The following is a 54,070-nucleotide window of genomic DNA, read 5'->3' as shown; positions in this document are numbered from 1 at the left end:
GGTGCATTTACACATTTACATTGTCTCACCCATATGCCTATCATTCTTAAGCATTCTTCTATTTTTTATTTATTAAAGATAATGTAATGACCTAGAAGCTCCAAGAGAAAAAAGACTTTGTGGATACTACTAAATGGTCTCTTGGCATTTCTGGGCATTGTTTAGTTTGTACCTGTGGCAACGTATCTGTTGACATTTTCCTTAATCAGAAAGTCCCTGTCTTTGTGAAAAATTTTGGAAATTACCAAGTCAGGCTTAAAATACATCTCTCACATTTAAGCTAAGTTTTTAAGATAAACTATTATATCTGTCGAAAGTAAGTAAGCAAAATACCTGAAGTAGTTGTGTGGCCTCTTGCAGTGCTGATATGCTAAAATCTGCGCTTATGCTCAAGATGTTGGTGCATAGAGCAGTTAGATGTAAGGAAGTCCTTTTTTACATCTTCCTCTTTTATTTTTGGAAGGTTTAATGTCCTGCTCTACTTTGTGATGCTGCTTCTCTTGGACCTTGTCTTTATTTAACTTTTTTTTTTGACAATGCTGCTTTTTGGTCTGTTTTTGTGCACTGCTGAGTAACTTCACCTCATTTTGACATCAGTAAAACCAGAAAGATTTCACTTTGGTTCCTATAAAGACTGCAATGGTCAGTTTCACAGACATGTGGCACTGAGTAAATTTTTTACAGGATGCTGGAAATCTTTGTAGAAGTAACTTGTAGAAAATACCCCTTCAGTAGGACAGAAAATTATACATGTCTAGGCAGATCTTTCTACATGTGGAATACATGCAGAAATATAATGATGTCAAATAATATTTTTTAATATTCATAATGCTGTAGACTACTCTTAATTCTCATCCCTGTGTCCTTCATTCTAAAAGAAAGAGGAAACTACTGCTCAGCTATATTCAGAAAGAGCTCCTAGACTGCTCTAGTGTTGTTTATTTTTCATCTTGGAAAGTAATTTTTTTATTCTGACTACAAATACCATTCATCATTTAGATTAACACAATCATCAGTTCCATATAGCCATTATGTTGCTCAGAGATACTCAGCACTATCTGGGCTTCTGAAATCTTTATATTGTGTTTCATAATTTTTTTTTAGTCATTGTATAAAATATAGCAATACTGAGGGTACTGGTCCAAAAAAACACTGCCCAGAAAAAACATGTCAGCAGTCATTAACTAATAGTATTTGTGCAAATTTCTGCCATGCTGTTAAGTGCAGGTAAAAGTTTCTGGAACTTCCTTGTCTTTAATTGTGCCAGCAGGTCTCTCAAAGAAACATATTTATAAATTAAATTGCATGTTCTGAATAATATGCAGAATAAACAGTATGCTTCCCAGAAGAGAAAGAGATGATCCAATATTTAAAGCAAACCTATTTCCATTTGCATAAACCATTTCATTGCTAGCCTTGCAATACAAGGTAGGCATTTTTTCCATTACAGTTTCAGAATTTGTATGCAATCTGGAACATCCAAGTTATCATAGTGTCATTACTGTAGCAACAGAGTGACTTGAAGCACAATTATTCTATGAACCAGATCCAAATGTTTTGTAAATTTCTAAAACTCAAGAAATTATAGGAAGTAGATTTCATATGCAGTATGTACATTGGTTGGAGAATACTGGTATAAAAATAGTTGCTCAGGAATTCTTCATTGTTTCTAAGTGTATCTGAAGGAAAATGCTTTAAAATGTATTTTTTAAGTTCTTAATATTGAAAATACTGGCTTTAATGAAATCTGTTAGTGATTTCACTTGTAAGATCAATATTGTTCTGAAGTCTGTAGCTTTCTGATGGACTTTTCAATCTTCTGTCATTGTAAAATCTCTTTGCAATGGTGTTTGCATTTCAATTTAATAAAAGTTCTTGAATAAAATTCACAAATTCTAGCTTTCTTCATAAAATATAACAATTCCAGTATATAATATATATAAAGAAAGGAAAAGCCAGACATCCAGCACAGTCTGTAGGACAGGCTCCCACTGTTCTGCAAGTGGAAGGCCCTGTGATAGATGTGTTTAAACCACTTTGCATGCACCGAGCAATTGAACCAGGTTAACACTGATGGCTCATGCACCAGGTCACAACTTTCATGCTTCTTTATGGCTCTTTGTGTTGATGAAAATTGTCTTTGTCACTGAAATTCAGGGATTTCAAGTTAGCAAGGGTAAAGTTTGATTGAGAAAGGTTGAGCATTTTGGAGTCCTAAGGTATCTAAGCACTGCCCTGAATAGTAGAAAGTACAAATCTCTGACCCATTGAGCAAGATCAGGCAGTTTTCCTGCAAAACTGGGGCTGCCCCTCAGGGTAGGTGATGTAGTCAGCCTTCTGCCTTAGGAATGGCTATAGGGTCAGCAGAATCATTGTGAAGTATCTTTCACTGGAAATTGTGCCTAGTTACAGTGTATGCCAGTTACCATTGTAGGAAACGTCATCACAAATCTTACTTCTTTTAGTATTACAGGGAACTGTAAGGTAATGGAGGAAGCCAACAACAGAGAGCTTCCCGCTTTTCCCATCCTCATAGGAGGTTGTGCTAGTACTCTTTGCTGAGGAAGTGGGAGGAAAAAAAAAAAGGAAGAAACAGGTCATCAGTTATCCCTCTTGCAGCATCTTTCAGTTTGTCCTTATCCAGCTGGCTGTACTTCAAGATAACACCCCCTTCTTTCTTTTTTTTTTCCTGGTGTGACTTTGTGTTACCGATCTGCCTCACACTCGCCGTTGCTTCAGCCCCGCGTAGTCTGCCATGACCAGCCTCGGGAGCCCCCTTGAGCACTGCTGTGTGAGGGGGGCCGGCGCTCACACAAACTGCCGCTGCTCTGTAAGGATAAAACGCGCTCCCTCACAACCACCTTTTAAATTAGCGCACATTCAAGTTTTGCGACTCAGGATGGGATAGGACTGGATTACGCCAATATGAATACGAGCCAGCAGTGTGCCCAGGTGGCCAAGAAGGCCAATGGCATCCTGGCCTGTATCAGAAATGGTGTGGCCAGCAGGAGCAGGGAGGTGGTTGTTCCCCTGTACTGGGCACTGGTGAGGCCGCCCCTCGAGTCCTGTGTTCAGTTTTGGGCCCCTCACTGCAGGAAAGACATGGAGGTGCTGGAGCGTGTCCAGAGAAGGGCAACCAAGCTGGTGAGGGGCCTGGAGCACAAGTCTTGTGAGGAGCGGCTGAGGGAGCTGGGGCTGTTTAGTCTGGAGAAGAGGAGGCTGAGGGGAGACCTTATCGCTCTCTACAACTGCCTGAAGGGGGGTTGTAGTGAGGTGGGTGCTGGTCTCTTCTGTCAAGTAACTAGTGATAGGATGAGAGGAAATGGCCTCAATTTGCACCAGGGGAGGTTTAGATTGGGTATTAGGAAAAATTTCTTTACTGAGAGGGTTGTCAGGCATTGGAACAGGCTGCCCAGGGAAGTGGTGGGGTCACCATCCCTGGAGGTGTTCAAAAAGCGCGCAGACAGGGCACTCCAGAACATGGCTTAGTGGGCATGGCTGGCGGTTGGACTCGATGATCCTGAAGGTCTTTTCCAACCTAAATGATGCTATGATTCTATGACAATGAAGCTGCCGGCCGCACGACACCGACAACCGGCGGCCGCCGCCGCCGCCGGCGCCAACGTCCGCGACCCCCGAGGCCGCTCCCGCCGGCAGGTGCTGAGGGGCCCCGCGCGGGCGGGGCGAGGGGCGGGGCCGCGCGTCCCCGGCCCGGAGCTGCGCTGGTCCCGGCCGACATGGCGAGGGGAGTCGGGCCGCTGCTGTGGGGTCGTGGCCGCCCGCTCGGCAGCGGTAAGGGACCGGCGCGATAAGGGGGGGCGGCTCGGCTGTGCCGGAGCCGGGCGGAGCGGCTGTCCCGAGTTGCCGGCGGGACGGGGCAGGCGCCGTTGGCCGGGCCGTCCCTCCGCGGGGCCATCAGGGGCTGAGGTGACTCTTCCCGCGGTGGGGGCCCGCTCCGCCGGGGTCTGCCGGAGCAGCGGTCGTGGACGGAGCCCAAAGCCCCCGCAGGCCTGGGCTGGCCGGGTGGGACGGGGGAGGCCTGGCGGGGGGTCGGCGTGCCTCCCTGAAAGCCCGCTCTCATGGGGATTTTGGATCGCAGCTCCATGTTTGTACACGGGGGGCGAAGCAGCACTTTCGATGTAGCTGTGGATCCCCTTGGAAGAGGCCCGAAGGCAGAACTTGTCTAACTTACGGCTTTTAATTAATGTTTTTGAGACTGGACTCTTGTAGGTGATTAATTCATTAGTGCTGTAAGTGGTTGTAAGGGAAGTGGCGGTGTATGTAATACACAGGAAACTTCACTCTTCATTCTTGTGCATTTTAATCTGTTTTAGAAATTCTTTAAAACCTTAGACATTTAAAAATGAATGCATAGTTCTCAGCATATGATATTAGGGATGCAGAAAGAGAATGTATTTAAATGGTAGCTTTTTCTGATACCTGCTTAATTACACTTGCACTTAAATGAAAGGTAGGGCAGTGATGTTTTTAGGATTTTGGAGAGAGGTCAGAAGATGGCACTGAGAATTGTCAGGGCCCTGAGCACCCCTTGTCTGCTCTGGGCAGCCTCATCCCAGGCCCTTGCCTGTGCCTGCTGCCCAGGAGCCCTGTTTCAGCCCAGCCCTGAGCCTTCAGATCCTGCCTCAGTTCTGCCATGAGTATAGCCTTGACACCAGTCCAGCCTCTGGCCCCGTCTCCTGGATGGACCTTGGACCTATGTTGCAGCCTTGTCTCCAGCCCTGTCTCTGGCCCCATCTGCTGCTGCTCCTGAGTGGACTCTCTGGGTGGACCCTGGACCTGATTCATCTCTTCCACTTATGTGGGGCACTCTCAGTGGACCCTGCTTTGCCCACCTTGTTTAGGTCTGTTGGGACTGTACCCTAGTCCCTGAGGGCACCGCCTGTGCTGCGGTCACCCCGGGCTCCTGCCTTGCACCCTTGTAGAGGATTCCTGCTCTTGCTGCTTCCAGACAAGAATTTGTATCAGAAACTGCTGGGGGCGAGGCGATTGGGGTGGGTGTTAAGTCCTTTTCTGTCAAAAGTCCATGTGAAACTGAAAACCGAGTTTTAGCAGATAAGAGAGAAGCACTTTTTCCTTTTTTAATCTACATATATTTTGCCTTTACAAAGGTGTTACTTAATTAAATTTTTCCCCTAAGAAAATTTCTCAGACAAAAAAAAAAAACCACCAAAAAACCAAAACTTGCGTTGACCATAGCTTGTGTGTTCTTTGAACAAGCTTGTTGAGAAACTCTTTCTGATGTGCACCTTGATAAGTGTTTGATAATTCTCTTACTGTTTTGTAGTTGCCTTTAGGCAGCAGAAATGGAAAAGCTTTGTCTCCACACACGCAAAAATGCCTCCTTGCGATTTTGTACCTGAAAAATACAAAGTAAGTCATACATACTACGCTGAATTTAAGAAGGGCTGCATTACTGGATTTGAGCAATAGGCTCATCTGCTATAAATAGTGCTTTAAATATGATTATAAAATTTGCTTTTTGGGCAAAAAACAATTCTGTTACAAGCAGGATATAATCTATAGATGTATCTGTGTGACAGTTCTATATCTTATGGCTACATTGTTGATTTGAAAAACTTCAAGGAGGAGGTAAGTGCAGAATAGCAGCCTTATTTCAAAAGCTGTTTCAGAGGTTTGTAGAGGTAGAACGCTTTATGTGCCAGAATTTGTTAAAATCTTAGTTCTGTGAACAACCGCTGTAGACAGCTGTGTAATCTATGTGATCCGCTACAGGTGCATTGGTCTGGATCTTTAGAAAGCATATATGGATAATGACTTTTTTTATTCCACTCAGTCCTATCCGTATGAACGTATGCAGAAGATTCGTGAACAAAGTATTTCTCCTTCACTGCGAATGTATTACAAGAAGCCGTTGTTGTTGCATCAAGGACATATGCAGTGGTTGTTTGATTATGAAGGACGAAGATACCTTGATCTCTTTGCTGGAATTGTCACTGTCAGTGTTGGTCACTGTCACCCGTAAGTATGTTACTATTTGATTTATGCTATAAAATACAGGAAGAGATACCTATGTTGGCTTTGCTTTTCATTAATCTGTGGCACTGTGAGCCTAAAACCAGAATATGATTCACTGAATTGTCATGTATCACTTGCATTAAGGTCAATTTCCACTACACTTTGAAGAATTCATTAATTTTGTCTACTTGTTCATTCATCTGGCAAATGGTGCAGTGTCTGTGTTTTCAGAATTAATAATGGGTAGGTGTGTGCATGTATGAGTGCACATGTGTGTAGAATTGAATCCTGTTGTCTCTTCTTGTGCTACATGCAGAAAGGTAACTGTGGCTACCCAGAAGCAGCTTGCTCGCCTGTGGCATACCACTAATATCTACATGCACCCATCAATCCAGGAGTATGCTGAAAAGCTAACTTCTCTTCTTCCAGATCCACTTAAGGTACTTTGCTTCTGACAGGAGCAGGGGCAGGTGAAGGGGGTGTTTTTTAAGAAATGTTTAATATAAAATATTACATAAATGAGAGCCATAAATTATATCTTTGGAGAGAAAACCTGTATGGGGACTACAGCCTGTCAGATAAGGAGAGTATGATGACCCTGAAGGCTTTTCTTTAGACTCAGATGTAGACAAGCATAATATCCCAAGGTCCTGTTCTGTTTGTTCTCATCCTCCAGTTGTGACTGTGAAGGGGCATTGCCAGCTTAAAAATTATTGAAGGAACTAAGAAGATGTTAACTATTCTTATACATAGCCAGCCTTAATTTGCTTGATCTCACGAAGATTCACAGTGAAAAGTATTGGACAGTACTTTGTGTAGTGAGCTTTACTGACATTTAAATAAACCACATAAATGTCATGTTTCATATGCCCAGAAACAGTAAAAAAAACACTGGGTTTGTTTTCAGGTAAAATAAACTGGTGATAAAATGAAATTGGGCTAGCAGAAGAGTGTGAAGCTGTCGCAGTCTTTAAAATGGAAGGAAAGTTAAAAAAATAAAATGTAAACCATCTGCATAGTTTACAAAGTGGAGAATCTCAATGACTTCTGAAAATTAACTTTAAAAGCAGTGACACTAGAATTTGAGCTGTTTTCAAATCTCAGAACTAGTATTCAGGATATCCTCTTAATCCTCGTTTGCTCCCAGTAAGCATACTCTGCTTACCTCTTCTGTTCCACAGTTGTGTCTGTGTGTGTCACTCCTAGTACCTAACATGCAAGGACACTGTACAGCCCTTTTTCCCTGCGTGAAGGTTAGTTTTATTCAGTCAGTCATACTCAGTTTGACCTGGACACTTTCATTTTTCTTTGAATCACTGTTCCATTTTAGGAAAACCCAAAGCTCCCAGCTGTTAAAGATTTTTCTGTACTCTCCCTGAGTACGTCAGCTTGGTCTTAGTTCTCATCTATAGTGTAGAGGCAACACTAAGTTTACTGTGGTGAAGTCACCTTGTGGTAGTGATAGGTTATAGCTCATAATGTTACTAAGTGACATGGTCTGATGCTGACCAAGAAGGTGGTGGTTGGGCGCTGTACTGATCCTAGGTATTATCCTTTAGGTGGTTTATCTAACCAACAGCGGGTCAGAAGCCAATGATTTGGCTATGTTTATGGCAAGGCTATATACTCGTAACTTCGACATCATCTCTTTCAGGTAATGGCGATAAATCTTTACAAAACTCATTTGTGTGTGTGATCAGTCTCTATATGCCTAAACCAAGAAATGATAGAGAACTCTTTAATCCCAGATCTGCTGAGGAGAACACTAAAAAATTATTTTATTTGACAAAGAGAAATTATTTTATTTGAAGATTTGATACAGTATATTCAGAGTAGTTTGCATACAAAACACAACCTGCAATTTTTGCTTTTGTTACTTAGAAAAGGGTCTAGTCTCTGTGTTCAGTGTGTGCTTTGGTGGACCATCGTTCAGGGCCAAAGCAGGCTTCAGCAATTGCTGCTTTCTTCCTTCATTCTACCCCTGCCGTGCCCTCGTTTGTGGGGATGCAAAGGTGGAAGAGCAGTGCAGTGAACTGCAGCAGGGAACTGCTCTGGCTGAAAGCTAACCTGGCAGAAGGATTTTTTGTTTTGTTTTGTTTGTTTTGCTGCCTTATTTTTCTGCCAGATCCCTGAACCATAGTTCACTGCACAGGTACACAAACAGCTCTTCTGGCTTAGCGACAAGGTGGTGCAGGGGTGAGTCCTATGTAAGCACCAGTGTAAGCAGTCCTTTCTACTGTGCTTCCCAAGTGGCTTCAGATATTAGAATAAAAGGCCTTGTTATGAAGAGCTGTATTTTTCTGTTATTCTGTTCAGCAGAACATTGGGTACCCACCTTGCTTGTATGTTCTCATTAATAAACTTCTGATTTGTGTATAAAACTGGCAGCAAACTACCATGTAGTTTAATGATTGGCAGCATCTGTTGGAGAGAGCAGCAGTTCCCAAGATTTAAAGAAGAGAGATGTTTGCTGTGTAGGGCTCAGGTGCTACAGCAGAACTTTGTGAGGCACTGCCTGAATTGCTGTTGGTTCCAATCATTGTTCTCTTCTCCTTGCAAACATCACCTTACAATTTTTAACATTTGAAATCTAGGAAACAAATGCAGATGGGCAGTCATGGATCTTCCAAAACCAGAGCAAAAAATGGCAGCAGAAGTCTTCTTGGTTTGAGTGTAACAGTGCACACTTTCCCCAATAATTTGTAGCTCAGAAGCGTGCCTTCTCAGAATTAATTTTGCTACAGTCTCTTCTTGGAAATGAGTGGTGTTCATGTGCTTGCTTTTGTTTGCACAGAGGAGCGTACCATGGAGGCAGCCCTTACACGCTGGGATTGACATCTATTGGTCTTTATAAGCATGGTGTCGCCAATGGCTTTGGCTGTTCAACAGTGAGATTTTTATTTATTTTTTTTAAATAATCTGGGTAACGTAATATTTTGTTTGAATATTTCAACAGTTAGCACATTTTCTATCCTCAAAGTGTGTTACGGTCACTAACTAAACTGCAGTGTACCTGTTCCTCCTGTGTAAGCACACGAGCCAGAGTCCCCTTTCCTTCTCCGTATAGTTACTTATGCTACTTTGGAATCGGGACAGCCATAACACGAGTGGGCATGATTTACAGCTCTTTAGTCATGCTTAGTGCCTGCATGTAAGTCTGTGTAAGGTGCAAAATAATAAAGCTCGGAACCCCTTTTCCCAAGTTTGTTTTGGCAAAGCTGCTTTCAGCTGGTCTGAAGTAGATCCTCCCCAGGAATGAAGAAAAAACCCTATGATATCCCTCATTTCAGCAAGACAGGAGACATACCTGTTAAGGAGATCCATTGGAGATAAATGGCAATACGTTATCTCCCTGCCCTTGAGCAGATGGCAATGACTTTCTATCTACTAGAAGCTGGCATTGGCTACTCCCATCTGTACTGGTAATAGCTTACCCGCAGCACTGGCTGTAGGAAGGCTCCGTTACAGCAGCCTCCCAAACTGGGTCAATAAATGAGTTGCCTGAAGTCATGTGGTATTTCATCAGCAGTCAGGATTAGAAGGCTGAAGTTCCCAATTTCCAGCTTGTAATTACTGTACTAGATCTGCCTACCTCCCTGTGTTTTGCAGATTTTTACCATACTTCAGATTATTGAAGTACTACCAGCAGCTCTGAAAATGTTGCTATTAATCTTAGATAACCAAAACTGCTCATTAACTTAAAGGGCAAAACAAAGGAAGTAATCAATTCAGTGATTATTGCTGGAATAGTCTAAACTTGTTGGTTCCAAAACTGTCTCTGTTTTACCATTTCTTGAGGGGGAAGTTTGGTGTTATTCCACAAGTGTTGTTCAGACAAGTTGCTTGAATGAGGTATGCCCTTTGACTCTAACAGCCTTTCTTTAGTTTTTGTCATTACTGATCCCTCAGTATGATCAAAGCATCTCTTAGAAAGGTGTCATCAAATCTGTAGCTATTTCTCTTATGCTTGACAGACGATGTTACCGGATGTTTTTCGTGGTCCATGGGGAGGCAGCCATTGTAGAGATTCTCCAGTACAAACTGTTCGAAAATGCAGCTGTTCTGAAGGTTGGTCAATGACAAAAAGTTTTTGGCTTTTAGATTAGAGAATACTAGAGGCCTGTGGAAATAAGTTGTATTTGCCTTCTCAAGAAAGGTAGACCTCTGGATAGGATATGCAAGGGCAACCAGAGAAAATATTGCAGAGAACCTCAGGCACTGCTTTCCACTGAGAAAAATTTTGGGCAAGTGACACCTCATATTCTCAGATTTCTTCTTAAAATCCCAGCCTTTGTTTCCAGCATTTGTCATGATCAACTAACTCTGGGAGCTGTGGAACTCAGTTTAGCACATCTGGAAGAATGGAAATGTTCATTGGTTTTTTCTGCTGTTTCTGAAGTTTTGACAGCTCTCAAGCTTTTCTTTTGGAATAATATGAATAGTAAGGACAACCTGAGGCCAGTGATAGGCAAAAAGTCTAATATGGGGCAAAACATTCCATACACAGCACAGTGTGAAAGCTCCGCTACTGCTCTCCTGTTAACAACTATTATAGTAATTTTCTTCCACTGTTTCAACGGGCACTCTTTGGTATTTTAATTCACATACATACATAACAGAATGTTTTCTTTTTAGCTTTGCCCGCCCTGGTGAATGCAAGCATTAGCTATACTAATTGCTCTGTTCTTTATTTCAGTGTAGACTGATGCACAGCTGTATTCTCCAGAATCCTCATACCTGCACTAACCTAACGATTCCTTATGTCTTATGCTGGTGTTTATTAACCCCTGAGAAAGTGTGTGCTTATTCCTTCTGCTGATGCAGGTGATTCACAAACACTTTCTCTAACCTACACCTTACTGACTTGTATAATGTGTAATACCTTATTGTCTGGCAGCCTTGCCTTGCTGTTTTGGAACTGGCATTCCTTAGAGTATATATGGTTTAGGAGAAGATAAGGGACTCTCTCCTTTAATGCTTAGCCTTTTATTGTGTATTTGAGAGGTGACATTTACCATGCAGTCAGATAATACTTGTTGCTTAGATGTGTAATTTCATATTTTGAAGCTAGTTTTGTGTCATTTTAAGTAAATTCCCTTCAATCTATTTCCCATGTAAACAGGTGTATGTCATGCAAATGACCAGTACATTGAACAGTTCAAAGACACTCTGAATACCTCAGTGCCAAAGACGATAGCTGGATTTATTGCTGAACCAATTCAAGTAGGTAGTTTGCCATTTCTCAGTTGTGATGGCACAAATAGTGTGAAGCACTCAGATCTGATATTCTTTAGCTACATCCTAAACATAGACTTCTGTAGATTCTTATTATTTATTCTTCTTATTATTTAGTGCCTTGAACACCTTAAATATTTGAAAGAATGGATGCACTGTGTTAAAATTTCAGCTTCTGTCACTGATTTCAGTGGAGCTAGAATTTTGCTCATGAAGTTAAATTAAACAGAGAATCATGATTGAATATACACATTTTTTTCTGCATTTAAATAGCAAGTATGATGCATGCTATTGTTTAGTTTCTAATACCTTCTTCCAAATTTTGTACTGCTTTTATCTTTACTATTTCTGTAAACTTTAAGTCAATTCCCCTTCCACCTCTTCCCAGCCATGTTATCCACTATATTTTTAGCAGATTTCCAGCAAGTAGTGGCCACAGGATTCATTCTTTTGGTGCTTCACCCTAGTTTCAGAACTGTTGTATGTGTGGTTCTTGAATAGGAAGAATGGAGAATATATTCTGGAACAGGAAAGGCAAGAAAAAAATGTGAGAATTGTGTCCACAGAGAAGATTGGAGCTGTTCTCTGTTTTTGCTGTCTTCTATGCCTTCACATACTTGAGTCTGAGAAGCCGTTGCCGTCCAGGTGTAGAGTGGAATTTCTGATCCAAAGAAAAACTGGCAAGGTGAACAGAAATTGAGGAAACAATGTTTTAAACAAATTAACCAAAGAAGGAATGTGAATTCTCTGGTTAACTTTGTCATCAAACACAGTTTCTGGGTTTCTCAGTGTGTAGGTTTTCAAGATAATTGTTTTGGCAGTTTATCTTTAATCAAGTCTGTCTTACAGCAATCCAGTTTACAGCATGGCCTCACAAACGTTTATACCAGCACAACTAATGGAACAGCAAACCGCCCTGTGGAATGGGAATGAGTGACCTGAACAGGAACTTTTTGAAGCAGTTTCACTGCTGAAGCCAGAAACTTGAGACAACAGTCTTGCTAGAGGGCTGCTGGTATTTTTTCTTATTGTAGGATAGTCACACAGTGGAATTCCTGTTTCCTTGTGTGAAGACGTTGTCTTTTTTTGTCTTGACAGGGTGTTAACGGCGCTGTTCAGTACCCAAGAAGTTTCTTAAAGGAAGCTTATCAGCTAGTACGGGAAAGAGGGGGCATTTGTATTTCAGATGAAGTGAGTTCTTTTTGGACATAAGAGCTCTAGAGTTTGGGGTACCTCTGAAAGTCATCTTGAAAGAGTCCAAGTGAAGGCAAACTGGAAGCCTGGAAATAATCTAAGTGCAATGCTATACACTTCATAGCTTAAGCTTAACACAGCACATCTCTCCAAGCATAGGAGCCTCCCAGTTTTTTACTGCCTCTATTCTGCTATGTGGTATTGGGATTTTACACACAGGTGATGTTAGTAGCAGACTTCAATCCCTACCTTTTGGGAGCAGTAAATTTACAGAAATAGGCAGCTAATAAATGCCAGCTGTGATGTGAAGTTTGTCACAATAACACTTCCTCTTATGAGTGTTGTTGGCATACATAAACTCGAGATGGCTGTACCTCTGCAAATACATTTTATAAATAGAATTTGCTTAGCTAAAGCTATTTTGAAACAGTAGCAAACACTTCAAAGTGGTGGTGATATGTACCTCAAGCATTACAGTAGTAGAAATCAGCAATCATGGGGTTGCTTTTGAAATGTGATAAGCAACTGCATTTCCTCTCCATTATGAAATGGAAGCTGCAGCTTATTTGTGCATCTCACCATGCCTAAGACACGGTGACATGGTATCTCTTTCATATGTGAAAGAAAAACCCAATTACAATAAACAGAATTTTGTGCAAAGCCATCTGAATAAGGATCCTAATAGAACTCGACTCCAGGTGTAGTTGCAGTTTAATGCAAATCAGTAACAACAGAAAGACAAGAAAAAGAAACCATATTGTAAAATGTGAGAAAGTGATGGGGATTTCTCTGAATTTTTCTTTTGAAAGGTACAGACAGGATTTGGACGGACAGGCAGCCATTTCTGGGGATTTCAAACACATGATGTAGTCCCTGACATTGTTACTTTGGCAAAAGGAATTGGTAATGGCTTTCCAATGGCAGCTGTTGTTACAACAAAAGGTATAAGTGTTCTGTTTTGCTAAGATTTAAAATAGAGCAATTACAAAATATACTATACAATAATTACTTACTGGAGAGATGTGTGTTCAAATAGCTGAGCTTTATTAATAATCTTTGTCTCAATCTATCTTTTGAGAAATGAATTGGATTCTCATTACTCATTTTACCAAGCGCTGTGCTATACCAGTGCAAAGCTTTATTTGAATGGGGTTAGTTGTGTAACTGAAGTGGGGATGACCTTGCAAGTATTGGTATAGCTGGTAATAGATCCTGGAAATCCTAACAGAATTCACTGTTTTACTAAACAAGGTACTGCAAGTATATAAGGCAGCATGCTAGCCAGCTACTTGATTCATACAAATGACTGGCTGAATCTAGTGAAGAAAATCCGTAGGTGTCTGTTTAAGGGGACAGCTGATAGCATATGTTAGAAATGTGACTTCTTTTTAAAAAAGTCTGGTTTTAGCATCTGCTAGACACTATAGTTTTGGGAGATAAGTCATATTTTGCACAGACTACTTGCAGGAAAAAATAAAATCTTCCTATTGCATTGTATCTAGTAGAATCAGGGTTGAAGCACAGCAAACTTAACAGTTAAGTTAAAGCAGGTAAGTACTGTTACCAAACATAAGGCAACTGTAAGAGTAATCAATGTTGTTCTTTTTCTCTTAGAGATTGCAAGTTCCTTGGCTCAAAACCTTCACTTTAATACATTTGGAGGAAGCCCTTTGGCCTGTGTAGTTGGAGCTGCAGTTCTTGATGTAGGGAGAACATTATATGTATTTATATATTCCACAGATTTTCTTGTAGCAAAAGATGAAAAATGTTTACATTTATTCTTACTATAAAGTTACAGGTGGGCTATTTTTTAAATAACTGTATAAAATGCACAAACTTATGCATGTATTATGCATACATGGCCAATGTGCCGTATGTGTAGGAAAAATTCCTGTTTCATTCCATTGCAAAATTTTCATTCCTCTAGCAAGGAGTCCTCTAATTATGTTTTCAGAATCATCTTTTTGTGTCTTCCTTACGTTCTTTACTTTGTTAATAAAAACGTAGGAAAGCACTTTCTCAAAAGCCCCTTTCATAGGACTATGCAAATCCTTAGCTAAACCAAATTTATTCTCTGTCACAAATGCTTAACAAATTTTTTTTAACTCCACAGCTCTTTCCTTATGCCTAAAAAGCCTCAACAACCAGATAGTTAAAAATATGGAAGGTCAGAATTCCTTTTGGAAAAAAAAAAAAAAAGCCTCATGAAAAAGATAATCAAGAAATTTCCAATATATTTCACTCACTATCCAGCAGAAAATCAGTCAGTGGGCAGTAGGTCGCTATTTAATTTGTTTTGATCATGTACAAACCATTTGTCCTTAAATCTCACTGCATTACAGCACTGTTTCTGTTCATGTTACTTTCCTGAGTGTTTGGGGGGGTTAAGCTATTTTATAAGATGGTTGATCATATAAATAAAAAGATTTTGAAAAAAACAGTTTACAAATAAGAAAGTCCGAACCCATGTTTTGGGTTTTTTTGGCTCTGAAGTAACTTGGAGCCTGGATCTGAAATAAATCCAAGGAGATTGTCAGAGTCTGAAAGAATAAAATGGAGTTGAAAGAAAAGGGGGGAAAAAAAAAAGAAGAGAAAAAAGGAGAAACAGCCACTTCAACTTCTGTAATTGTATTTTTTTGTTTTTTCATATGAGTTTTTTTAATGCATATATTAAGTTCATCAAATGGGTTGTGCATGTCAGTACTGATAGGTGACTGCATGTCAGAACTTTGATTAAGGAGAGTGGAGTAAGGAACAAAAAAAAGATTGTGATTAAAAAGCATGGTATTGGTGTATCTAAAACACTCAAGTTGTTCCCTAAAAAGCTGCCTAGTACACATAGGTATGCCTTGTCAAATTACGTTCTTCTCATGATACTGACAAAGAATTAAAATATTTCTTAGATTTTGAAAATAATGCTGCTGGTCAGGTATTTTTCAGTTCTGACTACATGTGACCATGAATTACTGGATTATGTTTATGGAATAATAAGTAAAATGTGAAAAATGCCACAGCAACATCAAAATATTATGTTCAGTTGTACTCTGATGCCACTAGAGGGTTGTAAAAGAACAAAAATGTAAGAACTGTAGTAGTGAAGGAACATAGTCTGCAAGGAAGTGAGATAAACATAGTGTGTCATCAAGCTAAATGGGGATTAACTGACTATATTGGAAGCTTTGCCTGCAATGCTGTCACAGTACATCATTTTAACCAGGCTATTGAAGAAGATGGTCTACAAAAAAACAGTGAGGATGTGGGAACATACATGCTACTGGAGTTGGCTAAACTACGGGATAAATTTGAGGTTGTTGGAGATGTCCGTGGCAAGGGACTTATGATTGGAGTAGAAATGGTGACAGATAAGGTTAGTGATTTACTTTATTCCTCTCAATTTACAGTGCCACTGAAAGTTTTATCACATCTTATTTCAGTTGAAATAATAGGATGATTTCCTATTTAAAAAAAGCTAGTGAAGTAAGAAAACATTGCTCGGGCCAAAAACGAGCCAGAATGTTCCAGCTTTTCAGATATTTCACAAGCTTTGAGTAAGCAGTGACTTGTGTACCTTAATTGCATAAACTGGTCTTAGAAAGCAGATAAATTACACAGCTAATGTTTTCAGCCAGAGGTGGGGGTGGGCTTTATTGGACAGGCTGGAATATATATTTTTTTCATAGGACTAATTTAGAGTATCTAAGTGAAGTTTAATGTTTGCTTTCCTTAGGATAGTCGCCACCCTCTTCCAGCTGAAGAAATCAATCAGATCTGGGAGGACTGTAAAGACATGGGGGTTCTAATTGGCAGAGGAGGACTCTACAGTCAGGTACTGAACCTCTGGTTATACATAAAGCTTATTTTCTGTCCTCATGAACTACATCCTGTTTCCCTCAAGCTAAATTAACTTCAGTTTAGTAAATAAACAAACTAGAAAACATATACTCTTAGGAACTCTCTCTGTTTAATTTTGCTTATTTTATAAATTGGGCAGGAGCTATCTGATTCAAGTATGCTGAGCAAGCTCTAAGCTTGGAGTTTTCCTTTAGAGGGACAACTTCCCCTAGAAAAGCATGGTACTATAGCCTATGTAAATTACAAGAAATCAGCAATATTCAGGCCTGCTAAGTCTTTGCTGATGTTCAGGTTATCACCTGACCTGTTGGTACAGAACAAGTTTGGTTTTGCTCGTTCTTTCAGTCTGGAGAGCTGGTAACATTCTACCTGTATGGTAATAAAAAAAACCCAGAGAATTGCTAACAGCATGTTCAGCAATGCAGCACAAAAGTGAGAATTGCATGTGAATGGGCATCAACCCACAGCAATTGAAGATGCACCATGCTGTACCCAGGGCTCTGCATCACCAGCTTCTTACAGCATGTGAGTTAACAGCAGAGAGTTGCCTCTCGGCTGGTCAGGTCGGTGAAGCCCTCTGACATAGTGGAAGCAGCTTCTGTACGCGATAAACACAGGATGGCTAAAATAAATGGGGCATAACATCTGTCACCTCATCGGTTCTTTCACAAGTCACAGACCAGAAACCCAGGTAACAGGCTGCACCTCAGAGTGTAGTTAAAATCTGATTCTGTCTCATGAGAGTGCTGTTTATCTGTGAGTGTTAGCTTCACATGGGGCTGTAGGTAGGAAAGACCATTATTCCACTCTCGCTGCATGAAGTCCTGTGATATGATGACAGAAAAATTTAAACTGAAACTTGACAAGTTAAACTGTTCATATACCCCTTCCTGATCAACATGCACTCAAGCTATAGTACCCTAACTGAAAGTTAGTATTTGGTGATTCTTTCATAATGCATTCTCTTAGAAGCCTTAAAAAAAGCCTACAATATAACAGCAAATCAGCTGACACAATGCAAGAGGCTGCCACTCTTAATACATACTAATTTTCCCTGTGGCAGAGCTGCCAGAAAGGAAAATACACCTATGTCTGTTCTTTCTTAGTACAAACCCATCAAAAGTTTTATACTAGTTCTGTCTGGAATAACAGAGCTGCAAACCTGACCTACTCTGGTCAGGTCTCTTTTGGAGGCAGTTGCTTTGTCACAGGAGTGGAGTGGTGGGTTGGATCCTGTCAAGTCCAAAATTGCCCCACTTCAGAGTGCATTTATCAGAAGCCTCAGTCCCTGCTCTGCTGTTCTGCAATAACAGTATTTTTCACACTTTTTGTTAGATTTTTTTGAGCAGAAGGTGAGTGCTGACCTAGATGGGCTGCTAGAAACTGTATTCTTTCCATACAAGTTTAACGATTATTTTTTTTTTCTCCTCAGACATTTAGAATTAAACCTCCTATGTGCATTACTAAAAAGGATGTCGACTTTGCTGTGGAAGTATTTCATACTGCTTTACAGAGACACATGGAGAAAGCAGCTGCAAAATAGACTTGATTTGTTCCCTTACATGAGATGCACACAGAACCCCTGATACTTGCCACCTAGACCTGGTACTACTCTACACAGGATAAGAAAATCATAGTCTGAAGAAGAAATACTTGTTCAGTATCATAAGAGTGGTCTGACAGATCCAGTGTTTAATAAAGAATTCACTGTAACCTGTTTTGTAAACATACAGTTCAGTTCTACAGTGGTGGTGTGTATTCTATGTATATTCTACACACAGCTATTCTAGCATTAGCATAAAAACCCCTGATTGGATTAACTGGGTATCAGATGAAGAGGCAGATGTATATTCATCTTTCATCTATGAAAGTCATATCAAAATTGGTAATTTTTAGAAAGAGGGAGAGGAAAATAATAAAGTTGTTTTGGGGAAGTACACTGCGTGTTGTAGCATCCATAGTGCCCTTGGGGGTGGTACCAGCACTGCATGCCTCCTGCTGCCCTGGCCGTGCTGCTTTGTACGATGGCATTTATTGCCACATCTTAAATATGTTTTGACAGAAGCACCACGTACTCCCCACTGGCTGAGCGTTGGTGTGTGGTGTTAGAGAGATGGCTGGGACCAGTGCAGGGTAGTCCCCAACTGACTTCCACAGCGGTCACCACTGCTGCTGCCCCCAACCCCCCTACCAAAACCTTGCTATTTATACCAAATACATACAAGCATTTGTAAAACACACAAATGATAGAAGTGTTTATTTAAATAAAAGAATTTAAAATCAAAAAGTAACACTGCAGACTTCAGTCTGAAGTGAGATTTCACTTACATAGGCATAATAAATCTCTGGGTGAGAACCACTCTGAGCAGAACATAACTGGAGGTTTCAAATAGAGGTAAAACTGTCTATCCCTAATAAAAGGACACTGTAATTAGGGCATGAAAAAGAAAAGTTTGCATAAAGTTGAAAAGTTTCTAATGACAGTTATTTATTTATCATGGGGCTCTAATCTAGTCCTCTTCCTTTCCAAAATATGCTTTTCTTCTCCTCCTGCTGCTTTTAAGATTGCAAAGCACACTCATTAGTGATATAGTAAAGATGCAAACTATGGCTAGTAGGTCAAATCCAGTTATTAAAAGCTGATAAAACCAAAAGAAAGCACACATTCCTTCACAAGATAATACTCCTTTTGCTGCATCTTCCTTTTTTTTCCAAAATTAGGACTTCCCTTCTCCGTTTTAACTCTGAACACAGGCAATGTGCACCTTCCAGTTTTGGGAGAGTTTTCATGTACTATTCTAAAGACTGTTACTCTAACAAAGCCCATTAGTGTTTACGTTTCTCTTTTTTGTTTCTGGTGTTTACAGCTCCAGTTACAGGTGGTGCTTGGGTTGCTTTTGCATGTCCCATGGTTTTGAGGTGTTCAAACAGTTTATTTCGGGATGGAAATGTACATTTGCAGGTTGTACACTGGATGGGAACTTCATTCTGCAATGAGGAAAAAAAACAAAATGCTTCATAATCATATGTAATATGCAATAAATGTAATACACCAATTTGTTGTATGCAGTTTCTCTTAATGAAATGTGAATAAGCTGTTTGTTTCTATCACAGATACTTCATTACTGAGGAACAAATATATATATATTTAAAAAAAAATAAATCACAAGTATAACGTCTTGAAATTTCAAAGAGTACTAAGTAAAACCAAGAACAAGAATAGAAGCCTTGCAAATCTAATTCAAGATAAAGAATACTTTTTATTTCACCTGACTATACACACAACACTTTAGGCTCTGAGCTTTAGTGAATTTATTATGTCTTAGCTGTAGTTACTACAAGATTTTGCTCTTTCTGGGAAGCATCAATATTGGGAAAGATGCAAATGGTACTGCCTGTCACCTGCCTGATGACAACAGCTCTGTCTTCAGTTGTTTAATTTGTTTGGTTTGAACTGCCTTGGATACAGAGCTTTACCAACTCTCTTAAACTGAAATTTAGTTGTGCTCTTCTCTGCAAGGACAAAAGCTGCTGTTCCAGTCTCCCAGCTTCTAATAAAGTCATAGGGATAGAAATACCTGTATTATTAGAAAATAAGAAAAAAAACTGAAACAGAATTTGTGGACTGGAAGTGACCAAACAACCAACCTTGTTTGTAGTATTATGACCACCAGCTTTTAAATAGCGTAAGTAATTTGACATACCGTTGTTGGGTGCTCTGAAGCAGACTTTTTTGCATCCTTGGCTTTTTTCCCTTTAGGCTTAGTACTGCTGATAAACAAAGAGAAACCAAGGTCAGTGCATTTAACATTCAACATTTTTAAGAGTGTCTGATGGTTTTCAGTCATCAATGTCTCCACTGCTTTCCCCTGTTCTTCCTTCAAACAATACAATGCAAGAGCTTCCAGCAAAAAAATAAAGCAATTTAATTTATATGATCAATTGTTGAGATCAAGATTCAGCTAGATGGTGAATCAGCTACTGGTAAGTGATGTGGCAGGGATCTGCAGTCAAACACCATTTCCAAAGTAGATCCTAACAGTCCTTGCTTAGTATCCTATTCACTCAACTCTGATTTAGTGGAGTAGCCCCCAGTTCACATTGGCGAGTAAATCTAGACTTGTCTGACAGTATCAAACATGACACAGAATGACACAGTGCAATATTGCAAGTTGGCACACCTTGTCGCTTCACTTTCTGCTTCCTTCACTTGGCTGACATCCTCTGTCGTGCTTGTGTCCCCCGACACAGCACATCTTTGGCCATCATTTACCACCTCCTCTGCTGAGCCACTCTGCTTGTCCACTCCGGGCACCTCCTCTTGTTCAACTGTTCCTTCATCAGCACTTTTATCAGAAGAGTCCTTGTCAGTCTGTCCAAACAGAAGATACGCAAGTTAACTACTTTAAGTTCATTAGTGATTATGTTTATAGTATTATACTTATTTATCTCAAACACAGGTCAGTGGAGAGAACAGAAAACCATGGACCACCTTAATTTTACTGTTTGTTTTCCATGAAATTGTAACAGGTAAAACCTTAGTTCTCCTGTTTTGAAAGATGAGGCCACCTGTGATAAAGGGAAGAAACACCAATAAAACAGCCTCTAAAACTACAGAAGAGAAGAATGAAGGTAGCTTTTAATTATATGCAGGGCTCATTCTCTTCTGGCTACCATTTCACATTATAAAACAGTGGCTTTCCTTGTAACTTTGCAAAATATTATTTAGACTAAAGTTTTCTGTGCCAGACACCTGCATTAGGAGACAAGTCAAAGTAACTGAGCTGACTGAAGCTAGATAAACACACTGTATTTTCCCTCCCTAACAGAAACACTGGCAGCCTTTTCCACATACCAGAAAACAAGAGTAGACTCAACACATGCACTCAGTCAAAAGATCAACTCCTGAACATGCCTGAAGCAATACAGCTCAGCTCCCAAAAGCAGGGTAACGAATTTGACCTAACGCTGCAATAATGCAATTCTAACACCTCTAGTATCTTTTGCAGAGTCTCAGCTACCTGAAAAAACTTGGCTAATCTATCTACTTTCAGGAGAAGAAAACAAAAACCATAGCAATTCCCTGCACTTTGTAAAGCTTGGTAGAGGATGGAGGTTATGTTCCCAGAAAAATCTGTCTGTGGAAGATTCCAGCTCATGCTATGCAAGAGTGGCACCTACTGTCTGGGCTGCAGAAGACCTCGTGAACAAGCTGATGGAAGAGAGACACAGTGCCTATATGCAATCTGTACAGTGAGAACAAGACCTTCCGATTTCAAACTGAGAAGGCAAGAGCTGAACAGGAGCCTGATGGCTTGCATGGAAACAAGAATACTGACTTGGACTATGGAATACCAGCCAAAGTGAAGCAAGAAAAATTCAGCTGCTTGCAAGTCTCAGGGAAGTTTCTTGAGGATGAGAGACAATGATGGTGTGGGAGAGGGCAGAGAAGATGAACATACGATAGGAGACTAGAGGGGTTAGGCTGGGAGAAGACAGAAGACCATCTTGGGAAAGGATGGAAGAGCCAGGACCTGGTACTGAAAGCTCACTGGGAGAAGGCTAGGATTGAGGTAGTAAGTAGAGAAGAAGTAAGACTTGAAAAGGATCAAGGTTGAGGAAGGCAGGCAGAAAATTTTGCTCACTGTGGCACTGCTGCCACTCAAGCCTGAAACAGCTTGCTGTTCTTGAATTTTACCTGCTGCTGTAAGCACAGATCTGTCATATCATGCACAGACTCAGATCCTAGAGTACAACAGGTTGGTGTTACTCATGTTTGCAATTCAAGTGAAAGGTGGAATGGATGTGTTTCCAACAACTACAGTGTCATTAGGATGCCAATAATGTGTTAGGGTTTTTTTCTCCCTGAATTAGAGATTAACAAACAATATGTTGTACCAACTCCAGCAACCAAAGCAGAAAACGACCAAACAATTGAGCTGCTAATGTACTAATGCCATTGGTGGTCTTTCTGATCAATTCCTTGCACTCTGCCTATCTGCCTGTTTCCATCTGTCTTCCTTACACTTCAGACTGTAGCCTCTTTAGAACCAGCACCACATTTATTAGGATCTGCACAAACAGAACAAAGTGAGGTCTATGAGATTATTATCTTAAAATATGATCATAATAAGTGTAATAAAAATTATTTTGCAGTCAAAGAAGAACTAACGCTATCTGAAAACAGTCTTCAAGTTCTGTAGAATTTCAAAGTCTCTCTTATTTTTCAGGACAAAAAAAAAGTTAAATTAGGAGATAACAAAACTGGACTGTAAAGTTCCCGGAATACCATGGTATGACTACATGCCATCATCCTTGTTTTCTGTTTCTTCCTCTGCTTCTTCGAGAGTCTGTAAAGATAATAATTTAAAATTACCTCTTTTTGAGGAAAAAACAAATGAGTACAATTTCTAAAAAGGTACCAAGTTATATTCTTGCTTATCCTCTTAACATAATAGGGAGACAGTAGCCACAAACAGAAAACTACTCATGCCTGAAATAAAAACAATAGTTCTCCTAAACTACTTATTGCATTTAGTAAAACATTTATTCTGCTCAGACTGAACTTGAAGATACTAGTGAGAGAGCTGGTATTATGCTTTGGTCATTCAAAAAATGAAGTTGTACAATTTACTTCATCAATTCTGATTTTTAAGCACACCCATTTTCTATGCGTGCCAGCATCCAACTGACAAAAAGTACCAAAAAAGTACTGAATGAATAAATACTGGCCCTGTGCAAGTTCCCCTGTTTGAAAAGTAACAACCACTTTTCCTTAACATGTAACTTTACGAAGCAGAGAAAATATGAGACTATTATCCTACAATATTTGAATCCAGTCACACTAATGTATGCATTTTACTAGAACTCTGATGCTAAGCAATATTTTAAATGGCATAATACTGTGAGTTCCAACACAACTATAAATCACCAGAAGCCCCCTCTGACGGCCTCCAAGACTTGCCAAATCATTAGTCACAATAAAATTAAAGCCAATTTAAAGTACTTCTGCTTGGGCATGTCTTCTTCTCCTTCCTTCTTCTCTTTGGTATGTATTTCATTTGCATCATCCACAGACACAGGAAATTTCCCTTCTTCTTCTTCCAGTTGCTGTCGTAACAATGCTACCATCTCTCGATGCTTCTTTGATTTTTCATGATTTTTCATGCTGTGAAGAACAGCAGATCATTACTGCAGGTAGCTCTGAGCAAACACTGTTATATTTACAGATAAATTAATAACAGGCCCATTATCTATCACTACTAAGTATGGAAAATTCTGCCCTGACAACGTCTCTACTGTAAAGACAACACTGACCATTATGTGGAGTTAAAACATCTTTAAAATGCATTTTTAAAAAAGTTAAAACCCAACACCCCTAACCCCCAAATCCCCAACCACAAGCACTTACGCTTTTTCAGTTTTCAAAAATTTCTCACAAGCAGGGCAGTACAGATCACCACCAAACTCAGCTTCTTCAGTCTCGTCATTCAGTTTGTCTGAAGAGATCAGTAGGGATCAGAGAGACAAAGTCAGATGAGTGATTTTTCAGTAAGCTGCTCTTAAAGCCACAGCAAATAGTCACATTGACATTCAACTTCCTTAGTATTATTGACACGCAGTCATCAAGATCGTCTCACCATATCATACATTAGCCTAAATCAACAGCTGTAGCTTGACGTCTTCTCATGCTCAACGGAAAACCCCAAAGAGGGCCAGACTGTAGCCTGGCTGGCACACCTCAGCTGGAGGCATGGAGTTGCATTACCATCAGAACTGTGAATCTGTGGCTTTAAGTGCAGTGAGCCAATATTCGGCCTGTAACGACTCAATACAGATCACCCTCCCACACTCTATACCTTTGATGCCCTTTGTCTCCTGTTGTTGTAATTCATCTTCAGCATCTGATCCATCTCCAAATTCCTTTTCATATTGTGCCTCGATCTCTTGCAACTCTTTCTCCATATCCGACAGAGTCATCCAGCTCTGTTCCTTGTACTGTTCAGTAAGCCTTTAAGTAGAATAATACAGTAACTTCTACGCTGCATCCATGAAATAGGAATTACAGAAGCAGTATTATTTAAAGGATAACTTCGTCTTCTCTGGTATTTTAGGAGAAAGGTCCTGAACATATTATGATGGAGCAAACAATTGTCTGTAGGGCCTGGAAATCTGAGCAGTTAATTTGTGATGTCAATGGGCACATCTACCCTGCAAGTAAAGAGGCATTAACATAGGTGGGTCCTGCTTGAATTTCAGGCAGGAAATGCTATGCAGCATGGCCAATGTCAAGCTGACAGGAGTAAAGTAGCTCAATCCTCAAAGCAGTACAGCTGCTTTTACCTGCTGCAAGATCCAAACCCACGAACAGTACAGGACCACTAAAGCCACAAGCACATTACTCCTTGACACTGCGCTATGGGAATGCACCAGCTCAGTTTTCCAAATCTAAGTGTGGCCCAGGCTATCAATCAGTGCACCACAATACAGCTGAATTTTGCTCTAGCTGGATCCTGGACTCAGAATTACCAAGCCATTTGGTGGTAAATGCATAATTCTGCTTCATTCTCCCTTTTGGAAAAAACATATATATATATATATATATATATATATATATATATATATACACACACATACACACACACATACAAATATATATATAAAAATAAAAATAAATTGTACATAAACTATTCCATATATATTTTAATTATTATTATATTATTTTAATCAATACACAATTATTTTGCAAGTGCACTCTTACTAGAATTTAAGCTCCCTCCTCCCATTTGCAGGCAAAAACCTCTTCTAATTAGAAGAATAAATTGTGCTTATACTTGGGAGAGAGGGTCTTCCTTCTACTTAATTTTGGGAAAAATAAAAGCATCCAAAAAATGCATTTAGTCCAATGAAAGGGTCCTTTCTGAAGAGTTAAAAGGAAAAGCAAAACTATTTTCATTTTTCCCACTTTCTTTTTAGTGCGTACAGTTCCAAGGCAGATGAAGCTGATCTAAGAACATGTTGTCCTAGCCCTGTTCTCCCTCATTCCAAAACACAAATTCTTTTTTCTTCAAAGGAACAATGATAACTATTAAATCTTACCTCCCCAGTTAAGTAAAAGCACACTGGATTCTGTGCTACTACAGCCAGTTACCTGCAGCACACAGATAACTGTTCCCTGGTTATCTTAGATCGCTACATGTCAGTACAATGCAGAGACACTCAAGTTTTAAAAAGCTCCGGCTTCAGACCAAAACTAATACATAAAACTTTCAAGGATGTTTAAAAAAGCAAGTGGAGCTACTATTAGAATCTAACTCTATATGGTATCCTCATGGATAGTTTCTCCAAGTTTAAAGTATTTGTTCCACATTTACATACTTGGCTTGTCTGAGCTTCTGCTGCCTCCGAAATTCCTCTGCTTTCTTAGTTTTTTCTGCATTTTGTTGTTCTACAAGTTTTCTGTGAGCCTGTAGTCTTTTATCCCTTTTACGAACAAAGGCTACTAGCTGACGGACCACTTCATTCCTCTCTTTCCTTGCTTTATCTCTCGTTTTCTTGTTCTCTTTTTCCATAGCTCGTTTCTCCCAGCGGTTTGAAGCTTGTCGTGTGTCATATTCTTCTTTCCAAGCAAAGTTTTTCTGAGTACAGAAACTCTGCCAATATGCATAAAAAGGGTGGACTACCTGTAAGAAAAAAAAAAATTAAACAAGTCATTTGTTTGCGAGGGGACAAAAAACCATACCAAATAATTCAGGACTTTTGTAGCAGTTTTGTGTCTTCTATACAGGCCACAGTTTTCCCTCAGAGTATAAATAAATGACATAAAGGTTTAGAGAAACCCTTCATCAGCTGTATGAGCTAAGACTTTCTTCCTCCTCAGCAGCTACCTGAAATCCAAGCACATCTCTGTCATTCTCCAGAAGACTGTACAGCAGCTCTTGCTGAACTCCCATGTGGATTTTGGTTTGCCTACTACTTACACTTGGAGCTGACCACTTTTGTTTCTGCACCTAATTGATTCACAAGCCTTCTCTTCCCCTTAAGTCTTGTGAAGTCATAGACTTAAAAATGTATTCCCTGCCTGCCTGGCATTGATCAAGCTGCCTCTCAAGCTTCTTGTGAATTAACTCAGTAGACTGAGCCACAGACCACTCACATCACAGATTTTGAAGACTGTACAGTTTTCGTAGCTCCCTTCTAAAACTCTTTTCCCTTCTCCCACGACACTCCCACCGCAGCGCTAGAATCCTGACAGTGTAATCTCTTTGTCTTAATATAAGATAACAGGGATAATTACTTTCCCATTTAACTGAGGCTATTTCCCATAAAATACCCCTATGAATCCCTCTAAAAAAAAAAAAAATTTTTTTTAAAAACCAAACACAAAACAAGCATTCTGCTTCCAGAGCAGTGTGAACAGGGCAGATGACAAAGCATGCTGCTGCTAGAATCCCAGCCATTTTTGCAGTTATTAATTGACAACATAAAAGCTATTTTGTGTCTATAATCATGGCTATCCCACGGTCTGAGACCAAGCAGTTTCCAAAAGATGTTTCAAGATAACTCCATTAAAAGACAGATTTTAGCAGTTTCAGAGACACTACATATTCTCTCCCTGGGAAAGATTTCCATTTGTTAAGCCATCCTGTAATTTTACCTGATATTTAAACACCCATTCTGACACTTCTTAGTTTGATTTGTAACTTTGTTTCCAGCTCCAGCCAAGTTTTGTACCATTGAAGTTACTAAATTTTAAGCTATGTATCAATTTAAATTTCATAAATAATTAGTCATACAGTACAATTTACTGAAAGTGACAGGGAGAAGTAGTAGACTGGGAGCAACATTTGAGTACACTGATACCGTGCAGTTATTCAATGGGGAAACTGCTATTACTTTACTATTTAATTTCAACACAGGAATACTGGTAACCTTAAAAAAAAAAAATTCTAAGTCTGATAAAACACAACAAATAGTTGGCAAACCAGATGACAGGAATCCAAGTGTCCTCCACACATTTTCTTTTCTTGCTTCCCAAAGGAAAGCATGCAATGTTTTGGAAATTAAGTCTTACTACAGAATAATTGTAGACGACAAGAGTATCACGTTGCAGGTCAACCACCACATCTCCCATTTTCTAAAGGCTGCGATAGGCAGTAAGTGCTAAACAGTTTTCCTTAATGAGGCAGGACACTACTTGTTATTTAAAAAAAAAAAAATCTCTCAATGTCCCGTTCTGTAGTGTAAGTTGCATTAAAACACTGGTAAACTGTTCTCATCAGGAAGCAAAGAAAATATTTGTTCTTTTGTTTTATAGGTCTTGCACTACACTTAAGTTTCATTGGCATAATTGATGGTTAGCACTGCGAAGCGTTTGTCTGACAACTTACCCTAAAAGCCTGGCTAATAATATAGTACAACAGGAAATATCAATTTTAATTCACTTAAACATTATGAATCAGAACACAAGCGCTTCCTTTATAGTAATGTTCTACAGTAGCAGAAAAGACAGCAGATGTGGTTTTGCATTCACCTCAGAGATCAGCAGGAGCCTTTCCTTTGACTTCAGTGTGGGACAAAGTAATGACTTAACTGTGTTACTTTCAGTTCAGATTTACACTCGGTCTTACCGTATCATAGTCACTTTGGGAATGTCCAAACATAGGGAATTCTGCAGTATCTTCCTGGGTCATATATTCCATCTCTTCTTTTGCAATCTTCTCAAAAACTTGTCGAAAGACTGTGAAGAATCCCTGAAATAAAAACAAAGCAAAACAACCTGACATATTTTGCACAGCTCAATAATAGATGTACAAATGTTCAGCTACAGTAGTGTATTTTAGAGAAATATTACAATTCTGCAACAGCAACTCAAAACCAGGGTAAAGGCCTTGTAAGCACTTGCTCTCGACAGCAAGACCCTTCTGTTTAACAAAGTTCCCATTCTCTCACACTCCTTTTATTTCAATCTCCTTCGTGTAATCTCTGTCCCTCTCACACATCAAGCACCTGTATTCAGATCTAAACCAAAAAAAAAGTTTCAGCATGCTGGAGATGTTGATAAGTTTCGGGTTACACAGGATCAGGTTTTGAGAAAGTTCCAAATACAAAATTCACTATTGAGTACCCTATCTCTTTTTAAATTAAGATGTTACTAACTCACTCCTAGTATAGTAACACAAAGACAAATGAGGATTTTCTCTGGCAGAGGTTTTTCTAAGCACCTGGAGCTTTTTAAGTTGTGATTAGCATCTTAAAATCCAACAGGGAATTCAATTATAGGAAGCACAGTTTCCTGAAGGACTGTTGCTACATTGCTTGGGTTTTTGTTTTGGTTTGGTTTTTGTTTGTTTTTTTTTTAGTTTGAAGCGTTCTGGCTTGTTAAAGGTATTTCTGAATAAACAGATGGTATTGCAAAGCACTGGAAAGCTTCACTATATAACGTAAATAAATAATATACACAGGCTCTGTAGCTGTATGGTATAGTTGGAAATCATGACTAAGTAATTGTTGGACAAAAAATAAGCAGGAGTGGAAGCTTCCCTAAGCATCCAGCATAAGTTTTGTCTTAGAAAGATTTGTGTAAGTGTTATTACTACCTATGCTCAACAATTCCCCACATAGCTTTTCAACACGAAAAGAATGCCAACACTTTTCACGAAATTTAAATGGATTCATTAAAGATGAGTTCATTCATTACCTTTTCATCATCTCCATATCCCGAGTAACAGCTAACAGTGAAGTACTGCAGCAGATCTAACGTATCATCTTTACATTCTCCATCAAGTCCTCCTTTCAGCAGAGCCTCCCTGTGACTATCATACCTAGCAAAAATTCACGGTATCAGTGGTGTAGAGACACAGAACATTCCCCAGTGCTGGTAAGCTACCACAGTACACGTATCACCTCAGTGTATACCTTAGCCTAGTATCTGGAATTTGTGTCTCACAAGCAAAGTCTTCAGAGAGGGAAAAAAAAAGACGGGCTCAGTAAATCTTCCCGCCGGACCTTCAGTTTACTCCCTATTACTTTATCTGCAATATCTATAGAAGCAACTTCTTAAGGGGCAGCCAGCAAACGCATTTCAGCAAGGCGCTTCAATAAGCTTTCGGAAATGGGTAGGACATTATTTCACTCATCCGACGTTTACACGCACAAAAAACCCCCCAGGAGAAGCACCTAAGAACTGAAAAATGGCACGTCCCTCTCCAGGAGGACAAACTTTAGTGCAGGTGGTTTTGGCTGCATAACCCGGCGGATGCCTCGGCCCATTTGAAGAACAGGCTACGCAGAACATTTAACGCAGCAGTTCGGGAGACGTGTGTATTTCGAATCCGGACTGTTACAGACGCTACCTTACAGGCTCTGTGCCCGTCACCACGGCTCGCCCTCTGCCCACAACCAGCAGCGCACCGAAGCCCCGCCGGCACCCCGTGCGCCGCTGGCCCTTCCTTCCCCGCGGAGCCGTGGCGGGGCCGTGGCCGCAGGGAATACCCACGCGAACGGCCGCGCCGCCTCCCGCTCCGGGGCGGAAGGAAGGCACGGAGGCCGACACCGCCGTGTCCCCCGAGCCTTCCCCCCCGCTCCGCGCCCAGCCCACCACCACCACCACCCCCGGGACACGGCGCGGCAGCCGCGGGCGCCCGGCTGCGCCTCCCCGGGGCGGCCGCACGGCTCCCAAGCCCCTCAGAGCCCGGAGCGGAGCGGCCGCTGCCGCCGCAGAGGCCCGTGCCGACTGGCGGCGAGGCCCAGCCAGAAGCCAATTCTAAGTCCTGGCCGAGGCAGCACTCGTAAAGTCTGTTCCAGGCCGCCAGCAGGTAGAAGACCGCTCACCAGGCTCTTTCCTGCGGGTCACTGAGAACGTCGTACGCCGCCTGGATTAACTTGAACTGCTCCGCCGCCTCCTCCGCGTTCTCCGGGTTTTTATCTGGAGGGAGAGTTCGTGGAACCGTCAACCACCCGAGGCGCGACGGCAGCACCCCCCACCCACCCACCCACGCCGCCCTCCGAGACCCCCAGCGAGGCGCAGCAAGCGCCCAGCGCTGCCGCGGCGCTGGCCGGGCGCTGCCTCCGGCCCCGCTGCCCGCTCCCCGCAGCCGCACGCACCCACCCACCCGCGACCGACCCGGAGCGGCTCAGCCCCCGCGGCACCGGCGGAGCACCGCCCGCGGGGAGAAACGGCTTCTCCCCCTGCAGCCCGGGGCGGGCGGGGGGACGACGACCAAGCCAGGCGGAGGCAGGCCGGGCTCCCTCCTCCGGCCTGCGGCCGGGCCGGGCCCGCGGAGACCGAGCGTCGCGATCCTACCTGGGTGCCAGCGCAGCGCCAGCCGACGGTACGCCCGCTTCAGCTCCTCCTCGGCGGCGTCGCGCTTCACCCCCAGCACCTCGTAGTAACACCTCATGGCGACGGTTCCCGCGTGGGGAGAAGTGCCGGCCGGCCGGCCGGCGCTACGAAGGTAGCGGGCGGAGGCGGGACCGGCGGAGGCGGGGTCGGCGGCGGTACAGCCATCCGGAGACCGGGCCGCCGCCGAGACCGCCTCCCGCCGGGAGGAGCTGGGCGGGCGGCGCGGCGCGGCGGGGCGGGCTCCGCCGGCTGCAGGCCGCGGCGGGGCGGGGGCAGGGCCGCGGCGGAGGATGGCGGAGCGGTGCCTCCCTCCCCACACGGCCCTGCGGGCTCTGCCCGAGCGGAGCTGCAGGGGAAGGCGCGGGGAGGCCGCTGTCCCCGACCCCACCGCCGGGTTTGGGTCTTACCGGCGCCCGATGTCAAATAACCCCAATGCCTCGAGCTGGGATTTCTGTGAAAGCTCGGCAGCTGGCAGGCGCAGCCGAGGCGGCTCCCGCCTCTCAGGTTATCGGTCTTAACTTTGGGGGGGGTTGACCCCTGTGCTCCTCAGAGATCTCAGGTCTGGCCCAAGCCACCTTTTCCTCTAGGCGAGATGTGCTATCGGGTGGCACTGCCTGAACTGAGCTTTGGATTAGGCGGCGAGGCCCGGGCGTTCGGGTTGATGGCAAGTTGAGTTGACTCAACAGTGTGCCCCGGCCCCCTCAAGGGCCCGCCGTGTCCCGGGGTGCATCAGGCCCAGCACAGCTGGCTGTTCGAGGGAGGTGGTTGTCCCACTCTACACCGCACTGGTGCGGCCCCACCTCGAGCCCCGTGTGCCGTTTTGGGCGCCTCAGTGTAAGGAGGACATCAAACCGTTCGAGTGTGCCCAGAGGAGGGCAACCAAGGTGGTGGAAGGCCTCGAGGGCAAGACTCAAGCGGCCGAGGTCACCTGCCTGGCTGGGCTTGGAGAAGAGAAGGCTGAGGGGTGCCCTGATGGCCGCCTGCACCTTCCTCGCGGGTTGGGGGGGTGGTGGGCAGCGGAGGGGGAGGTGCTGATCTCCTCTCTCTGGTGACCAGCAACAGGACATGAGGACATGGAATGCAGCTCCGTGTGCTTGTTTTGGCTGGGGCAGCATTAATTTTCTTCATAGTGCCCCGTATGGCGCTGTTTTGGATTCTTGCTGAGAACAGTGTTGATAACACAGGGATGTTTTTGTTATGGCTGAGCAGTGCTTACACAGAGTCAAGGCCTTTTCTCTGCTCCTCACCCCTCCCCACCAGCGAGCAGGCTGGGGGGGCACAAGGAGTTAGGAGGGGGACACGACACAGCTGGGACAACCGACCCCAACTGACCAGAGGGGTATTCCAGACCATAGGACAACACACTCAGCATACAAAGCTGGGGGGACGATTGGAGGGATGGCGTTTGTCTTCCCAAGTCACCGTTACGTGTGATGGAGCCCTGCTTTCCTGGAGATGGCTGAACGCCTGCCTGCTCAAGGGAAGCAGTGGACGAATTCCATGTTTTGCTTTGCTTGCGTGCGCGGCTTTTGCTTTACCTATTAAACCATCTTTATCTCAGCCCACGAGTTTTCTTGTTTTTACCCTTCTGATCCTCTCCCCCATCCCGATGTGGGGGCAGTGAGCGAGCAGCTGCGTGGTCCTTAGTTGCTGGCTGGGTTTAAACCACAACAGTCCTTTTTGGCACCCAGCATGGGGCTCAAAGTGTTCGAGATAACACCAGATTTGACTGGAATGTGCCAGGTGGAATTTATAGCTGTTACTGCTGTTTAACTATTAATTGGCAGGCCTCTGTGCTTGCCATGGGGCTTGCTTGCCTTACTGTATATTAGAGTCTAGTGCTCGTTAGTGGCTGCTTTTTGCCTTCGCTGCTTGCTGTGCTGCCGTACTGCTGTGCCGCTTGTCATCTTCACTGTGCCTGGGAACATTTTGGTGACAGCACTGGCGATGCACCTAGGGTGGCAGATGGCCAGCTGTTCCTGTGCTGCTGTACTGGACAGGCTGGAACTCCAGAGTGAACTCGAGTCGAAGGGACTGTGACCTGTGGATGAGTCCACGTGGGAGCAGGACACCCTGAAGCATCTGTGGCCATGGATGAGTCCACACCAGAGCAGGTACACCTCGAAGCATCTGTGGCCGTGGCGATGTCTGTGCCGCAGCAGGTATACCTCTGGAGGGGTTGTGGCCCAAGGATAAGTCCACGCTGGAGAAGGTACACCTCGAAGCATCTGTGGCTGTGGACAAGTCCGTGCTGCGGCAGGTGCACCCTGAAGCATCGGTGGCTCTGCATGAGGTCATGCGGGAGCAACTCAAAACGTGTGGTGATGGATGGGCCCGCGACAGAGGAGGTACACCCCTGGAGGGACTGCGGCCATGGGTAAGGCCACGCTGGAGCAGGTATCTCTCTGACAGCGTTGTGGCCCATGGATAAGGCCACGGTGGAACAGGTGCACCTCAAAGCCACTGTGGCTGTTGAGCACCAATATGCCAGAGGTGAAACAAACAGAGGAACCAAATAGGAACAGGGCACAAGCAAGACCTTGAAACACAGGGAACCTCAGGGAGTGGACAGGGAGACAGGAATAGAATCGGTGGAAGAACCAGGTCATGAGGTCTGGAACTGCAAAGCAGATTAAGAAAGGTAATGAAGAAAGAGTTCCAGAGAGGTCTTAAACTATTTGCTAAGATCAGTCAAGAAAAGTTTCTTGGAATCAGAGTTTTGCTGAGCAGTATAGAGAAACTCACAGCAAATTATGGTTTAAATTGTTTGGTGTGGTTGGAGGCTGATGCCTTTCACTTTCTGTGAGAGAATAGTTGTACACTCCTTTCCCCAGCTAGTAACTTAAGAACATAGTGACTCATTTAATTGCATCTGGCAAAAGGGCAGACTTGCAGACAGTAATTTCCTAAAAGTTTCATGAAAATACAGCTTCAAATTAAAGCTGACCTCATGCTGCAGCTCTGAGGCAATGTCAACTGTCAGACAGCAGGCAAGAACTACGGTGAACCAGACTCTGGACTTTCTGCTGCTCATCTGTGTGCAATGAACACTGCTGCATTTAAAGTACAGACATTATCCATGAGCAAAATACAGGCTTTTTGTTATAAAGACTTTTAAGCAATATTGGAAGCTTATTTGCCAATTTTATATGGAAAAAACTATATGGACTCACTCTGCTTTGAAAAACAAGACCTCAACAACACATATAATTGAACTAAGAGGACAGCAATTTTGTAAAAAGAAAAAAAAAAGTTTCTTGCACATGTAAGTGTATAAGCGCGTAGAATTCTGTGCTTTTAAGCACTGTCGCTGTAACAGTGAATCACGGGCAGTTCCATTTCAGGCTATTATAGACGTACGCTTTTGATACCCAATTGTCACTACCCAGGCTGGACAGACCAGTGAGGGGATGTGGTGAGTTCGGAATTCCCTCCAGCTAAATTAAGGTGAAATAACACCAAATGATCAGTTAAACATTGTATTCATGGCAGAAGTAAACTGAACTTGGAAGGTGTTAACAGCAGGTGGCAGGGATTCTCTCAAGAGGAATTGGCATGGAGTGACCTCAGTGATCTGTGTAACCTGTGGTAACCATATATATCAATTCAGGGAAGAAGGAGATCCCTCCTGTTGGGTCCCGAGGTTCAGAGCAGACCCCCTTGCTTTCTAGACTCCTCCTCAGAGAAGGGCCCAGGGGTGGCTGGATCCACTCCTAGTCCCAGACTTGGTCAATGGTTTATGTCTAAAGGGATGAGGTGTAGGGATTACAGAAAAGGAGAAAGAGAGAGTGAGACGGAGAGAGGAAAAGGAGAGAAAGAGTTCACCAGTCCTGGGTCCAGCATTGGTCCAGCTGAGGGGTCCAGTTCTGGAGGGGGGGGGCACGCATGGGCCTTCAGTTTGTGTCCTTTTATCATCTCCTTGCCCCTCCTTCAGGCAGGCACTCAAACTCATTAGGCTGATTAGGTGTCATGAGTGGTTTGTGCTTTCTGAACCTTTGGGAAATGGGTCGGTGGGCTTGGGGGTCGTTTGGGGACTAACTTCCCTTTCCCTGCAGACATGACCCTTGTTCGATCTTTGGCCATGCACAGCGAGCTGCCCTGCTCAGCGCGTCAGAACAGGGAACTGTGCACCCTCCGGCACAGCCTCCCTGTCCAGCACCTCCCAGGTGCTGATGGGCTTCTCACCTGCCCTTTGTAGTTAGGCAGAACTTGCCCTGTCCCAATGTTTGAGATATTAACTCTTTCAGTCTCTCACACCAGTCACAGGTAGCATGTACCTCTTGCCTTTAGGGAACTTGCAATGAACTCGGTATTAAGGGCTAGAATCCTAAGTTAGCCTGTTTCTCCTCCATAGCTATGTTTCAGGTCCCAAGAACCTGATTAGATGCAGGAGCTACTACAGGCAGAAGTAGCAACTTTTTTACTATTAATAAAAAAAAAAAGCAATTAAAAGGCTATAACCCTTTTCATTCCCTAGGGATTATGAGGAGAAAAAATTTAACACCATTCCCCAAGACAGAATTCCTACCAAGTTAAAACTTTTAAAACTATTTTCTAATGCTGTCAGACTAGGAAAGCTGACTTTTGAATTCCAATTCATGATGAGCACCAACGACTACCCACTTATTTTTATTCCTTGTAGATGTTACAGTGAGTTGCTTCCCAGAGGTATTCAAGTGTAAGAGGCCAATTCTCAAAAGCAGAGGTATTTGGAGTGTCTTATTCCCCCTTCCCTGTTCCCATGTTTTTCTAAACCAAGAATCCTCCCAAAGAGAGGAAGAAAACAAAAGAGCACAAACTCAATCCTAATAAAGAAATTGATACTTTGTTTACTTAAAACTGAAGTCCAGTTAGTTTTTCTGTAAAAACAAGTATTTACAATATTATGTCAATATAGCTAGTTTCATCACTTGTAACATTTATGCTGATGCTTCAGTTCTGAAAAGCTTTTTTTGCTTCTTCCTCTGAATTTTGCGTGGCTTCTTTTTATCTTTAACAATTGGTTTTGACTCTGGTTTCACGAGCTGTATTTCCACTGGCTTTTCTTCAGCTGGAGTTTCAAAGACCACTTCAGTGGGGTCTTCTTCAATAAGCGCCTTGCTCCCTTTTTTCTTAATCTTTTGTACTTCCTTCACTTGCTGTTTCTCTCTAAACTTAGCTGCCACTGACAATCTTATCAGCCGTCGATGCTACAAAAATTAGAATACAAGTTACATCAGGTTTCAAATAAGCAAGATGGAAGAAATCAGGTATTAAAGAAACAGGTGGTAATTTCTCTGCCTAATTGACAAAATCCTCAGTGTAATGCCATATTTTCAGTGACATGAATTTTACATTCGTTCCATTTTTACAAAATTACTCTGTTCTGAAATTGTGATCAGTTGGGGCACTTTCTTCTACAGAGGGTCCCAGGGAAAGGCATATATGATTCTCCTGCACAGACAGACTGCAAAATCAGTTTTCAATTTAGTTGCTAAATGAAAGGGAAGACAAAGACAAAGCCGCTTACCATATTTGGGGACTGGTAATGGGGATTTTCATACAGAGTTGGTCCTCCAAAGCTACCTTGGAAGATTTTTATGAGGTTCAGGACAAAGCGAGGCCCAATTTCTACTAGAGATGCATCCTCTTCTATTATCTGCAATAAAAAGAATACTCATTTCTCATGGATCAAATCAAAGTATATGACCTTGTAGGCACCTTGCATACAGTGCTGTACAACTGAACTTAAATCCAAGATACAATGCCACTGAAGCCGATAAGCTAGACTTGTATAGACACAATTCTGTATATAAAGCAGTACTTTTAGGTTCAAGCAAGCACTCTGGGAGTACTAGGTATTTGTGAATTCCTCCTTTAGAAAGTAAGCTGCAGCACACTTTGGGTCAAAGCAGGAAGTAAGGTTAAAAGGCAAGCAAAGCTTAGGCTTTGGCTAGTACTTCCAGTTACCAGGACAACCATCACAGAATCACAACAGAACTGCAAGCTGAAGTACACAGAGGTTAAACCAGCTCTTTCCAGAGATATGGGAGAAGGTAAGTCATTTTAGGACACTGGAATTACCTTGTGCAAGCACTAGGTGTTGGCATATCCTGATAATAATGATTCTTCTCATTTTATTGTAATTAATGGATTTGATATGACATTACTCCACTGAGCTCCCCTTGATGAGCTAAAAGAGACCACTAACCTGGTAATTCCGAAACCAGATCCTCTCGTCCGTAATGGTGAAGGTGAAAACATGATCCACAAAAGGCTGGCTTTTGGGGTGATACTGTGGTGTACTAAATATCTGTAATAAAAGGCAGTATTTCTAAATATCTGTAATTTAAAAGGCCAAACATAAACAGCTCATTTTTAATTCATTTTAATTTATTAAGATCCTGATCCCAGGTTACATTTCAAAACTCAAGAACAAGAGTCTCAATGATTTTAAGCACATGACCCTAATCCTTTGAAGATTTTTTTGCAAGTTCAGAAGTGTAAAACTACTACTTAAAAAAACACTTGAGATTTTTAAATATGTTGCCAAAAAACATTTCCAATGAGGAAGAAACACTCAACAGCAGAATTACAGACTGACCTGAATAAACAATTCTTTTAGGAGGGCATAGTGTGGCTCCTTGTCAAATGTCTACAAAGAAAAAATATAATTTTACATACAAAACTAAATGCAATAGTCACACAAAGAAAACAAAAGCGTACTCAATGAAATAAAACTTATACTTACTGGATCAAAAGACAAAAGGGGCCGTGAGCCTCTCAGGCAGTTTCCTGTCATCTTCAATTCAGCCAGCGTGTGAACTACAGTAATTTTTTTTAAGAGATCATTTTAGTATGTAGAGAAAACTGTACAGACAAGAAAGCAAGAGTCCAAACACAGTAATGTCAACCAACTTACCGTTCTGCACTAAGAATTTAGCTGACGGTCCCTGTGGTGTATTCGAAAGCCTGCAGAGGACAGGTAGCAGGCAAGAAAGAAAAGAAAAATGTTAACAGCAGCGAAAAGGTATGCTGGATTTCAACAGTACACTCCAACCAGTTATTTTTGTATTGAAGTAATTTCAGTTGCTTTTATAGCATTATTGCGTTCCTTCAACATACTTATAAATACTTGCCTTCTGAACAATTTTGTAAAATGCTTCTGTAAACAGTCTACAAAAGCTGGTCGCGCATTGTAAACTTGCATCACGCGCAGAAGTGCAAGATTAGTACAGATTTAACTAGGTAACAATACTTCATGCATCCCCACTATTACACTAAGAAACTTTAGATAGAATGGAAGCATCCCCAGCTATACATAGAAATGTAAGACAACATAACATCTCCTTACCACATATAGAGATCCTGTTTCTTTTTGGCTTCGAAAAAGATGCACTTATTGCAGTTTTTCATTTCACACACCTACACAAGACACATCAAATTAGCTGTTTACAAAACTCTGAAGTAATTTTCAAAAACTTTCCACACTGATCTCTAATATCTTCCCCCCTCCAAAACAGAAGTTCAAAAGCAAAGGTCTCAATAAATTAGACCTAATGATCCCCAAGCTTAAGTTGAAGCACTTGTTTTGTTGAAAAATCTTATGTATTTTATTACCAGGAGTAAAAACTTCACTAAAGCTAAAAGCAATCTGATAAGCGCTCCAGAACATAAACATTAGAGCAGGAGCTGTGACATTAGGTTCTAGTTTCAGAACCACCAATTCCCTACTATATTGTTTGGCCTGGCTGCATATTTGTTCCCTGCTTTCTTCAAGTATAAACTGTAATACACCTTTCATCTATACAGAAAGGCACATTCTGTTTTATTTCTTCATGACGAAAGTCTATGTTTAATTAAAGGTTTCATTTTGGTTTTATTAATCAAAAGCCAACTTCCTGTTTAAACAGGAGCACTTTTTGAATATCAATAATTTTCATCTATGAAGTTATACAACTCCTGTAACTAGTATGAGATCCTTTGAACTTGGCTGCCCTTTGCTCTTGCACATTGCATTTCCAGAGAAAATAAAGAAACGCTAGTTAAATCCTGGATTACCTCATTAATTACAAATAACTGGTCTTTACGGTCCATTTTAGTATCTGGAAGACAAGAACAACATTTAGAAGGCTGGAAAACCAATTTAACACAAGAAGTTCTTTTAACAGTCAGTCTTTTTGCAAAAATTTTACTGGTTATAAATGAAAGATTAAGAATAACTACCAAGATGTTTCAGCCATGTTATGCAATAAATAAACATAACAACAAAAGCATCTGTGCACTTACATGACTGAAGCCATAGGAATCATTTCCCAGAAAGTATTAAGACACAACGACAGTTGCGGTATTTGTTGGCTCAAAAGAGATTTGGTGTTTAAGATAAAAGTTTCATCAAAACAGTTAGGTACCACATTTTTAAAAGGAACAGGTGGTTAGAATTCCTTGGTTTAAAACTATTCTGAAAATATGTTAGGGACGATGGCTAACCCTACCTGCTTTAGAATGAGGCATCAATGTCCTTAAGTCTTGCATTAGGTGCCTTGTTCTGAAATTAATTCCACGAGAAGAGAAAATAAGCACTCGCTCCTTGTTTTTCCATTTACCCTAGGAAAAAGACACAAAAGTTAAGCAGGAATTTTCTGGCCTTAAAACTACTACAACACAGCAACAACAGAAGTTTGATCTGTAATTACAGAAAAACGCAGTAAGAACATTTGTTATTATCTGCCCATGCACACAGATTCACTCTTTCAGCAGGAGTGATGACTTCCCTGCAGAACAGGGGGGCGTAAGATTTTACATGAAGAACTGCCATCCATTCTGCTTCAGTATGTTCCTACATAAAGCCTTTCACCAGTACAAAGCATGTAAACATTAAAAAAGCTGTAGGCATTACTTATTTGCAAAAGGCAACCCTGCTTCCGCGCAAAACGAGCCGAGCCACAGTCTGGGAGCACAGTTTGGCTTTTCCTACACACGAGCATGCCATGAGATCTCAGACTTCAACGTGCTACTTTTGTTTTTCTTTTCAGCAAACTACAAAGCAATTATTGAAGCCTTCTCAGGATGACTCCTCAATGAAACAGGTATAATTTCCGTATATCCTTTGCATGGAACAGAATTATCCAACTCTTCCAAAATACTTTTGCGATTAAGGTCATACATCTTATTTACACGGACCAGAAAAGCGCTCTCCGCGTGTTTGCATAGAAACAACGTGCCCTCCCATTTTACTTTTACTGGTGCTGGAATTGTTAAAAAAACAAACAAACAAACAAACCCGCCTCTCCATCCCCCCTTAGCAGCGGGGTTCCCCCCCCAGACACCCCGAGTCCCGGCACCCCGGCCCTGGGAGCAGCAAATGCAGCAGAAGCCGGTCCCCAGGAACGGCGCTGCCCGGCACCACCGCGCTGCGATGGCTCAAGGCCGGCCCGGGCAGGGAGCGGAGAGGAGCGGGACACCCGGCCCGGCCCGGGCCGGCCCGGCGGGGCTGGCAGGTACCTGGGAGACCGGCGGCGGGATGCTGTACTCCGCTCCAGCCGGGCCCGGCTCGGTATCCGGCTCGGGCGCGCTCGGGGCCCCCTTAGCTCGCTTCTTCGGCCGCGCAGCCGGGGCATCACGCTTCCTCTTGGCCGCCGCCATCTTGTCCGCCCCACGCCGTCCCCACACTTCCTCTGCTTCCGCCCGCCGGCCCTTCCGGCCCTCCTCCCACTTCCGGCTCCCTCCCGGAAGCGCCGCGGTCGCCATGCCGCTCTCCGCCCGGCCGCCCGGCAGCGGCGAGCCGTACGTGCTGTCCGCCAGCCTGGACAACGCCCGCCACCTCTCCAGCCTCCTCAGGGCCGTCCACTTCCAGGACCACGCCACCTGCTTCGCCACGGTCAACGGCCTCAAGGTGACGGTGGAGGACGCCAAATGCATCCAGGCCAACGCCTTCATCCAGGTGGGACCTGCGGCCCGGGCCCGGCTGCCGCTGGCGGGGCTGCCCCGGCCCGGCGCTGGCGGTGCGGAGGGGCCGGCACCGCCTTTAGACGGGGCCCCAGCTACGTGGCGGAGGAGGGGCAGAGCAATTTTACCCGGGGAGAAGGGGGAACTGGGCAGAAATCGGGGCATGGCCGCGGGAGCTGGCGCGGGGGAAGCGCTGTGGCGAGGCTGCGGTCGTTGATGAGATGCCCGTGCTGCCGAAGGGCCGAGCTCCGTGCCCGGTTTGTTCGTGCGTGCCTGCTTGGGGGATGAGCTTGCACCCCGGCTGAACGTGTCGGCACCTGCTCCTTCTGGCCGTGCCGTTCGCAGACGCATGAGCGAGTTCACAAGAGCGTCCGTCCGTCTTGCAAGTGTTTCCATTACGTTTCATCCCAAAGCCAAAAAGCTTGAATTTAAGTCAACTCCGAACGACAGTAGAGACTCACAGACGCTCATCTACAGCGTTATCAGCTGGGCTAAGCTGAGAGCTTCCAGTCGCGGGGCGGGAGCGTGTGCTTCATCGCAGGACCGGAGTGGTGGTCTGACCCGTTCGCTCTCCGGTTCTGCCTGTGCTGAACTTTCTCCTGAAAGGGTGCTTGAGAGGTTACGCATAGACACAGGATCTCAGCTAGACTGAACTATCCATACAGGCAGCTTTAAATAGCGATCTAAATTATTTGTTCTTAACTTGCACTTAATATAAGACAAAAGCAGCTTTGCTCGCTTTTCTGCTACCTCTTTCTTAGCTGTGACTGTTGGCTTTGCTTCATTTCAGTTTTTTAAGGGGCGCTTTTAATTTTTTCTTTCTTTAACAATGGCTTACTTCTGAGTGGGTTTTTTTGTTTTTATTTAATGCATATCCAACTGGTAAATGCTTTGCACATGAGAACAGGCATCGTGCTGGTTCCTGTGTTTGAAAGCATGTATGATACTGGGGATGTAAATGAAAGGGGCGGGGAATATTTTATGTTAGTAACTCAAACCCAACTTTACCTTTTTCTGTCCTTTAAAGTCTGTGTCTTTGCTATCGGTGAAATTGCAGCCTGAGCTGTGTGGGAAGGGGGAGAAGCCCAAGCCTCTCTGTTCCTGCTTCTCCCCTTTTGCTGTCGTCGTCTCCCCTTTTGCTGTCGTCGTCTCCCCTTTTGCTGTCGTCGTCTCCCCTTTTGCTGTCGTCGTCTCCCCTTTTGCTGTCGTCGTCTCCCCTTTTGCTGTCGTCGTCTCCCCTTTTGCTGTCGTCGTCTCCCCTTTTGCTGTCGTCGTCTCCCCTTTTGCTGTCGTCGTCTCCCCTTTTGCTGTCGTCGTCTCCCCTTTTGCTGTCGTCGTCTCCCCTTTTGCTGTCGTCGTCTCCCCTTTTGCTGTCGTCGTCTCCCCTTTTGCTGTCTCCCCCTCTTCAGCGCATAGTTCTTCTTTACACTAGTGCTGTATTTGTTTGGTTGGCTTTCTGCTATTTGAACAAGTTAAGCTGTTTCATGACGTGGCCAGACTGTGCTAGTGGAAGTTAAGCAGTGGGCACATGTGGGCAGCAGCAGAGGAACAGCAACTGGAGGTTCCTTTGCAACCTGTTAAGAATAGACTAGAGTATTTCAGTTGGAAGAGACCTACAAAGATCATCTAGTCCAGCCACTTCAGGACTGACCAAAAGTTAAAGCATGTTGCTAAGGGCATTGTCCAAATGCCTCTAAACACTGACAGGCCTGGGGCATTGACCACCTTTCTAGGAAGCCTGTTCCAGTGTTTGACCACCCTCTCAGTAAAAAAATGCTTCCTCTTGTCCAGTCTGAACCTCCCTGGCGCAGCTTTGAACCATTCCCACGCATTCTGTCACTGGATCCCAGGGAGAAGAGCTCAGCACCTCCCTCTTCACGTCCCCTCCTCAGGAAGCTGTAGGGAGCAACGAGGTCACCGCTCAGCCTCCTTTTCTCCAAACTAGAAAAGCCCAAAGTCTTCAGCCACTCCTCATAGGACATTCCTTCCAGCCCTCTCACCAGCCTTGTTGCCCTCCTCTGGACACATTCAAGTATCTTCACATCCTTCTTAAATTGTGGGGCCCAGAACTGCACACAGCACTCAAGGTGAGGCTGCACCAACACTGAATACAGCAGGATAATCACCTCTTTTGACAGGCTGGTGATGCTGAGTTTGCCCTCTGGGCTGCCAATAAAAACGTGTAACTGCTTTTTCAAAAGCAGCTCACATCACTCTGCTTTATTTCTGACATACTCTTGTTCCTGCAGTTATCACAAAGCAGCTAGTGCCCAGTGGCAAACAAGGGGTAGCCTGGAGTAGTTTACCCCCATCAGACTAGGCAAAGGCACGTTTCAGCACATGCTTCAATGTGGTGAACTCACTATTCTGTTCTTACATATTTTTATTATTTGAAATATTTATTCATGCTCCAAGTGAAGAAAAGTAAATAAGTATTTTTTCTGGTGAAGGGTGACACTTACATTGTATTGTTACACTTACATTGCAGTGGTGGAGTTTGCAGACCAGAGGTATATGGGACAGATGAAGAGTAAAGTCAGGACCCTGAATTTTAGGAAAGCAAACTTCCAGCTGTTCAAGGAGTTAGTCAATAGGACCCCCTGGGAAGCTACCCTCAGGGACAAGGGAGCAGAACAGAACTGGCAGATTTTTAAGGGTGCTTTCCATAAAGCACAAGAGCTCTCAATCCCCAGGTGTAAGAAATCAGGAAAGGAAGGCAAGACACTGGCATGGCTGAGGCATGACCTGCCTGAAACTAAAGGGCAAGAAGGAAATGCAGAGGCAGTGGAAGCAGGGACGGGTGTCCTGGGAAGAGTATAGTGATGGTGCCCAGTTGTGTTGGGATGGGGTCAGGAAGGCCAAGGCACAGCTGGAGCTGAACTTGGCAAGAGATGCAAAGAATAATAAGAAGGGCTTCTACAGGTATGTCAGCCAGAAAAGGAAGGTCAAAAAAAGTGTACACCCCCAGTGAACACAACCAGCAAACTGGTAACAACAGACAAGGAGAAGGCTGAGATACTCAACAATTTTTTTGCCTCAGTCTTCACTGGCAATCTCTCTTCTGACACCTTTCGAGTGGATGGACCTTAAGGCAGGGACTGGAGGAGCTAAGTCCATCCCACTGTAAGAGAAGGACAGGTTCATGACTACCTGAGGAACCTGAACATATCTAAGCTAAATCTATGGGACCTGACGAGACACATCCCAGAGCCCTGATGTAACTGGCTGATGTGTTTGCCAAGCCACTCACTGTGATATTTGAAAAGTCACGGCAGTCAGGTGAAGTCCCTGGTGACTAGAAAAAGGGAAACGTTGCACCTATTTTTACACAGGGTAGAAAGGAGGACCCTGGGAAGTACCGACCTGTCAGCCTCCTCTCTGAGCCTGGGAAGGTCATGGAACAGATCCTCCCAGAAGCTATGCTAAGGCACATGGAGGACAGGGAGGTGATTCGAGACAGCCAGCATGGCTTCACCAAGGGGAAGTCCTGCCTGACCAACCTAGTAGCCCTCTCTGATGGAGTGGCTACATCAGTGGACAGGGGAAGAGCTACAGATGTCATGTATCTGGACTTCTGTAAGGCCTTTGACGTGGTCCCCCACAACATCCTCCTCTCTAAATTGGCGAGAGAAGGATTTGATGGATGGGCTGTTCGGTGGATGAGGAATTGGTTGGATGGTTGCATCCAGGGGGTAATGTTCAACAGCCCAGTGTCCAGATGGGGATCAGTGACAAGTGGTGTCCCTCAGGGGTCCATATTGGGACCAGTACTGTTTAATATCTTCATCAGTGACATAGACCATGGGATCAAGTGCACCCTCAGCAAATTTGCAGATGACATCGAGCTGAGTGATGCAGTTGACATGCCTGAGAGATGGGATCCCATTCAGAGGGACTTGGACAAGCTCAAGAAGTGGGCTCATGTCAACCTCCTGAGGTTCAACAAGGCCAAGTGCAAGGTCCTGCACCTGGGTCAGGGCAACCCCCAGTATGAATACAAGCTGGGAGATGAAGGGATTGAGAGCAGCCCTGTGGAGAAGGACTTGGGGGTACTGGTGGATGGAAAGCTGGACGTGACCCGGCCATGTGTGCTTGCAGCCCCAAAAGCCAACTGTATCCTGGGCTGCATGAAAAGAAGCGTGACCAGCAGGTCGAGGGAGGTGATTCTGCCCCTCTGCTCTGCTCTTGTGAGACCCCACCTGCAGTACTGCATTCAGCTCTGGGGTCCTCAGCACAGGAAAGACATGGACCTGTTGGAGCAGGTCCAGAGGAGGGCCACAAAAACAATCAGAGGGATGGAATATATCTCCTCTGAGGACAGGCTGAGAGATGGGGTTGTTCAGCCCAGAGAAGAGAAGGCTCTGGGGAGACCTTATTGTGGCCTTTCAATACTTTAAGGGGGCTTAGGAGAAACATGGGGACAGACTTTTTAATAGGGCCTGGGGCGGTAGGACAGGGGGATTTGATTTTAAACTGAAGGGGGGTAGATTTGGACTAGGTAGAAGGAAGAAATTTTTTATGATGAGGGTGGTGAAACACTGGAACAGGTTGCCCAGAGAGGTGGTAGATGCCCAATCTCTGCTAACATTCAAGATCCGATTGGATGGGCCTCTGAGCAGCTTGATCGAGTTGAAGATGTTCGTTGCAAGGGGGTTGGACTAGACGACCTTTAAAGGTCCCTTCCAACCCAAACTGTTCTATGATTGTGGTTCCCTGAATGTTTCCAGCTCCAGAAGTAGTCAGCTTTCAGGTTTAACATTTGTAGCTTGCTTTTGAACTATGAAAGACAAGTGTTTAGGTTTTCATGCTTATGCCGTGCTACTTTGTTTCCACTATGACCCGATTTTATTTTACTAGTTTTGAGGATGAAGACCCATTTTTCTTTAACTGGGATTGTGTTACATGTAGAAATCACTTTGTACTGCACTGGTCTCTGAAAGTGAAAGCACTGAATTTAAGGAAGTAAGTGTAAGCTGTAAAATAATTGCAGAAGCTCCCCTCTCCTCATCTCTTTCCTTTCTCTTACAGGCAGAAATTTTTCAGGAATTTGATGTTCAGGAGGATTCGGTGACATTCCGGATTAATTTGTCTGTTCTTCTTGACTGCTTGACCATTTTTGGTACCAGTGCTTTGCCAGGTATGGTGCATATTTGCCTTGACAGTGTATGTGTATCATGTGTAATCACATAGTGAAACCTGTACATAGTTATAGGGAGATTTCCAGTCTTGGCAAAACTTCTGACTTCCTCACTTTAAGTCCTTCTGAGCATGGCAGCTATTGCCGTTAAGCAGGATTCGTCCTGTTTACTTAAGCTAATACAAGTATGTGCTGTGATAACAGCTGATGGAGAGAAGAAAGAAGCTGGTGAATGTGAGCCTAGCCAGTGTGTCAGGGACCACTGCATCAGGAGAGGCCAAAACAGGCTGATTCAGTTTGGAAGGTGGAATAAAGGTATATGTCTGTGTGACGCTATTGGGCTAACTGAGAAACAGAGGAGTCTTCCTGTGAAGATAATATTTCCTGGATCTGTGTAAGGCACAAAAGAACCACTTGTTTTGGGAGACAATGGTTTTGTGGCATGAGATCCAATGAACAGCCCCAGCTTGTACCCTTGCTCTGGTTTGGGGCTGAAGATCTCAAATAGTTTCTGTAATCTTGACAAGAAAACATGCCGAGTAATTTGTTCAGGCATCTCTGGCAAGTTGTGGGATGTTTAGGCTGGAGGTCTGACTTCAAGGCCAGTGCTGTACCTTAGGACTGACACATGCCATGACTGCCTTTCCTGTCGATCTGCTTTCAGTCCAGGGCCCAGATCATCCACATCACACAAATGCTATTTTGTTCCCAAGTGCCCTTCACTTAAGGGGGAAGCCTGGGCACAGCTGGCAGAATAGTTCTCTGTGGCTCATTCAGGGTAGTCGATATGGATGTAGAGAATGCCAGGGTTCCCTCTGCTAGGGACAGTCCTTCACACTGTCACCTGTTTTTAAGTGGGCAGCAGGGCAGGCTGCACATACCCTCAGCATCAGGCTAAAAGACTCCTGCTTGGGCAAGCTGGGACAGCCTCTTATCAGAGCTGACACTTTGAGCTGAAAAAGCACAAAAGCTGTTAGTACATCTTAAGGCCACAGGGGATCCACGCTGGGCTTACAAGGGACTCGGGCTGACTAATTGCTGTGAACTGTAGCAGAAATCAGCACACTGAGAGCCAGTATAGACATAGCTTGGAATTTGCCTTGCTTACAAAAAATTTTGTATCAACTCAATAATAAATGTGATCTCTTTTCCAACATTTCTGTGGCTTGTGCAACCCTGGAACATAAAGCTACCTCAGAAACATTAACAAGTGTATGCATGAATTAGGAAATGTTCTGATGCAGATTTACAGGACTTGTAGAAGTCTGCAGGGATTCCAGGCAGCACCATCAGTTCATTGTGCTCCTGCTCCCAGTGCAATAGCTGTTATGTGGCACCTTCTGTTCCTTCCATTCTTCAGGCTGCATCTGCATCTGTTTTGTGAGTATTATCCCCAGCTTGCAGATAAGGTACTGAGGAATGATACTTACCTAAGGTCTCACAAGAAATCTGTAGCTTGATTGGGTAGCACTTCAGGTGCTGTAAGAGCACTTTATATCTTGCTTATCAAGTGTGTGAATTACAAAAATCAAGCAGATTGTATTATTGACACTGTTTGTAGCCTTTTCAGTGACAGAGGTGTGTGACCAGCTGCTTTCACAATTATGTATACAAATACTGAAAAAACCCCAGGTGTTAGCGAATTTTATTTCCTATAACTTTTTTTTAACTTGATAGTTGTTCAAAAAATATTTTCACAAGCAAAAATAACTACAAGTTAGCATGATTGTATGGCTGCTACTCATGTGGAGTAGAGTGATACCATGACAGTTTTTTGGGGGTAGTTTTATCATTGCAGCTGTGTGTTGAACTCCACGTTCCTCTGCTGTTTCTGTTGTGACTCTGACCTAAAGACCTAAATCAGCTGTTCTAAATAGCACTCTGATTTTGGGAAACCAAACGTTCAGATTATGATTACCTAGCAAAAGGAGGATGTGACCCTAATGCAAGCTAAGCTGCCTTAACTTCAGTTTGGCTTGCACAAGTAACAAGAGTAGTAAAGAAGGACTATGTGGGCCAGAGGGAGCCTCAGGACCGCAGAGGATTTTCCAGTTCCACTAAACTATTTGTAGCATATCCAGCTTCATTGTCACACCTAGTGTTACCCATTTGGTACATGACGTGAGTTGGATTTGAACTGGTGTCTACATACAAATAATTTCATTTTGCTGCATAACCATTAGCACTTCATAGGGTGTCTAGGAGGCTGCATTAAGCATGCTACATTAGTGTATCAGAGGCTGGACCAAACATGCTAAATCAAATTGATCTGTGCCCATATGACAGTAAAATGTGAATTTTCTAAAGTGGTCAGATGTGCTAGCTAGCTCTCAGAAGAATGTATATTTCATTCTCTTTTTCAGGGACACCAACAGCCCTTAGGATGTGTTATCGTGGTTATAGTTATCCCTTGATGCTGTTCTTGGAAGAAGGAGGAGTAGTGACAGTGTGCAAAATTAATACTCAAGAGCCGGATGAGTTGTTAGACTTTGATTTCTGCAGTACGAATGTTGTTAATAAAGTTATCCTGCAGTCGGAGGGGCTACGAGAAGCATTTGCTGAACTGGATATGACCAGTGAAGTTCTGCAGATTACCATGTCTCCAGATAAACCGTACTTCAGGTACTAGAAATTATGCTTTCAACTCAGTGTTCATGCTTGGCCTCCATTGGTAAGGACTGGAAGTTTTCAGGGTGAAGAGGGGGGAGCTATTTTAGAATATTGCTTTATTTCAGGAAGAATTGTAATGAGTATAGCAAACGACAATAGGAAATCTAATTAACATAGTAATGAATATATTGACAACCTGGTAAATGTGACACCGATGTGGACAGTTTAGCATTTTTAATTAAATAAAGCAAAACAATTTTTTTTTTTTTTTTTTTTTTTTTTTACAAATTTCTGACAAATTTTTTGTCAGAACAAAAATTCTGACAAGATTTTAGAGAGCTGTGATCAGGTATTTTGAGATGGTGCCTTTTGTCTTCCAGGCTATCCACTTTTGGAAATGCAGGAAGTGCACATCTGGACTACCCTAGGGACTCTGATTTGATGGAAGCATTCCACTGTAACCAGACCCAGACAAACAGGTTAGAAGTCTGTGATCAGTGCCCTCTATGGCAGGTCATGTGTTCTTGTTGGAAAAAATACTTCCCATGTGATAAAAGTCTGTGTCTGTGATCAAAAGCTGAGGGATAACAATGTCTGTCCAATGTTGTTAGCAGGAAAAGATCAAATTAGCACGTTGCTAATTGGTTTTTAGTTATTCTATGGGTTTGATTGGAAGTAATGTTTCAGCTCCTCTCTGCACAATGTATTTTTTTCAGATGTCTGGTTTTTCTCCCCTGCAGGTACAAGATTTCTTTGCTTAAACCATCTACAAAGGCGCTGGCTTTATCTTGTAAAGTGTCCATTCGAACAGATGCTCAAGGATTTCTTTCACTGCAGTATATGATTAGGAATGAAGATGGACAGATCTGTTTTGTGGAATATTATTGTTGCCCTGATGAGGATATTACTGACGCAGCACTGTAGGTGCATGTTTTAGCTTCTGTTTTATATTTGTGGATATATAAAATACTGTATTTTTTTATAAAACTGAATGAGCACTGTAAAGATTGATAGACTTGATACTGTCATATTTTTTTAAACTCTGGAATTAGAAATATGAAGACTTCCTTTTTATTCCCTTGCAAACATTTCTTAGCCTCGACTCAAAAAACTGAAGCTGAAAAAGCAAAAAGGGGAGTTGATCTCCTATAGCCACTGATTCCAGCATAGATGTTAAAGTGGTGTTTGTATAATACATTGCTGCTTTTCACAGTGTTCTCCAGGAATTTTTGTTTATGTTTTGTTTTTTGTCTTTGGCTTGTTCTAAGCAATTGCACAAGGGAAAATCTGAATACTAGCTGTATGATAACCAGTTAACTTTCAATGACTTAAAAAATAAAACTGAATTTGCCTTGAAAGAGGATGAAATTTTCAAACTGATTTCTTAATAGCAGCAGGTGGTTTGTTTCTGACAATTGCTGACATGTTTTGCTGGTGAAGCCACTAGGCTCCTCCTCATCTTGATTAATCCTTAATATAACTCAATTCCTTGGAATTTCATCTGATACCAATTTACCCTTTTGTCTGCAGTACTGGTGTTGAATTGGTAAATTAAGAAAGATTTACTTAGTCATTACTCATAACTGTTCTGGCAACGTTATTGTTTTATATCTAGTAATTTATTACACATCCACAAGAATGCTGCTGCTGAAATGTTTCTGTATGTACATGTCCCGTTCCTACCCTGCTACTCTCTACTAATGCTGTTAAGAATCATAAGAAGAGAGAAAAGTTTCATATTTGAAATTTTTTGTGAAATTTGTTTACCTTCTCAATAGCCTTTTTCAGCAACAGGAGGGACTCCTAAACTGAAGTAAAGCAATGTCTGCCTGTGTCCCATGGAGTGGTGTATTCATACCACTGACAAAAATGGGCCTAACCTCTTACTCACTGAAAAGGGAGTGCGGTTTCTGGAGAGTTTTCTGCAGTGGCCAGCTTTGCAAAACAGTGAGGTGGGCTGTACTTAGGTCAAAAGTTGCTCTTCTCCTTTCACACCTCTCTGTTGCAAACAACCTGCTCAAAGTAGGAAGTCCACTGAACCTGCTGGGAGTTGAACCAGATGCAGAGACTGCAAATCACACTGCAAGAGACTGAAGTCTTCCTGCCTTGCTGCTGTGGGATGTGATCCAAGAGTCAGCGATCTGCAGGTGCTTTCTACAGCTTCAGACTGTAGTTGAGTTTTGTTGTTTGTCAGAAGCTGGGGTCCTGCTTTGCACATGTGGAAAACGGTATGTTTCAAATGTTACCAAGTTGAATGCTCCACAGTTCAACAGAATCCAAGTCCTTTTGGTTTATTTTAAGTTTAAAATGCTTTTGTTGACCATTTTTCACTTCTTGCTTATGACAGCAAGAGTATACACCATGTCAATGGTTCACTTCTGTTGTCTTCTGTGCAGATCATCCATTTATTGCAATAATTATTACATTTGAAAAACATTACAGATCTTTGAACTACAGGACTGATAAAGATACCTAGTAATATTCTAAATGACTCTTATGTACTGTCTTTTTTTTTTTTTTTTCCAAACTTCAGTATAGGTGAATTTCCTTTTGGCTTAATGTCTCAATTTCTACAGTGAAAAAAAAATAATTATGGTCTCTTTGCAAATTAATTGATATTAGCCCTTACTACTGAGTGCTAAGAATGATTTACATAATCTCTGGCTGACAGGATAAAAATGAAACACACACCACTTTCTTAATGTGATATATTTTGGAGTATCAAAGTTCCTTGTATTTTGTTCAAGGACATTACTGTGGTTTAACATTTGTACTTTTATGTAATTGCCTACAGATGTACTATATTACTTCTTAAAATAGTACTTTTACCAATTTCTTCTATAATCCACTAACAGTGATCATGGCAAGAATATCCTAAGACGTTAGAACACCACAAAATACCAGAAAGTGGCTGTTGCATTTCATAAATAATAGCTGTTAACAGACAGGCATGATTTGTGCAAGACTTAACACCTGTACCCCAACTGAACCAAGTCAGTGCCTAGACTCACAAAGGTGGGGAGGTGCTTGTGCACCTTGTGCCTTTGTGGGTATGGTTCTAGGTAGGCAAAACCATGGGAAGTCTGGGCCACGGACTCCTTGCAATAAGGCAAGGAGTGCGTTTAGGAGCCACCTATGATGAGTTCTGTTACATCTCTGCCATCAAACACAGTAAGATAATAAAGGTGAAGAGGAGAATGATTGGAAGGCCACTGTGCATCTTTTTGACCTACTAAGTTGCTTAAATTCTGCAAACCTCCACTGTTGGATTAGATTTAATTTTCTACCACATTTTGCATGTGTGAGAGACTGAAAGAGTTAATATCTCAAACATTGGGACAGGGCAAGTTCTGCCTAACTACAAAGGGCAGGTGAGAAGCCCATCAGCACCTGTCGGCGCTGGACAGGGAGGCTGTGCCGGAGGGTGCGCGGTTCCCTGTTCTGACGTGCTGAGCAGGGCAGCTCGCTGTGCATGGCCAAAGATCGAACAAGGGTCATGTCTGCAGGGAAAGGGAAGTTAGTCCCCAAACGACCCCCAAGCCCACCAACCCATTTCCCAAAGGTTCAGAAAGCACAAACCACTCATGACACCTAATCAGCCTAATGAGTTTGAGTGCCTGCCTGAAGGAGGGGCAAGGAGATGATAAAAGGACACAAACTGAAGGCCTATGCGTTCCCCCCCCCCTCCAGAACTGGACCCCTCAGCTGGACCAATGCTGGACCCAGGACTGGTGAACTCTTTCTCTCCTTTTCCTCTCTCCGTCTCACTCTCTCTTTCTCCTTTTCTGTAATCCCTACACCTCATCCATTTCAAGACATAAACCGCTGACCAAGTCTGGACTAGGAGTGGATCCAGCCACCCCTGGGCCCTTCTCTGAGGAGGAGTCTAGAAAGCAAGGGGGTCTGCTCTGAACCTCGGGACCCAACAGGAGGGATCTCCTTCTTCCCTGAATTGATATATATGGTTACCACGGGTTACACGGTTTACAGAAGTAGTCTTATGCCAATTCCTGTTGAGAGAAACCCCACCACCTGCTGTTAACGCCTTCCAAGTTCAGTTTGTTTCTGCCATGAACAAAACGTTCATCTGATCATTTGGTGTCATTTCACCTTAATTTAGGTGGGGGGAATTCCGAACTCATCACATCACCTCCCTGGTCTGTCCAGCCCAGGTTGTGACAGCATGAGATCCAGAACTGGAGTGACAGTGCCTTGACTATGTTTTATTTCTTGTACTTGACAAGTCTTTTCCTCTTGCAGACAATGAGAAACCTGCAGTAGGAGAAACATTTAGTTCATGTTTTTTCCTTTAGTAGTATCACAGAACGGACTTGTCATGACTCGGATTTTGCCCACCTGCTTTCTTATAAAATGGTATGTATAAGTACTCAGAATTACTGGTGGTGTAAAGTAAGAACAGTTCCTGGAGGTGGGAACTGGAACCAGTGTTTTCCACCTGGGTTTCACATAGGTGTAGTAGGTGCTGCCTGGCTGCTCTGACTTACTGCATTTGCGGCTTTGGGCAACCCAGATCCAGAGGCCGCAAAACTGACAACTGACTTTTTCTCCAATTACTTTGATTTCTGCTTTTCAGAGTAAGAAAAACTCAAGTCTTCAACAAGGTACCTCTTTTATTCTACCTGAAAACCACTACCCATTGGTCTGCTAAGATACTGAAAGCCAAAATAATGACTTTGGCTCCTAGTCCTGACAATCCTTATGCAACAAAATACCAACGATGCTGATGCTAATGTTATCTCTTACCTCCCAATGCTTTGAGAAGTTCTTGTGTCTCTCTGACTTTCACATGTTGAGGCTGATCCACAACCATTTGGATCTGTAAAGACGGTTGAGCACAAAATTCCTCAAAAGGAATTGAGTTCTGTACCTCTGTTCCAAAGTTAGTCATGGGAAAGAATCAGTTGTTTAATTACATACGGATTTATAAGGAAATGTATTGTTGTGTTCTTGACTAAATGAGTCTTCAGTGAGGTTAGCAGAGCAGTTGGAAAAGTTGAGAAAAGCCACATGCTGTTTACTGTAGGTGTCCATTTTGAACTTCATTTTGTAGCAGCTTGTAAACCTCTAAGAATCCATCAGGTCTGTCTTGCCAAAATAAATATGTAGAAATTGTATAAATAATTATAGTAACACTAAACAGTGCTTTTGCTGATAGAACACTAACATTAAACTGAACGAATGTGGAATTATTTTAAAGATGGAGCTATTGCAGGACAGAGGTTTGATGCCTTCCTTTTGAGACAGAAACTCCTTTTTATATGAATCCATCTTTGAGGAGGGGCAGGACTGATTAGGTATAAATGGAAGCTAACGGCTGCAACAGGCAGGTTCAGCCTCTTTCTGTCCTGCTTCTCTCCTTGGCTGGGCTCTAACAACTAACAGGGTGTATTGGGTTTGTGTGGCAAGGTTTTGGTAGTGGGGGGTGTGTTACAGGGGTGGCTTCTGTGAGAAGCTGCTGGAAGCTTCCCCTGTGTTCGAGAGCACCAATGCCAGCCGGCTCTAAGACGGACCCGCCGCCAGCCAAGGACAAGCCCATCAGCGATAATGGTAGTGCCTCTGTGATAACAGATTAAGAAGGAAGAAAGTTGCTGGGACAGACAGAAACGGCAGCTGGAGAGAGGAGTGAGACCATGTAAGAGAAACAACCCTGCAGACACCAAGGTCAGTGAAGAAGGAGGGGGAGGAGATGCTCCAGGTGCCGGAGCAGAGATCCCCTGCAGCCCGTGGGGAAGACCATGGTGAGGCAGGCTGTC

General features: G+C 43.0%; 3 protein-coding genes across 6 annotated transcripts; 1 reads left to right on the top strand and 2 right to left on the bottom strand.

The window, feature by feature from the left end:
• Positions 1-3,701: 3,701 nt before the first annotated feature.
• AGXT2 (alanine--glyoxylate aminotransferase 2) lies at positions 3,702-18,622 on the top strand. 2 transcript variants are annotated; one of them, XM_075020427.1, is made up of 15 exons: positions 3,702-3,792; positions 5,306-5,391; positions 5,816-6,000; positions 6,314-6,437; positions 7,557-7,651; positions 8,792-8,885; positions 9,796-9,849; positions 9,972-10,065; positions 11,120-11,220; positions 12,331-12,423; positions 13,236-13,368; positions 14,041-14,129; positions 15,644-15,793; positions 16,154-16,252; positions 17,711-18,622. In XM_075020427.1, the coding sequence occupies exons 1-15, from the start codon at positions 3,738-3,740 to the stop codon at positions 17,819-17,821; spliced, it is 1,563 nt and encodes a 520-aa protein (XP_074876528.1). In that variant the 5' UTR covers positions 3,702-3,737; the 3' UTR covers positions 17,822-18,622. The 2 variants fall into 2 exon arrangements, with proteins under 2 accessions (XP_074876528.1, XP_074876529.1); XM_075020428.1 differs by lacking the exon at positions 9,796-9,849.
• On the bottom strand, positions 18,521-30,772 carry DNAJC21 (DnaJ heat shock protein family (Hsp40) member C21). 3 transcript variants are annotated; one of them, XM_075020425.1, is made up of 12 exons: positions 30,584-30,772; positions 30,112-30,205; positions 28,979-29,102; positions 27,909-28,031; positions 25,657-25,961; positions 24,138-24,289; positions 23,690-23,777; positions 23,285-23,446; positions 22,568-22,628; positions 20,460-20,650; positions 19,983-20,046; positions 18,521-19,266 (listed from the first exon to the last, which is right to left on the bottom strand). In XM_075020425.1, exons 1-12 carry the CDS (start codon positions 30,678-30,680, stop codon positions 19,105-19,107), a joined length of 1,623 nt encoding a protein of 540 aa, XP_074876526.1. In that variant the 5' UTR covers positions 30,681-30,772; the 3' UTR covers positions 18,521-19,104. The 3 variants fall into 3 exon arrangements, with proteins under 3 accessions (XP_074876526.1, XP_074876527.1, XP_074876525.1); XM_075020426.1 differs by having other exon boundaries at positions 19,983-20,049; positions 22,586-22,628; XM_075020424.1 differs by having other exon boundaries at positions 19,983-20,049; positions 30,584-30,771.
• A 4,653-nt stretch (positions 30,773-35,425) lies between these two features.
• Positions 35,426-40,539, bottom strand: BRIX1 (biogenesis of ribosomes BRX1). The gene is made up of 10 exons (XM_075019669.1): positions 40,106-40,539; positions 39,097-39,208; positions 38,663-38,706; positions 37,956-38,026; positions 37,524-37,573; positions 37,353-37,426; positions 37,206-37,256; positions 36,813-36,914; positions 36,132-36,260; positions 35,426-35,811 (listed from the first exon to the last, which is right to left on the bottom strand). The coding sequence occupies exons 1-10, from the start codon at positions 40,520-40,522 to the stop codon at positions 35,542-35,544; spliced, it is 1,320 nt and encodes a 439-aa protein (XP_074875770.1). The 5' UTR covers positions 40,523-40,539; the 3' UTR covers positions 35,426-35,541.
• Between the last annotated feature and the right edge of the window lie 13,531 nt (positions 40,540-54,070).

The sequence above is a fragment of the Buteo buteo genome, chromosome Z (genome assembly GCF_964188355.1).
Source record: "Buteo buteo chromosome Z, bButBut1.hap1.1, whole genome shotgun sequence".
NCBI classification, from domain to species: domain Eukaryota; kingdom Metazoa; phylum Chordata; class Aves; order Accipitriformes; family Accipitridae; genus Buteo; species Buteo buteo.
Note: the sequence above shows the minus strand (reverse complement) of the source record. Positions and strands in the feature narration are given on the sequence as shown.

Coding starts and splice junctions, on each gene's coding strand:
- AGXT2 (XM_075020427.1), top strand. CDS start 3,738: ATGGCGAGGGGAGTCGGGCCGCTGCTGTGGGGTCGTGGCCGCCCGCTC. Junction 11,221..12,330: donor TTATTGCTGAACCAATTCAA/GTAGGTAGTTTG, acceptor TTGTCTTGACAG/GGTGTTAACGGCGCTGTTCA. Junction 13,369..14,040: donor AGCTGTTGTTACAACAAAAG/GTATAAGTGTTC, acceptor TTTTTCTCTTAG/AGATTGCAAGTTCCTTGGCT.
- DNAJC21 (XM_075020424.1), bottom strand. CDS start 30,680: ATGAGGTGTTACTACGAGGTGCTGGGGGTGAAGCGCGACGCCGCCGAG. Junction 24,290..25,656: donor CAGAAGCTCAGACAAGCCAA/GTATGTAAATGT, acceptor TTCTACTTAAAG/GCTTACTGAACAGTACAAGG. Junction 20,050..20,459: donor GCAGAAAGTGAAGCGACAAG/GTGTGCCAACTT, acceptor TTTGTTTATCAG/CAGTACTAAGCCTAAAGGGA.
- BRIX1 (XM_075019669.1), bottom strand. CDS start 40,522: ATGCATTTGGCGTCCTCCACCGTCACCTTGAGGCCGTTGACCGTGGCG. Junction 38,027..38,662: donor AGTTATTTGTAATTAATGAG/GTAATCCAGGAT, acceptor TGTCTTGTGTAG/GTGTGTGAAATGAAAAACTG. Junction 37,257..37,352: donor CCCTTTTGTCTTTTGATCCA/GTAAGTATAAGT, acceptor TTTTCTTTGTAG/ACATTTGACAAGGAGCCACA.